Source organism: Miscanthus floridulus, chromosome 5 (assembly GCF_019320115.1).
Source record: "Miscanthus floridulus cultivar M001 chromosome 5, ASM1932011v1, whole genome shotgun sequence".
NCBI lineage: Eukaryota > Viridiplantae > Streptophyta > Magnoliopsida > Poales > Poaceae > Miscanthus > Miscanthus floridulus.
Window position 1 is genome coordinate 132006595 of NC_089584.1, and position 72089 is coordinate 132078683.

Below are 72089 nucleotides of genomic sequence, written 5' to 3' on the forward strand. Positions count from 1 at the left end.
GTCGATGACTTAGCCAGGAAGATTATAGATAATCTTAACATTGATGTTTCTTCTCCTGATGACCATGCCTGATGTAATTGACCTTTGTATTCTAGCTTCTGTAACAAAACACTATACTTGAAAACTAAATGGAGAATTTTTATTTTTTGTTGATGTCTTCTTTGTCTGTATTTCTTTGTCTCGTAAATAGCTCGGCTTTGGTAAATCATTATTTTGACAAACTTTCTTAATCTGTCGAGTGCTTTTATGGCTTTCGTTTGTGCCTTGTAAACAACTCGGTATATGTAGATTGATGTCTTGACAGACTTCCTTGATTTGTCAGGTGCTTGTCTGGCTTTCGTCTGTGACTTGTAAACAACTCGGTATAGACCGTTGTCTCGACAAACTTTGTGTTCTTGTTAGTACTGAAAAGACTTAGGGTATCTCTAGCTTCTTCTTCTTGGCTTAGCTCAGAGTGTGGTCAGCATCTGGTCCTATCTCTAGTTGCAAAAATATCCTAGGATTGGCAAGCCCCCAAGCACTTCATGGTAGAGCTCTAGAAGCCTCGTCTTGTTTTCTTCAAGTCTTGTCGAGCAGGAACAAGCATTGTCCGAGTGCTTTCTTGAGCGAAATCGTGTAGCGCTTCTTGGGATCTTCCGAGTGTAGCCCCCAAGCCTCTTGATATTTGGAACAAGGAGCTGGAGGGTCTTGTCTTGATATTGCTATGATTTATGTTTAGGCTTAGTTTTAGTCATTTTGCTTTTTGGTTCGGGTGTTAGCTTATTAGCTACCCTCATCGGCGATCTCAAGCATCTTTTTAGCTCTTTTGCTCTCGGCCGGTATGCTCAGGCGTCTTTTCAGCCATTTTGCTTTTTGGTTCGGGTGTTAGCTTATTAGCTACTCTCATCGGTGGGCTCAAGCATGTTTTTAGCTCTTTTGCTCTCGGCCGATATGCTCAGGCGTCTTTTCAGCCATTTTGCTTTTTGGTTCGGGTGTTAGCTTATTAGCTACCCTCATCGGTGGGCTCAAGCATGTTTTCAGCTCTTTTGCTCTCGGCCGATATGCTCAGGTGTCTTTTCAGCTATTTTGCTTTTTGGTTCGGGTGTTAGCTTATTAGCTACCCTCATCGGCGGGCTCAAGCATGTTTTCAACTCTTTTGCTCTCGGCCGGTATGCTCAGGCATCTTTTCAGCCATTTTGCTTTTTGTTTCGGGTGTTAGCTTGTTAGCTACCCTCATCGGCAGGCTCAAGCATGTTTTCAGCTCTTTTGCTCTCGGCCGGTATGCTCAGGCGTCTTTTCAGCCATTTTACTTTTTGATTCGGGTGTTAGCTTATTAGCTACCCTCATCGGCGGGCTCAAGCATGTTTTCAACTCTTGCTCTTGGCTGGTATGCTCAGGCATCTTTTCAGCCATTTTGCTTTTTGTTTCGGGTGTTAGCTTGTTAGCTACCCTCATCGGCGGGCTCAAGCATGTTTTCAGCTCTTTTGCTCTCGGCCGGTATGCTCAGACGTCTTTTCAGCCATTTTGCTTTTTGGTTCTCATTGGAAACAACTCGGGGAAAGCCATAATAAGACATATATTTGTCGAGAAAGAACCATCTTTATTGATCATGAATATTGATAGGTCACAATAGTACATATGTTGTTGATGAGCGCTATCTTTGTTGATCATGAACGTTGATCTCTTGTGGCTTTTATATATATTTTCCCTTGAGTTGTTTTCATGCGTAGAATCTTCGTAGTTGGCTGATGTGCCATGTATTGTTGACTTCTTTTCTATCTTCAGTTATCAACTTGTATGTGCCCGGTCCGGTGACTTTTGTGACGATAAAAGGACCTTCCCATGGACTGAGTAGTTTATGGTGTCTGTCGGTTTTTTGTATTCTTCTTAGTACTAGGTCTCCGACTTGTAATGATCGAGACTGGGTATTCTTGTTGTAGTGGTGTCTTAATCCTTGGAGGTATCTTGCTGATTGAAGGGTAGCGTTTACTCTGACTTCTTCTGTACTGTCGAGCTCTAATCTTCGGGTTTGTTCTACTTCTCCTTCATCATATTATTCTATCCTTGGTGACGTCCAGATCAAGTCGGCAGGTAGTACGGCTTTTGATCCGTAAACCAGGAAGAAAGGTGAGTATCCGGTGGCTCTGCTTATTTGAGTCCATAGCCCCCATACGACCTTGGGTAATTCTTTAATCCATTTTGATCCATAGTCTACTAGTTCTTCATACAATCTTGGTTTTAGTTCAGCTAGTATGAGTCCGTTAGCCCTTTTGACCTATCTGTTGGCCCCTGAATGTGCGATTGATGTGTAATCTATTCTAAAGCCGCAGTCCTATACCCAACTTTGGAATTCTATGGCTGTGAAGGGAGAACCCAAATCCGTGATGATTCGATTGGGCATGCCGAAGCGGTGTATAATGTCTTGGATGAACTCGACTGCTTTGGCTACATTGTATTTTGCGAGTGGTTTGAATTCAATCCACTTGGTGAACTTGTCAATTGCTACGAAGATGTACTCGAAGCCGTCTTTTGCTTTCTTGAGAGGTCCTACTTGATCTAGCCCCTAGCAGGAGAAAGGCCAAGTAGGTGGGATGCAGATGAGGTTGTGAGCTGGCACATGAGCTTGTCTTGTGAACATTTGATAACCTTTGCATCTTCTAACGAGTTCTTCTACGTCTTTTAAAGCGGTTGGCCAGTAGAAACCTATGCGGAATGCTTTGCCGACTAGTGTTCTTGAAGTGGCGTGATTTCCACAACAACCTGAGTGTATTTCGTCTAGGATCTCTTTGCCCTCTTCAAATGAGATGCATTTTAGGAGTACTTCTAATGATGCAGCTCATCTGTAGAGCTTGTCTCCTACTAGGACATAATTCTTGCTTCTGCGAACAACTCGGGTAGCTTCCTCTTTTTCTACTGGCAACTTATTCTCTTTGATGTAATCAATAAAAGCCTAGGTCCATGAAGTGGTGATTACCAAAATCTGGATGCCTTTAGCTGAGATTTTAGGGGTTATCTCACCGGGTTGTTTGATAGAGGAAGCTGATAATTGCTCTATGAATACACCGGGTGGGACCTTCGCCCTGTTAGATCTAAGCTTGGCGAGGACGTCTGCTGCAATATTAGAATCACGTAGGACGTGTAGAATTTCTAATCCTTGAAAATATTTTTTGAGCCTTCATATTTCTGCACAATAGGCACCCATGTTTTCTTTGGTGCAATCCCAATCTTTGTTGACTTGATTGATGACTACTGCTGAATCGCCGTATACGAGTAAACGCTTGATTCCGAGGGTAATTGCCACTCGTAGCCCATGGATGAGGGCTTCGTATTCTGCTTTATTGTTTGTAGCTTGCCATAGTATCTGAAGGACATACTTGAGTTGTTTTCCATCTAGAGAAATGAGTAGAACACCTACACTGGCTCCTCCTAGCTTGAGTGATCCATCAAAGTACATCTTCTAGTGATCAAGGATGGTATTTGACATAGGTTGTTAAATTTATGTCCACTCGGCAACAAAATCAGCCAGGGCTTGAGATTTAATTGCCTTCTGTGGGGTGAAATCGATATTGAGAGCACCAAGTTCAACTGCCCACTTAGATATGTGCCCTGTTGCGTCTCTGTTGTGTAGGATGTCTTCGAGTGGGAAATCTGTTACCATAGTAATCTTGTGGCTTTCAAAATAGTGGCGAAGCTTGCGTGAGTGATTAGGAGGGCATAGAGTAGTTTTTGCATATGCGGGTACCGGATTTTTGATTCTGATAGTACTTCGCTGATGTAGTATAAGGGGCATTGTACTTTATATACACACCCTTCTTCTTCTCTTTCTACGACAACCGCAGTGCTGATCATAGTAGAAGTTGCCGTAATGTACAGCATCATGTCTTCGTATTTCTTCGGAGGTGTGAGAACGAGTGATGATGTGAGATATGCCTTGAGCTTCTTGAAAGCTTTGTTGGCTTCTTTTGTCCACTCGAACTTGTCTGTCTTCTTTAGCAATTTAAAGAAAGGTAACCCTTTTTTGCCCAGTCTTGATATAAAATGATTGAGGGCCGCCATGCCGCTTGTTAGTTTCTGCACATCTTTGACACTTCGAGGAGGGCCCATCTTTGTTATGGCTTGAATCTACTTGGCGCTTGCTTTAATTCCACGATGACTGACCAAGAATCCGAGTAGTTGTCCTGAAGGAACTCTGAATACACACTTGTTTGGATTCAATTTCCACCTCCATCTTTTCAGGTTTTCGAAGGTTTGCTTTAGGTCTTGAATGAGTATATCCGAGTTCTTTGTTTTTACTACTACATCATCCACGTATGCTTCTACGTTTTCGCCGATCTGATCACCGAGGCACGTTTGGATAGCTCTTTGGTAAGTGGCACTAGTGTTCTTGAGTCCAAATGACATGGTTTTGTAGCAGTAGGCACCGAATTGAGTGATGAAAGATGTCTTGCTCTGGTCTTGTTCCTTTAATGCGATCTGGTGATATCCTGAATAGCAATCAAGGAAGGATAATAGGGCAGATCCTGCTGTTGAATCAACTATCTGATCAATGCATGGTAGCCCGAACGGATCTTTCAGGTAGTGTTTGTTGAGGTCTGTGTAGTCAACACACATGCGCCACTCGTTCGTATTCTTTTTCTATACCAGAACTAGTTTTGCTAGCCAATCTAGATGGAGGATTTCTCTGATGAATCCGGCTACCATTAGTTTTGTGATTTCTTTTTTAATTGCTGCCTTCTTGTCTGGTGAGAATCATCGTAGTCATTGCTTCACAGGCTTGGAGCCTTCATTGATATCAATTCTGTGCTCAGCCAACTCTCTTGGGACCCCTGGCATGTCGGCCGGCTTCCAAGCGAAGATATTTTTGTTGTCCCAAAGAAAGTTGGTGAGCGCGAGTTCCTATTTTGCCGATAGGTGGGCGCTGATGGTTGCCGTTTTTGAGGGATCACCGGTGCCCAGGTCAATTTGCTTGACGTCGGCTTCTTTTGGTGGTGCTAGGATGCTGGGTTTTTTAGCTGGTATCTCTAGCTCTTCTGGGCTCATTTCAGTTGCAACAGTGGCTATTTCTTTTCTTCCATCGTTGGTTTGTGCTTTTGCTGCAATTTGGATTGCCTGAACATCACAGTCAAAAGCGCGCTTCAAATCACTCCAAAGAGAGAGGACACCATTAGGCCCTGGCATCTTAAGCAACAAGTACGGATAATGCGGTATTGCCATGAATTTTGCTAGTACTGGGCGCCCGAGGATTGCGTGATATGATGAATCGAAGTCAACAACTTCAAACTTGATGAACTCTGTACGGTAGTTCGAGGAAGTCCCAAAAGTAACTGAAAGAGTGATTTGTCCAAGTGGCATTGCCACCTTGTCGGGTACTATGCCATAAAAAGGCGTGCTTGTTGGTGTAATCATCCCGGCGAGTTGTAGTCCCATCTTCCTTAGAGTTTCTAAAAAAATGATGTTGAGTCCGGCACCTCCATCGATTAGTACTTTCATAACAGTCATACCAGCAATAGTTGGGTCTAGAACCAGTGGGTAATAACCTGCATTTCCTACGCTGGTCCATTGGTCTTCTCTTGAAAATTGGATTGGATACTATGACCAATTGAGATATCTTGGGGTAGCAGGTTCTGCTGCCATGATGGTTCGTAACGCTAGCTTTTCTTGATGTTTGCTTCTAGAATCTAGAACCCCAGCAAAGATTACTGCTACTGTCCTCGTGGATTTTTGGAATCCCTTGTCTTCTTCTTTTTTCTGATTGCCTTCTTTGGTATTCTCCTTACTATATTTTCTTGTGTATCGATCTTTGAAGGTGTAGCAATCTTCGATGGTGTGATTTCCTTTGGGGTGCAAGGGGCAACGCATGTTTTTAATGTCGTCATACCTTCTTTGAAAACTTCCTTGATTTGTCAGTCACTGCTACGGTGTTGTTTGGACCACGTTTTCTTTCCTAATGTCTGTTGTTTCGAGGATTTTGCCTGTCCGAGTTGTCTCTGTTGTTTCTATTCGGGAATCTTTCTCGTGTCTTTTCCTCTGTGGTAATCATCTTTTCCATTGTTCGTCTTAATTCTTCATTGTTTCTTGGGTTTTCTTTACAGAAATCTTAAAATTGCCACCTAGCCATGATTCCGTGAGAGAAAGCCTCGATTACTTCTTGTTGGGTGATGTCATGTACTTGAGCTCGTAGTTTGCCAAATCATCGATAGTAATTTCTGAGGCTTTCACCTCCTTTCTGCTTGAGTCCTTTTAGCTCTATGTGGGTGATTGGGTGTGTAATGATACCCACAAAATTTTCACAGAAAGCTCTTTGCAAGTCCTCCCAATTTCTGATTGATCCTGGATTCAATTTGTCAAACCATTAAAGTGGCATGGTTTCTAGGGCCATGGGAAAGAACAAGGTCTTGATGTCATCGTCTCCTCCGACCAATTCAATCGATTGCGAGTAAATCCTGAGCCATTGCTTTGGTTTAGTCTTGCCATCATACTTGGAATGGTTGGACGGCTTGAACTTGTGAGGCAGTCGTATTGAAGCAAGTCTATTTGCAAAATAGGGGAATCTATCATGCGTTCTGGCTTCTGTGTATTCTGATTCAATGCCCCCTTCTTACCAATTGTTGTCTTGGTGAGAGTAGTTTTGCGTAGCTGTTCGTGTAGGTGCTTTGCTTCTGGCCTTTCTTGGTTGTTCGACTCGGTCGTTTTGACTATGGTTTCTTTTACTTTCTCTGTTGTGACTTCCACTTGGTCCAAGTCTCTCAAAGGTGGACTTCCTTTGATTTTGATCTTCCTGCTCATGAGATGTTGCCCTTCCATCGTGTGTCCTAAGGACTATTGATCGGAGGAAGTCCCAGAGCTGTTCTTATTTTTCATTGGGATATGAAGTCACCCTGAGTTCTTCTAGTGCTTCTCAGATCTTATCGTAGGGTGTATTCGCTGCTCGTCCTTCTTTGACCTCTCGCTCTGGTTTTCTTCTATTGTACTCAGCTAGATTTGACTTATATTTGATCCAAGCTTCCTTGCGCTGCTTAGCACGGCGTTGACGTCCTTGTTTCAATTTGTTCTTTCTTTCTCTAGCTTACCTCTAACTCTCGGTCTCACCATCATGCCCCTGGGTAAGTGGTGATAGATTGGACTCAGATTCATCTGAAGACCTGACGTTGGGTGCTTCTGGGGGAATGGTGATCGAGGACGGTGAATCATGAACACTTCTCGAGCGTGAGTTGTTCTGTCATTAGCATTGGTTTCCGTACTATCAGAGTTGTTGATAACTTCAGTAGAGGCTTCTAGGTCATAGATCGAGTCTCCTTGGTAGGGTAGAGTTGTTGTTGTCGTATCGTCAACTAGTTAGGTGCTGCCATCCTCAGGAACGGAACCTGGCCAGTGGACGATGTAGTCTTGAGATGTTATAGTTAAGACAAGACCTTCCTAGGCTCCTTTCAGTGGCATTCTAAGCATGGGATTGGTGGATCCTTCGGGCCATGTCTGATAAGATGTTGCCATATTGTGGAGTCTGAACGGAAGAGGACCCGACTTCTTTAAAGTGCTCTGAGTGTACTCCGAGTTGTATCCTTGATAGGTTGACATCGTGCCTCGGAGCCTTGTTGGAAAAGAACTCGGTTTTCCAAAAGAACTCGGATAAGACTCCATCTTGGAAGCAGAACTTGAGTTTGAATCGGATGAGTTTGAATCGGATGCATGAACCACCAAGAGTAACAAGCGAATCCCACAACAAAACACGAACACCGAATGCCTCTAGATGCAAACACTCAAGCAATGCACTTGGATTCACTCTCAATCTTACAAAGATGTTGAATCAATGACAGAGATGAGTGGGAGGGCTTTGGCTAAGCTCACAAGGTTGCTATGTCAATGCAAATGACCAAGAGAGTGAGCTAGAGCCGACCTTGGGGCTTAAATAGAAGCCCTCATGAAATAGAGTCGTTGTACCCCTTCACTGGCCACAACACGGGGTGACCGGACGCTCCAGTCAGATTGACTGGACGCTGGACCTCAGCGTTTGGTTGTGCGATGCACACCACATGTCCCCTCTCTTTAAATACTGAGCGCCCGATCCCAACAGTCAAGTGATGACCGGACGCGCTACTACGAAGTGACCGGACGCTAGACCTCAGCATCTGGTCGTTTCTAGTAAGCATCCAGAAACAATTTTTCACGACCGGACACACCCAGCGTTCGATCACATAGCGACTCCCCTGTGTGCTGCCACATCAGCGTCCGGTCAGAGACCGACACTACGTACCCTCTACTGCCACTGACCAGACGCGCTGGTCCAACCAAGACCAGCGTCTGGTCACTTACAGTGACCTCTATCTTTTCTATATAGGGCATCGGTGGCACCATCGGACTGTCCGCACTCTATGGGTAGACACTCCACCGGTGAAGTTCCTAACCCTTGCTCAAATGTGCCAACCACCAAGTGTATCACCATGTGCACATATGTTAGCATATTTTGCAAACATTTTCAAGGGTGTTAGCACTCCTCTAGATCCTAAATGCATATAAAATGAGTTAGAGCATCTAGTGGCACTTTGATAACCATATTTTGATACGAGTTTCACCCCTCTTAATAGTACGGCTATCAAACCTAAATATGATCACACTCTCTAAGTGTCTTGATCACCAAAACAAAATAGCTCCTACCATTTATACCTTTGCCTTGAGCCTTTTATTTTTCTCTTTCTTCTTTTCAAGTCCAAGCACTTGATCATCACCACGGCATCACCATCATCATGTCATGATCTTCATTTGCTTCGCCACTTGGAATGTGCTACCTATCTCATGATCACTTGATAAACTAGGTTAACACTTAGGGTTTCATCAATTCACCAAAACCAAACTAGAGCTTTCACCCATATAGTCAACACACATTCTCCATTTCCCATTCTTTTTTTATACAAGAATGAGATTGGCTAACCACTTGAGGTGGTATACTTCTTTGATGAACTCTGCCGCCAAAAGCTTCGTAATCTCCTCGCTGATGGCCCTATGTTTCTCCTCGTCGAAGCGACGTAGGCGCTGCTTCACTAGCTTGGAGCCTGGCCTAATCTTCAAGGCATGCTCGGTGACTTCTCTCAGAATGTTTGGCATGTCCAAGGGTCTCCATGCAAAGATGTCTCTATTGGCACAGAAGAAGTCGATGAGCGTGCTTTCCTATTCGGAGGAAAGCATGATGCCAATGCGCACCACTTTGCCCTTGGAGCCGCTGGGGTCTATAAGGACCTCCTTGGCGCCCTATATAGGCTCAACAGACCCGGCCGACCATTTGGGGTCAGGCGCTTCTTTGATGACCTCCTCCCTATTGGCTGCAAGCTCTTTGGAGGTGACAATTGTCGCGGCGTGTTCATAACACTCAGCCTCATACTCATAGGCGCGCTAGAAGGAGGTGCCGATGATGATGACCCCGCATGGACCAGACATCTTCAACTTTAGATAGGTGTAGTTGGGGATGGCCATGAACTTCGCATAGCATGGACATCCCAGGATGGCGTGGTAGGTCCCGTGGAACCTGACCCCCTCAAAGGTAAGGGTCTCCATCCTATAGTTGGTTAGATTCCTAAAGGTGACGGGCAGATCGATCTGCCCAAGTGGCTTGGCCTACTTTCTAGGTATGATGTCATAGAAAGGTGCCCTGATCGGTCGGATCCATAATCGGTCAATGCCTATGGTGTCGAGCATTTCAGCATACATGATGTTGAAGCCATTGCCTCCATCCATCAGCACCTTGGTGAGCCACTACATGTTGATAATTGGGTCAACCATGAGCGGGTATCTTCCTGGCTATGGGACGCTTTCCTGGTGGTCGGTCCGATCAAAAGTTATGGCGGACTCCGACCATTGGAGGAAGGAAGGTGCTACCAGCTGGCCGTATAGACCTCATGGCGTGCAAGCTTCTAGTGGTGCCTGGAGTTGTAGGTCGCCGAATCTATGAAGATCACGAGCTAGCCATCCAGCACCGAAAATCCACCATCCTTCCCCTTGGCATCATCTGTGGCCAGCTTGGTCTCCTTCCTATGCTCCCTCATGTTGGAGCCTCTGAACAAGAACCACTTCATGAGGACACAGTCCTTGTATAGGTGCTTGACGGGGAAAGCATGGTTCGGGCATGGCCCTTTAAGTAGCTTCTCAAAGTGATCTAGGGTACCCTCGGTGGGCTTCTAACCCCCCTTGCGGTCGGCAGTGGCCACGAGCGAGCTCTCATGCTGCTGCTTGTTCTTTTTTTGTTGAGGCGGTTGGAGGCGCCTTCACCGGTATCCTCGTCCCACTTTGCCTTGCCCTTGGGGCGGTCAAAAATCACTCCGACTACCACCTCACCTGAGGCATGGCTGGTGGTGATGTCGAGGAGCTCCTTGGTGGTTCATGAGCCCTTACATCCTAGCTTGTGAACCAGAGACTCGCAGGTGGTCTCGGATAGGAAAGCTCCTTTGATGTCGACGTCGGCAACATTAGGCAGCTCGTTGCACTATCGGGAGAAGCGCCATATTTACCCACGAAGAGTTTCCCTAGACTTCTATCGGTAGTTTTTGAGATCCCATGGGTTCCTAGGACGTGCGTATGTGCCCTAGAAGTTTTCTACAAAGATCTCTTTTAGGTCCACCCAACTTTGGATTTGGTTGGGTGGAAGGTGTTCTAACCACGTTCACGCCGAATCGGTCAGGAACAATGAAAGGTTGTGGATAATAAAATCATCACTATCCGCTCCACCGGCTTGGCAAGTAAGCCAATAATCCTCGAGCCACAATTCAGGGTTCGTTTCCCCAGAGTATTTTGGGATGTTGGTCGGCGATCGGTACCGCGGTGGGAAGACGACATTGAGGATGTGTCGGCCAAAGGCCAGAGGTCCTGGCAAGTCAAGACTCGGGCTTCGGTCCTCGCCGCTATCGTAGCGTCCTCCATAATGAGGGTGGTAGCCGCGGCCAACCTCCTCCCTCTCATTGCCATGGGCATGCCTATGGGCATCCAGGGTGTCACACGCGTCATGGTAGAGGCCGAGACGCTCATGCACTAAGGCCATGGCATGTGGCCTACCACCTTGCTACGCCTAGTGGACTAACACATCCTTGTCGGGTTGCTCTGAGGGCATACATTGGCTGGCATTGAGCTCGCGTTGTCGGGAGAGTGAACTCTCAGCCTGCTGCGCCACCGTACGCTTGAGTAGGTGTGAGTCTTGCGATGGGCTCGACGATCCTTAGGCGTCGCGGGCTCCTGAAGCCCCCAAAGCAAGGCCGCTACGGCAGCGATGTTTTGGCTTGCTCGGGTGAAGTGTGGGGGGCTTCGTCGTCCTTGATGATCCTCTGGTTCACGTCATAGGCCATGGCACACGCACGCTCACCGTCTCCGTGGCGCTCGAGCTTCACACGTTCTTGCTCGAGCTAGAGTCGTGCTTCCTCAAGCTCTTGGTGCCGTGCCCTTAGCTACTCTACCCATAGGCGAGGTGGGGCCCCTGTGTCCCCCTCGACCTTGTCATCAAGGTCATCTTTTGGGGTAGCCCTCCCTCGTGGATGCTTTCGACGTATCTCTGGGGGTACCTGCCATAAAACATTCTCGCAAGGGGTGATGGCTCCCTATGCTTGTGTCAGAGTCAAAGGATGACTCTGATTCTCCTGCCAGAAGGTCATGGAAAGATTCAATGACGTATTCGGTCATTCCCACGAACTCATCATCCATAGGGGATGGGGGCGTGCACTGTGCCATAAGGTGGCCAACGGTTTTTGTGGCGTTGCGTAGACCGAACAGGAGCGTTGTTGGGGCACTTCGGATGAGGCATTATGAGGAGAGCAGCTCTCCTCCGACAAGCTACGTCATGACGTTAGTGAACAAGAAGGTGAGGCGGTGTAGGTCATCCTAGGACGGTCGGGGTACCAGGAAGGCACCGAGCTAGCGCTCTAGCCTCTCGTAATCGAAGCCGAGGAGCTGGTCACTCCCGGGGGCGTGGGCCTCTGGTACGTGCAGCTATAGCTCCTTAAGTGCCTCGGCGATCGCGCCAAGGTCGATGGAGTGGAGAGGTTGGACGGCGATGGGAGACCGCACCAACTCTTCCTCCGTCATGACGATAAAGTCTAGGTTCTCGAAGCGCATGTGCGCGCTCAGGACCCAGCTGACGCCGTGACTAGCCATCTGAGGCCTGGTATGGACGTCGAGATGCGCAAAAAGCCCCTACCTGGAGCGCCAACTCTCGGTGTTTTTGGACAACCGACGAGTAAATTTATATTTACGCATCTGGCTCGGATGGTGTGCTCGGAGGATACAAGGGTTTATACTGGTTCGGGCGGAACGTCCCTACGTCCAGTTCACTGTTACTCATGTTACCGGCACTTGGTTTGTAGTAGGGGTTACAAACAAGCGAGAGAGGGAGAGGATCCTAGGTCTCTGGTGGAAGGAGTGAATGGGTGCTGAGAGCTCGCTTGCTGCTCAGCCGTGTACTCGTGTCGTGCTCTTGTGTTCTGATTTCGTCTGGATCTTCCTCCCCCCTCCATTCATGGGACGCCCTGCTTCCTCTTTTATAGGCGAAGGGAAAGCGCGGGTTACAATGGAGGAAGAGGAGAGGAACGAGAGAGAGAGAGAGAGAGAGAGAGAGAGAGAGAGAGAGAGAGAGAGAGAGAAAAGGCTTCTAGGGTCGCCGGGTCCTCCTTCTCCTTCATGCGGGTCCTGCCGATCCTGTAGATGTCAACAGGGACAGCTCCACGTCGTGGCCCTGTTCATCACTGGTGCCATGCGTAGGCATCATCTATCGGTCATGGCATTCTACTCCGTCTCAACGGACGTCGTGGTGAACTAACGCGCCTGTCAGCGTCCATACGAGGGTTAGGCAGAACAGCACCGGCACGTCTGACATTGTTCTTGATATGAATACCCAGGTATGGTCCGCCATGGCCACGGGTTACGTCGAGGCGTGCCAGTCTCTTTTCTAATGTCAGAGTTTTGAGCCAGGCCCATATGCTTGGACCTGGAGTGGTTGGCGACGGTATGGGTTCCCGTCGGACAAGATGAAAACCGCGTCCTTAGGGTCGGGCGAGACGGAGCCTACGACCTTGAGCGAGACAAAAACCACGACCTTGGGGTCAGGTGAGACGGAGCCCGCACCCAAGGGGTCGGACGAGACGGAGCCCGTGGCCTCGAGGTCGGGCGAGACGGAGCCCGCGGCCTTGGAGTCGGGCGAGAAGGAGCCCGTAACCAAGGGGTCCGGCGAGACGGAGCCCGCGGTCTTGTGGTCGAGCGAGACCTTTTAATACGTCTTGATCCATCCGAAGAAATCAGCGTGGGCGCTGACTTTCTTGTTTTTGGTATCCCTACTATTATACCCGACACCATAAATGATCAATAGCACTATGCTAACTCTGCTTGACAAAGCACTAATTAAGTGCAATAGGTGGTCACTGAATCAACTCTGCTCGTTCTGTCATATTCTCTCCGTCCTGTAACATAGTGTATTTTAGCATTCAAAATTTATTCTCAAATATAATGCATTGTAGAGGATAAAAATCAGTTTATATTAAATATTTTTCATTTCTCAACCAATTATCACTAATCACGTTGATGGTAACGTCGGATTCGAAAATAAAATAAAGATATATACGTCTTTTATGTTCTTTTTTATTTTATCTTAAAGTTACTAGAATGCACTGTAATACACGACAAATGAGTATGCCACACCCGTATAGCTAACGTCAGATCGAGTAGGACCATTCCGAATTCCTCATCAGGAAGCGGCAAATTCGTGAGATTCAGTAGGATATATATACGTAATTAATTAATGTGTTGTTTCACGTGGAATTCCCCTGTCCTGGTAGTTCCCAGGCTCTGACAAGTGTCATGAACGCTTGCCATGCATGGCATGCACTCATGCTCCACAAGAGATAAGAATGAACTTTTCCCGGAGCTGGAGCTGAAACCTAAGCCCTTGTTTTGTTTTAGGAATTTGGATTTTGGGTTAATGTAACACGTTCATTTTTATTTGGCAAATAGTGTTTAAATATGGACTAATTAGGCTCAAAATGTTCGTCTCGCAATTTTCCACCAAACTGTGCAATTAGTTTTTCTTTTCGTCTACATTTAATGCTCTATGTATAAGCCGCAAACATTCGATGTGACAGATACTATAACAACTTTTTAGAAGTTGGGATGGAACTAAACAAGGGCTACGGCTGCGAAAGCAACGGGTGCAGATCACGCTGCCCAATCCCCACGACGGCACAGCGTGCACCACAACGGCCACGGCCCTAGAAGAACCGCACCAAGCCGCAACCATTTGACATCACCAGTGAGGTCACACAGAGGGACAAAACAAAACAGATCCACAGAAAGAATACCGGGCTCTGCTCCTCCAGCAGTCCAAATCAGTACCGGGTGGCCAGGGGCCCCACCCCATTACCCCTTCTCTCACTTCAAGATTGCAAAACGCAACGTGTGATCTTGCACGTTTACACTTGACAATTCGAGCTATGGTGTCAGCATCGTGGGCCTTTTTTTATTATTATCCAGAGCAGGACAATTGCCATCATGGATTATGGTTGACCACAGAATTTGACAATATTTTGAAAAGTAGCGCAAATTGCAAGGGTGAAATAATATCCAGAGGAAGACAGCGAATCAGTAGGTGAGCAACGGTCTAGAGAAAGTCCAACTGACTTGCGTAACCCACAAATAAATATGAAAGACTTATCCTGCAAAGACTGATCAAGCTGATCTCTCAAACGTATTCAAAATTAAAGGTTGGCCATCACAGGGGAAGAATTAACTTCTTAACAGGAATCCAAGGCACATATGCGTGCAAGACACAGCACCATAGTGACATAGGGAAAAGGCGAGAGAGATTCCAGTGGCACAGAAACGTGCACGTACCAAGCAGCAAACATTTACAAGAAAATCATTGTAGATTTGAAAGGGTTGCTGTTACCACATCAAAAGATACTTCTGGCACCTTTCCTGCTGCACCACACACTAGCATGCCCATGCCCCCCCCCCCCCCCCCCCCCCCCCCCCCAAAAAAAAAAAAATTCCCGCCTCAGCTATCTGACAGTTTTTTACCGCCTACTATCCACCACAAGTCTCACATCCTTTTGATTAAAAAAAAGGTTACGCTCGACACAATCCAAACAGCAAATCAAGGCAGATTTTACTTATTAGTAACGATGGCATAGATGCTTCTCATAATCTCATGCATGGTTGTAAATATATTACAAAGTACTGTATCAGTTTATCCAGGCGTCCCATTGTTCGCTGGTGATGATACTGTATACAGGAGCTGTGACGACCCGGAAATAAATGGCCTTCGTACTTCAAGGGTATTGCATTGTATAATGATATAAATACAAGTAGGGTTCATTTAGCTCGCAACGGATTCCTGAACTTTTTCCGAAAGGTGATGAAAGCTAGGGAGCCAAGGAACGGCCATGATGTCACAAAAGCAATGTAGGCAAGCAACCACACTGACCTCCCTTGGTATCGAGTCAGTTGGTTTATAGATCTCTTGACAGGAGCAATGATCTCATGAAGCTTATTGCCGTAGATGTCATCACCTTGCTGTTTTGTTGGCCCTGCAGGGCTTTCGTTCCCCACTCCACTGGCCTTTTCATTGTGGTTCAACGCAGATACCACATTCTGTCGTCTACCGCCCACCTCGTTACTTAATTGTTCTTCATCAACTGCATGGTTCGAAGGTGAGCCATCACTGCCGGGGCCATCTTTTGTTACTGCAGCTACCATTCCATCTTCCATGAGATTAACATACGGACTCTTATCAATGGAGGATTCCAAAGAAGAGTGCAAAACATGATCATTTGCCTGTATTTAATCATGAAACGAAATATTTTAGTCAACATACAGAAAAGCTGAGCATTTAAGATGGCAAATTTCATTGATGAGTTAGTGCCCTGCACACCTTCTGCCTATGCATGTAGGAGCTGTTGTGAAGAGCAGAAAGGAACTCAGAAGTAGCTCCAACCCACCTACAAAATATATCAGATGACATCAAATTCAGATTATCCATTAACAGAAGATATATATTTTCCGTTAGTAATAATGGAAATGGGGTTTACCTCCGATTCAAAAAAAAAAAAAACAGATATATATGCTGTAATGCCCAATGTTGACATCACATAACTTTCAGATTTATAGAAGACATACCATAGTCTTCGAGCAGTTAGTCCTTGAAAGAATGCAAGATGACCACCATTCGGAGTAGTTGCTAAAACAATGTTCTTATTGGCCCTAAATCAAATCAAGACGCTTCTGATTAATATATTCTTATGGACCATAAATCAAATAAAGATCCTAGTGGTTAAAGATTAATTCTTAAACAGAACTGTTCAGAATGAGGAGCATGATTTGACAAGAAAAATTCACCTGCATTCATCCCAAGGAATAGCCTCCCTTGTGCAAAGGGGATCATCCAAAGCATTGATACAAAGCAAGGGAACTGAGACATTTCCAACGTAACTAGCACTGCTGCACCGGCGATAGTAGGTATCCACTGTCTGTAAGGGGGAAAAAAAGATCACTGCACACGATCAGACATATTCAGATTTTTCAACATTATCAGCTGTTACAGCAGTACTTGAAATATTATCTGTTTATAATAGAGAAGTGAATGCCATATAGAAACCATATGATTGAGGGTACCTCATATCTTGCGATAACACAAGTAGCATGGTGGTCAAACTCCCGGATAGACCGTGACTACCAAATTAGAGAGAAAAGAAAAATAAACAGTGGGATATCATATGAACTCATGAAGAGCCCATCAATAGAAACATCAAATTTCTCTAATCTAGGAATTCAAAAGGCTACATAATTAGTCAAACAATTGGCAGCTTGAAGATTATCCTTTTCATAACACAAACTAGCAAACCACAAAAACTAATTACGAGGGCATGGAACTGGTCTACCTTTTCTTTTTCTAAAAAAAAGATAAAGAGGTTGGGATTTATTAAAAAAAAACTGTAAATACTATATAAACATACACAGTTTGGTACCAACAAAGATTGCAGGAGAGAGAGTCAAACCTTTTTAATACCTTCCCAGTTTGCAAGTCGGGCCAAGATAGGTTGATGTCTGCAAAAGGCAAAGGTTAATGCTTCCTCAAGAGTGAATAGTGATCATGCTCTTATTATTGTGACAGTGCTAGGTGGGTGGATTGCATCCACCAAAGATTTTGTGCATTTAAGTGGAATCTCCATTCCTAGAAGGCAGAATGCAGTTATATTGTCATAATGCCTCCGATTGCTGTGCAAGAAATTTTACCATAGTGAAAGCAGCAGCAAGCAAAGGATAGAAAACAGTTAACACAAGTAATTCATGCAGCCAGGAATGGAGGACACACATATCTAGCGCCTCTCAGTTTCAGGAGAATACTCAGCTAAGTTGTGGTTTATGAGGGCCTATTCAGGGTGCTGTCCTGTTTAGGCAATGGGATCCAATAGGGAAATCACGGGCAACACACAAATGCCATTTCTTCATGTGGCTGGTTGCACATAACATGTGCTGGACTGCTGATCGACTTGCACGATGGGGTCTAATACACCATCCTCGATGCCCACACTGTGATCAGGCTGAAGAGTTTATCCATCATCTGCTCGTCACCAGTGTTTTTGCATGACAGTTCTGATTCAGCCTGCAGGCCCTTCCACCGCAGCCTGGGGAGACGCCCTTTGGTGACTGGTGTGTCTAGAGCTAATGATATGGTCGACGTCCAGGCATGGCAAGGCCTTAATTTCCTCGTTGTCTTAGGGGCATGGTCACTTTGGAATCATCGCAACTGATGTGTCTTTGATGGAGCTCCACCAAATGTAGCTGGAGCTTTTTTGCTCACCAGCAAGGAGATGTAGTTTTTGTATGGCTGGGACTCGTTGTATTTCCTACCTGGATGCTCTAGTGCCAGGAGGCGGTTAGGTGCTTAGGTCGAGCTCTCTTTTTTTTATAGTCAAGCGTGCCCATGTAACCTAAGAAACTTCGGGCGTGGGTGTCTGTGTGTCTGTAAGAGCTCCTACCATTTTATTCTTCTTTAGTTAATATAATGATACACAGCTCGCATGCAGGTTAGTCTGTTTGAGGAAAAATTAAACTAAACAAGCAGAAAGCATTTAAGACCACTCTTAGATATGTTCAATTTCAAGCTCCAGACAGATATTAGAATCACTACATTTGAGTAGTCCAAGCATCCACAAATACTTTGATCATGGAAATATTATCGCATTCACTTGTACATCGCTCTATAAAACTACGGTCCAGTCACTTTTACATTGTTAACAACTAAAGTTTCCAGATTCCAGTGTACCTTTTAAGATGTGGTGATTCTGTAGAATAAAAGTAAAGAGTCTCGTATAAATGTGTAGAGTATACTCAGTTTAGTGAGGAAAGCTTACAATTTTGCATAGCCCTTCAGACCAATTGCAAGTCCTTTGTCGTAAATACGCTGCACAAGCTTGCGGGAAATAAATCTGTCACCTATCTACAAAATTGAAGTGAAATGAGAAAACATAGTGAGGATAAGGGCCAGTTTGGTGTTATGGCACTCTGCTGTTCAGACAACTGCATAAGCTTTGTTACAGAGAATTGTTGCCAGTAATAAGGACAAGGATACAATTGGTTAATATATCAAGAAACATTTTTATAGAACATGTATTAAGAACTACTAGAGCCAAAATACCTTTTCAAGTGTGACAACCTAAATTTCCAGTGAATCGAAACTTGGATGAACACTCAAGATGAATCCATGGGTAAGTACCACAATGAGTTGTAATACATTGACAAAAAAAGCATGCTTGGTTCCTTTGTCTAGCTTTCTTGAGCACGGCAACAAGAATTTCCTTGCTTTTTGAGGGAGAGCCAAATGGACCATTATTCTCTAGCAAGCAGACATGGACCACCAGCAAGGCTAGGAACAGTTGGAAAAAGAAACTGAACAAGATCTAAGCCATTTAAGCATTTCCACATTTGGAGCAGTGCAAAAGTGAACTGAAGTTCTTAAGACACAACTTAATAAAAGATTCTACATTATAAGCATTCAAGTTTTCCGAGTGAATAACGATCGAGCAACTAACCAACAGATCCCATGGAGAACAAATAGATACTGCACCAGCTACAGGAGTATTCTCTCCTTCTCCAAGATACTTGACCTGTACAAAGATGTGGAATAAATATGTATTGTTTGTATCATGTTCTGAAATCAACTTATGCACTGTCAAAATTCTTATTGGTTGGGGGAGGAATTGGAATAATGATCAAGTCTGACCATGACTATCAGATGACTGACCACCAATAGTGAATGCGAATGGAGTACCAGGTACAGATCAAAACCCAGCCAAAATTACTCAACGACAAGGCTAAAACAGTGGAGTGAGCTCAAAGAAAGTAAAGAGGAAGACTAAGCAGGTTGATGAATAGGGCTGGGCTTGGTTTCATGAACCTTCACCTAATTTCAGTAAAACCCACTGCTTTACTAAAGTGTGGTTGAATTGCAGAAACAGTGGATAAGTCCAGAACAATTCTAACTGATTTGGTACTTCTTAAAAAATCTTCACATAATTTAATATATGCAAAGGAAGACTTTGAAGAATGGACTGTGTCACCTAGTTTCTTGTAAAAATAATTAAGTTCATTCTGACCTTGGCCTAGTTAGAAAACAAATCACAATTGAAAACCCGAGTCGAACTTAAACTTAAGCTTGTACATGCATGACTCTTTTTATACTACCATCCATAAAAAAAAGTAACCTTGTGCAAATTTTAGCTAACAGTACAAATAACCTGCAACTAACACTTTTCCACATTAGGTAGCAGGAAATGGCAGCCGTCAGAATATGAAATAATGAAACATGCACATTGGAAAAAAAATTAAGATTATGCCAAGGAGAAACATGCATACCACAATATTGGCACCTATGCTTGTACCAATGCAAAACAGTGGGGTTTTCGGATATCTGTCATGCAGGTATTTAATGACCTCTCGGACATCTTCTGTCCAACCACCATTATAGAAGCAATCTGACTGCCAAAGGAAATAAAAATTACAAACTCAGTGGCGATGGATACTGAAAAAATCGTTTGGTGTCTCAGAAACATGATGCAGTGTAAACAGACAACTTATAACTTGACGTGGATTTTATCATTTTGCACCATCATTGATGGCAATCAGATATATGGCTAACAAGAGCCACAGATCTTGGGCAAAAACATTGAGCATTACAATCTGAACCCAAACAGAGATCATGAGTGTTCAAGAAAGTTTAAATGGTATAGTAACTGAATTTTAAGTACTTGCTGTTTCAGTTAGATAACTTACAGTAATGGACACACCACCAAGACCCCTGTGGTTGCATACAACAACATTCCATCCTTTGCTTGCCATGGAATAAACCAAGTGTTTTGCATACTGCAGCAAGTGATTACATCTTTAGAATGACTAGCAAATTTAGAAATAAGTTATACAACAGAAATACAAAGAGCTCTTCAAATATGCAAATACAATACAGAAATAAGTCAACATCAGAAAATAAGATAGAAACTAACAGCAGCAGCAGAATCACTAGTTAATCCAGGAACCACAACTACAAGGGGTGTTGAAGCATCTTTAGAAATGAATCCGTCCGCAACTGCAAAATAACTGAAGAGGTCAGACAATACCATCATGCCATATAGATATTACACAAAATATGGGTCTCTCTACCTTCCAAATCAGATGCGAGCAGCCAATCCAAAGCAATGGTTCCACCATCACGAACTGTGTACAACTGTCTGCAGTGCAGAGATTTTAATCAGTGCACTGCCAACTAAGAAAGCAAGAAAAGAATTTTTGTTCACTCCACTAAAAAATAAGCATAGATCCTGAAGAATTTAGTTAAGGGGGCTTAAACTACAGAAAATCAGTTCTATTGTGCTCCTTGTCAGGAAGCACACAATTAGTTTCAATAAGAAATGGTGAAATGCAAACTATTGCTATTCAGCTTTCTTTCTTTCTTTTTCTTTCCTTTCATGCAAGGTCCATATTGAATTATGAAACTCTAAATTTCCCTGAACACCAATGGAGTGACCAAAATGATCTTGACATGTCGAGGAATTCATCCATGGAATTGAAAAGAGGCTGGCAAGAATGCCCAGAAATTCTTGCAGCGCTCAAGCCGCTCATGAAAGCTTATTGAGACATGCATATACCACTCCACAGAAAAATAGAAGCATCATGGACTTATTGACATTAGATCTTACTCCGATTTCAAATATGTACCTTTTATGATTCTTGTTTTGTCAAACTTTTTAGCTTTCACCATGACAGCGCATGGTCGATGTTACTAGATTCATGGTAAAAGATACTTTCATACTATATAATCCTTTATTTGTAGGATTCATATATTTTTTTAAAAAAAATGCTGGGCAAAGTGTCATACTGAAGATCGTGTCAATTTCGTAAACAAATATAATTATATTGCAATATATGGTCATGCGATGCTAACCATACTTGAAAGAACAAACTATTGATAGTGTCCACTGTACATCTAAATGGCTAGGGTGAATAAGGGAAGATTGCAGAATGTAACTCTCTCCTGGGTAACGAATATAACCTTTTGTACGTGAATGAAGGTGGCATTCCGTAGATGCCCAGGAACAATGTCTGCAAATGCGGGCTCGCCAGCCATGGCGTCGCCAGATACCTGCATAATTACACCACAAATCCATCATCACTCCCAACTTTTAAACTGATCATCACACAATGGAAACAATACGTCGCATGATTCAGAACGCCACATTGCAAATTCCATCACAGTTGACAAACACGCCCAATGCTGGTAATACCGCTACACTACGATGATCAGGCCTAGAGAGCCCCATAGCCATACCTGCCGTGGAGCGAGCGGCACTTGGACGCGACGCAGTGGTAGATCTCCGAGGTGGGGTGGAAGGTGAGCTCGACGCGGCCGCCCCGGAAGCCGCGGAGGATGTCGCCGATGACGTGGAGCTCGAGGAAGCAGTACAGAAAGACGGACACGACGATGATGGCGGCCAGCGCGTAGCGCTCCGCGGGCACCATCGCCGCCGCGCGGAGCAGCAGCTCGACGGCCGACTCGCCCCCGGCGACGGCCTCCGACATCCTTCGCTAATCGCTACGCCCGCCTTGAGGCCTTCGGGTTCTGCGATTTGGGAGCGGCGCTCCGCTCCGTGAGGAAGGAGGACAAGATGCGGCCGGACGCACGCCCTGGTCAACGTCGCGAGCTCCTCGAGGCCACCTCGCCGGCGCGGAGAGACGACCGGTGTGGTGGGAGTTATCAAGCAGTTCGGGCGGCTATTCCGAGGTTCGGCGGAGCACGCGATTCACACCGTGGACGGACCGAGGGAGATGCAAAGAGCGCTTTCCTGGTTCCCTCGACGATTACGTTCTTGTAGTTGAAGTGACCTTCGCGTAAGTGGCGCGCGGGTGGGGCATGGATGTCGGGGCCACGTTGACGTCGTCGGGCTCGGGCTTACAGCAAGCGACTCGCGAAGCGGGACCGGGACCAGGAGATCCGATGTTTGGGCCCACTTTACAGAGGCCAGCGTTCACGTTTGTTGGTGCGTGCGGCAAGACGAGCGGTTGAGCAACGGTCCACGTGAACTTCCAGATGTGATGGAAGAACTACACACAAAAAAAGTCGTAAAAAACAATTACAATTCTATTTTATATAAGTATTCTACAAAGATAAGATGCGCGGATACTTCAGAAGGGTAGGGTATCGCGTATCACATACGTCCTGGATACGTATTCCAAGTGTATCTGAGAAATCAGACACGTATCGGCTCTGATACGCGTATCGGACGCGGCTGCAGTACGGGCTGCGGCCAGGCGTTCCCAGCCCAGGCCCACTCCTCCCACGTACGGAGTAGGTCGCATCACTGGCCGACCCCTTCGATTCCCTCCCCGACGCACAGCTTCGAACGCGCCGCCACCAGTTGTCTCGCGCACATCCAAGCGACCGATGGACGATGGCCTGATGAGCTCCATCTTCTGCTCGCGAGTCTGATCTGGGCATTTGGCATCTTTTATTCTTCGATCATGTCATGGCATCGCTGCTACAGAATGCCGCCCACCTGGTGCCCATGGCCGGACGTCGTTGTCTCGTTGGATGGTCTAGCATGTTTTTGTTAAATCATTCATACGAACTAGCATGTTTGTTGTTTATTAATGTACATGATGCGCATCTCTTGATCTTCTTATTCTTTGTGTATATCTTTTGCATGTATATACGAGTTCTCTCACTTAGGCCGGTCTTAATGAGAGATTTCATCCCACTGTTTTCAACACGTAATAACTGGGAATAAAATACTCTCTCGGTGCACGTTTATATTTTACTATTTTATAGACTAGTTACAACATTTAATTCTTATAATGCGCTGTGATCGATCGTATCTTGTTAACTATGTACTGCACCGCTCGCTTCAGCAACGCCAACAAGTGGCTGCAGGCCTACAGCAAAACAGCAGAGTGCCAGTGTCACTGTAGCTATGCAGCTGTATCTACAGACTAGTACGACCAGAGGTGCAGCTAATCTGATCAGATTTGTAGCCATCTCGACTCCAATTTCATCGCTATCTCCTTCCTCTGCCAACGCAGCAACCAATGCGCCGGCCAAATTCTCTAAACCTGCTCTACCTGTCTTCAATTCCTTAAATCCACAAACGCGCCTTGAGCTTCTCATCCTTTTCCCTAAGATTGGATTGAGCAATTTCAACAGGAAGCCATCTTCCCCAGCGAGCAGACCGTGCAGTGGAGGAGCTAGCAGCCATGGCCCCAAGCTGCGGGTGGCCGCGGCGCCCGGCCCTGGCTTCCCCGACGAAGCGGAGGCATCGGCGGCTCTGGCCCCAAGCCGCGGCGGCCCCTGCTTCCACGGTCTCATCACGGACCCGCTCCACAGCCGCAGCGCCCGGCCCCTGCTTCCACGGCCTCGTCACGGCGCCCGGCCCCTCTTCCCCGGCCTCGTCACGGACCCGCTCCACCGCCGCGGGTCCGAGAGCTCACTGTGCAAAGGCCACGGTCTTTATGCACACGCCGACACGCGGTTTCCTAGTCGTGGGAAACAGCGCCGATTCGTTTTTTTTTTTTACCACGAAACTCCAATATTCTCTCTTCTCTGATAGATGCAAAACAGTGATTTTTGTCGTATCTCATAAAACCCGTGTCGTATCCCATAAAACTCCCGAGACACTCTAGTGAGACTGGCCTTAAATAGACCTCCCTATAAATAAACATATATTCAACTCACTAAACTTGCTATTGGTTTATTTTTTATTTACTAAATACATTATTAAAATATATTAGCGGTATCTCCGTGTCATTAATTTTTTAACAATGGCGTATCCACGATATCCGGTACTTGTATCTGTATCTAGGCAATTTACTATTATGCAATAAAATGGCAGGATGTCAGAATGTATAGGTACAAATTATTTGTTTTTTTGTCTAACTAACACATATATAGAAAATAAAAAGAGTAAGGATGTACGCGTCTTTTTATTGTATATGCTAACTTTTCTCGATATATGTGAACGGAGGAAGTACTTAGGTAGAAAAAAAATAGTATCAATATTTATTACAGTACATCAAATTAATATATGCTATCGGAATATATTACGTGGCATACTATAAATACTAATAATCTTCACATTCTTTCTAGCAGCTAGTATATGGTGCCGCCGTACTTAGGCTCCCTATCCGCCTTGCCACAGCACTACGACATCCTATCACCCATCTTATGTCCAATTTGGTGGTCCTCTTGAAGTTTGCCTACCTAAGTTGGTATTGGGGCTTGTCACAAGCTGTTTCACTACTACTACGCCTATCATATGTGCCCGACATTGAACGCGACCAACAATTGCTACCTGTGGCTCTACACCGCCGCCGCCCATGAGTTTCTTTCCCTCTAGCTCGACACTTCATGGAAGGACTGGGCCTACGTCGAGGACCATAGTGGCCTCAATGAAACATGCATACCAACATCACCCACCTTGCCCTGGGACACCCGGAGTGTGACGGTGTGACCCCTCTAGGCACATGTGTGGTGAATGCCCTTCAAGAAAGTGTGATAGCCCTCCGGGGATTCGAGCTCACTGGGGCCATGGTACTAGCCTACACCATCACGCGCTAGCTGTCACAACTCTACCAATGGGTGTGTTTGGTGTACTCTTACTATGGAGATAACAACATTGTCGGATTATTTTGCTCTAGCAATATCCAGGAACGTGATCACGTAGACGGAATCAGATGGTGACACACGAGACACAAGGATTTATACTGGTTCGGGGCGTGGTACACTCTAATCCCTACTCTAGTGGTGTTGCTGCTCTTGTATTCGTATGCTCAATTACAGGGTCCGCTGCTCCTAGCTACGAGGTAGATGGAATAGGTGGAAGATTAGATCCCGAGTCTAAGGTCCCTACCCTCCTTTATATAGGCAAGAGAGATAGGGTCACAGAGAGGGCGATCGGGCTAACCGATTGTTTCCTAGTTTGTTACAACAGATTGATCCTTGCTATTGTCTAAATACGCCCGTCTCGGTTTGCCTTGATCACTACGTTGGTCGACCGTGTTAGCCCTTGCGGGCCTCTCCTTGACGGCTGGTGGGCAGATAGGTCAGTGATGGTCATATATATGGACGGTGCAGGTACCCCTGGCCCAAATCTCTAACAGTAGCCCCCGTAGGACTTAATGATAAGGTAGCACGTAATTTCAAGCCCGCAGGACATCGCTGTCTCTCCTATAAGTTCTGCGTACTATGAGTACACAGTGAGCATCTTCGGGTGCCCAAGTCTCGAGAGTGCAAGTAGATAATTCCAAGTATTGGAGAGCAAGTATATTGACGTTTGAGTACCAAGAGTATTTCTCAGGTATCAAGAATCTTCTTCAAGCATCGAGTGCGGTGGTGGTACACCGTACATCAAGGGACGTTGCCCCCTGGCAGCTATAAGTGCCTGGCTCAGGTGGTTCACCCCATATCAGGAAACGTAGTTTCCTAGGCATAGCCCTCGGGACGTTGTCAACGCCGCATTCGGGTGGTGTACCCGATAACCGGAAGCGTAGTTTCCCGGACATCGTGGATGCTAGGTTAGGGTAGAAATACCATTGTACTCGAGAAGTTGGTTCCCGACGTATTTTGGTGTGTAAATAGTGGTTGCACATCATTAAGTCCTAGTTGTAAAACAATAATGAGGATGGGGTAGGTGCACCTCCATCGCCCGCACGTCACTAAGTCAGTTGATTTTTAGGGTGACCTATTGAAGGTTGTTTTGTTATCAATCACTAAGGATGTCACATTTTTCTTTGAGACCCGTTAAGCAACGTGGTATGAATTGTCGTAAGCCTCTCTTAGTGGAAGAACAAGGACGTTGTCCCAGAGCCCTAAGGCCAATATAACAGTATCCCAATGCGGGCAATACTATGGGTGAGTAACGAACGCATAAGCAGCTGTCGGTAGTTGCGTGTATTACTCTTTGAGCTGATAATGGGTAGAACAAGTGAACGTCCACTTCACTAAAAGAAAGTGGTAAGACAAAGCCAGACTAGTGGGGGCACGTCATAAAACTCTTTTTTCTAGATTTCAGGAGCTCGTACTTTGGTTATAGTCATGGGCCAACCAGTTTTCTAGTTTCCCCCAAAGGGGCATACATCCGCTGAAATAAGGTACTTCGAGCTCATCTGGGTATTGGGAGATTTACGTGACACCGAGTGCTAGAGGTTTTAGAGCTAGACTAGTGGCCCTCCCGAATACCCCCTGACTTTAGAGGGGTAGGGTTGATAGCGAATGAATTGCTACCGTTTACACCTACTAAGAGGGTGAGCTAGGCCAAGTACCCGATCTGAGTGTCAGATCACTCACCTGCACCGGTTCGGGTGACGATGCATCAGATTTTTAACCATTTGGTCCCATGGCCTCCACGATTACGTGGATGGGTTCCTTCGCATCAGTTTCGGTGGCTCGTCTCCCCACACTGTGCCTCTCAGAGATCGTGGAGGCATAGCCGGGCCTTAACTCTCGCTTTTCACTCATGGAGACTGCTAGAATTCCATCGATCGTGCGTGTCCCTGCCTATAAAATAGAGGAATTGGGAAAGAGAGTTAGTACACTTGCATAGTAGCCTTTGCACGCTCACCTTCCCTAGCTTGTCGCATCTTCTATAGTTGCCAAATCTTGCCTTCTATCCATGGCCGAAGAGAAGCGCCGACGGAAGGAGTCCGAGGAGGGACCCACTGAGAGAGGTGTGCCTCCCTCTGCCTGGGCCTTCTGTCTAGGCTTGATGGGGTTTGAGTAAGGATGGATCTGCTATCGACTTCGTTGAAGATGAATCTAACACATTTCTTGATGCAGTGGTTTCTTGTCGACGCGCTTAATGCTGTGGCCCACCACCATCTGAGAGGCCTTGGCATCGTCACGTCCCTTGGCAACATAGGCCATGCTGCCATCAGCCTCACCTTCCTCCGATGAGGAGGAGGTCGAAGGAGACGAGCACGACATCCACACCATGCGAGGCAGCTGGTCGTGGACGGGCAATCCCTCCGGGATGGGTGATGGGAGATGCAATAGCTGAAGGGGTGCCTTATGGTAGCCAAAACCATGCTCGGCACCATGGATAGGGAGGCGGCTGATGCCAGGGCCACCGTTAAGGCGACCCACACCGAGCTCGTCAGTGAGTTGAACTTCTTTGCTTCCTTTGTAGAATTGCTTATCGTCTTGATCTTGACCCTCCGTGTTTCCCAGCGACACAGGAGCAGCTAGGTACTATCTTGGCTGAGGCGGTGGATCTTTGCCAAGCCAACAAGGAGTTAGCCAGCAAGCTGGTGGAGGTGACTCATCTGCGTGATGAGTTGGCAAACTGGGTGTGTGGCGGTGCTACCATTGTGCGAATCAATAGTAACCACTACGTGGCATTGGGGAAGGCGATGGAGGCCACCGTCAAGCTAGTGCGGCCAGCAGGGTCAGGTCTTTGCGAGTAGGCCCTCAGCCTCCTTGCATGGATTGGGGATGTAACGGCACACGACGTTCACCATGGGACCATGGTGGCCCTTGCTACTGCTCACCTTCGTGTTTAGCCAGAGGTGGACCTACATGCGATAGAACCTAGGTTCCCACTACGGGCGAAAGTGCCCGAGGACATTGACGTTAAGCAGCTGATAGCTGAGTTTTGTGTCACTGCCAATGCCATTGTGATGGTTGTAAATGTAGAGCAAGTCATCAAGGGCACTCCTTGTTGAGGTGGGGTCCTGTTGGTTTGCTATTGTGTAAAATATTATCTTGAAAAAAATTTCACTTTGCAGACTAGTAGTTGTGTGATATTATAGTAGTAGCCCCCGAGCACTTAGGTAGAATAGCCAAGTTTGGTGTCACCACCAATGCCATTGCGGTGGTTGTAAATATAGAGCAAGTCATCAAGGACACTCCTCGTTGAGGTCGGGTCCTGTTGGTTTGCTATTGTGTAAAATATTATCTTGAAAAAAAATTCACTTTGCAGACTAGTAGTTGTGTGATATTGTAGTAGTAGCCCTTGAGCACTTGGGTAGGTTAGTATAACATGCCTAAGTGTTGTGCCCACTTATATCACTGTGACTACTTTGGCATTGCCATGCCGGTGTAATGCTCCCGAGTGTATTGGGTCGAGTGTCGTCTAGACAGTATGGCTTTATTCGGGAGGTGACATTGCGTAACACGCAGGATGTAGCCCCCAAGCCATTCTTTAGGAAAGTGTTTCCTTGCCTGTTTAAGGCATAAAATCCTTCTGTGCATAGCAACCATGTTTTTTGTTGTTAAAAAAGAAAGAAGGGGGGACAACGGCTGGTGCGTATTAATAGCACTAGCAGTTTTGCCCTGTTGTCTTCTTCCCTCCCCTACTCAGAGTTGACCCGAGGTTTAGTGCACCATTGGTGCTCTAGACCCTGGTTGTGGGGTCCTTCCTATCGCTGGCTCATTTGTCTCCTCTTCTAGCTTTGCTTCCTTGGGCAAACTAGGTGCCTCTAGAGGCATCGGTGTAGCCGACGAAGCGAAAAACCATAGAATTATGAGGCAAGATGCTGGTTGGGGTTTTTGGCGTGAGCCAATGCTCCAGGGAGTGAGGCGACTGTCGAGGCATTCCTGAGTGAGCCTCCTATTTGTCCTTGTCAGCATGTTTTGGCTCATCCAGAATCAGATCCCGTTGGGTCTGTTGGCTAGTCTCGTAAGGTGCCGCATAATTAAACTCGAAATAATCATGAGGGAAATGCTCAGGGGTAATGTACTTGTTCCCCTTGTGACCATTTGTGCTGAGGTAGCAATTACGTGTATGTGAGATGATATCATCATCATCAACATCCGTATGGTTAACCCCACATGGCCGGTAGCGGTCATAGAGAGAGAGGCATGAAACCATCATGTTAATGAGTTCGGCGGTTCCCATATCATAGGGCTGATTGTTCTCATCGGAGTGGTCCGATTGTTCTAGGACAGTGCCGCCCTGGCCGAGATTGTGGATGGTGACTCCGACTAGGTTCGAGTCGAAGTCATCATTATTGTGCTCCTGTTCAATGTGGCATGGGTTTTTGGGTCCTCCATAGGAGATCCCAGAGGCGGTGCGATAGCCTAAAGAAATTGGGACAGGTGAGTCACCGCCACATGTGTTGGTGCTCTGGAGTGTCGAGAATGAACTAGATCGGGTGCCGTATCCGTTGTTAGGACTAGATCCCTGATCTTGTGAAGGAAGAGAGTGGCGTTGAGCCTGGGCTCTTGGCCGGTGTCGAGTTCGTAAACCCGGGGTCCCTCATGGACCGGCTTCCCAACAAAGGCTCGGCCTAGTAGACAATGTTATGAATGATGCACAACTCATGGGCTAGCCCAAATACCTAAACGATAGGACAGAGGGGTGATCCAATCTCTGACCAGAAGGCCTAACCGAGGACACCCGCTTCCGACTCCAGCCCACCTCTCCGACCAGAAGGCCTCGCTAAGGAGGAACAACACTCGCTTCTGACTCCGGCACGCCTCTAGATGGCCTCTCTGACCTAAAGGCCTAGCCAAACACCACTTTTGACTCCAACCCATGTCTCTGACCGGGGATGCACCGAACCACTGCTTATAGCTCCTCTCTAACTGGCGCAATTAGAGTTGACTGGGACCAACCGACCTAGGACACCCGCTTGGTGGGGACCAGGAAACGAACGAAGAAAGTAAGGTAGGGCACTCAAGTCAACCGTAATACTAAGGACTATACCCTATACACTATAGGACAATACCAATAGGGCTTGTCAGAAGGGTACCCTGCAAACTTTCTGGCATGTTAGAACCTAAGCAGTGTTGTGGGCACCAATATTTGCCCTACAGTGTTGTGGGCACCATCAACTCCTATACCAGACAAACACAGTAAGTCTCCCCCACATGCCTCTGGACATCAATAGTGTTGTGGGCATCATCATCTACCATATATGGTGAATACGGTAAAACCTCCCACATGCGTCTGACAATAACAGTGTTATGGGCGCGTACCATCATCTTGTACCCAACAGTGTGGGCAACAAGACTTAGTAGCATGTGTACTCTCTCTCTCTCTCTCTCTCGCTTGTAAGGCCATCCCCTTCATCTATAAAAGGAGATGCGCTCTCTCCCAACAAATAGATCCCTCAGTTCACTTACATTAAATCAATCCACAACAACTAAAACAACACACATGATCCAAACAATCAAGGATCCCAACAAACAACAAATGTTTGAACACTTAGCACATAACGGAGCTCCCGTCACTCTCGGCCCTTTAGACCAGAGTCTGACCAAACCTCTTGTACCCCCCATCTTTCTCCATTCTGTTTGTAACCCCACAACAAACTTTGAGCACCTGGGCTCAAGAATAAAGTCACCAACTGTTAGTGTTTTGGACCAGCGGTTCCTCGACTAACTAGTAAAAATGTACTGCATGCCCCTAATCCCAGATGGTGATGCAAAGAGACACAAGGTTTATACTAGTTCAGGCAATGGCTACCCTACGTCCAGTCTAAGAGATCGATCTTGTATTCCTTACACCAAAATGCTCGTAGTAGGGGGTTACAAGCAGGGTGAGAGAAGGAGCTAGTCCCAAGTCTCTGCGTGGAGCGACGTGGATTGCTTGAGATGTTGATCTCAGACAGTGGGGAAGCGTGCGTGTTATAGAGTGTCGAGCGTGTGTTCGTCTACCTCATGAACCCATCTATGCCTAGGTGTGTGCGAGCATGAGAGTGAGTCTGTCCTCCTATATGTGTTCATCTATCTCGTGCGCTCAGGTCTCTCTCTTAGAAATGGCCTCGATCCCTCCCTTTCATAGTTGAAGGGGGGACAGGGGTGACACATGTGTTAGCTACGTGGCGTCGTGCAAACAGAGGCAGCATGTCCGAGCCCTATAGCCTATTACTATGGCGGCATGGTTGATGGAGTGGTCCTGCCTTTGAAGTACTGGAGCAACGCGCCGGTCACATCTGATCCTGTGCGATGTGCTGGTCGCTGTGTGTTGACCACGTGAAGAGCCAAGGCTCAGTTGGTGCCGAGGCCAAGCCATCGTGGGGGGGCTCGATGGGCGCAAATCCTGAGGTTACCGAGACCCTAAAGTAGACTGCCGAGGCATGGAGGGAGCAGTTGGTCCTGTACACTGATTCCAAGGCTATAGTAACCTAGACTTGACTCCGCACTCCGCGTTGTTCCTAGAGCAGGGGCTAGGTAGCACAATGTAGTACGGGCACTGGTCATGGGCATAGTACCGAGCATAGTAGCCGGTAACCCTTGCCCTATCATGTCCTAGACGGTATGGTGCTGATGTGACTTCCCATCTCATCGGCTACTCTGCTGTGTCGAGCCATCGTCCATCTGACGTCGCGAGAGTGGTTGGTCGCATTAATTGGACGTGACGCTCTGTTGGGGAGATCGGCCAAAGCAGAGGCGATGGGGCTATTGCCAAGCCAGCCTCGAGCAAGATGGAGAATCAACATCTCATCTGAGGCTTTACACGCGGGGCCTTAGGCGAGACAGAGAATTAGTTCCCCGTCCGAGGCCTTGCGTGCGAGACCTTGGTCTGAGGCCTCTCGTGCGAGGCCTCGAGCGATGCGGAGATTCGGTAGGCCGTCCGAGGCTAGGGGTTAGCCAATAGTTTGTCTCTTGGCCTTGGTTTTGACGGGGTCTAAGTGATTTTTTGGTTGTTGCTTAGGGGACCCCTTCTTATGGTACCCGACAGTAGCCCCCGAGCCTTAGGGAGAGTGTGAGCGCTCTCCTTGAGGTTTTAATGAGACTCGGCTCGTAACAGCTCCTGGCGGGATGGTATTTCATACTCGTGGCCTTGGTGGGTGCGCGCGAGCGCACCCGCCGGGTGTAGCCCCCGAGGCCCTAAAGGAGTGGATTTATTCCTCTAGGGGCTTTTCTTATGTTGTGCGAGAGGTTTATTGCGTTTGCCGAGCCCATGAGTGCGAGTTTGGGTCGCTGGGCCTCGGTTTGATTGTAGGAAGAGTCCCTGAGCCTTTGCGTGGAGCAAGAGGTTGATCAGGAGTTTCCCTATCTTTTTTGTGTGGCCCTCATGCAACCTTTTCGTTCAGAAGGAGGGGTGGAGGGCGCCATGCTACCCTCGGTGGGCGCGAGCAGTGACCCCTCCGGTGAGCTATTATCGGGTAAGTCCGAGTGCAGGCCCATGCCCCATTCGATAGGGGTCAGCTAGCGGTCTAGAGACGCACTCCAAGAGTACTAGGGGGCTTCTCTAGTGGGTGCCGGGGCCGTTCAATGGGCCCTAGTGGCTCGATGCCTCCCAACGGTGGGATCCCATTCGGAGACCTCTCTATCGGTCTCGGACATGACTTAGGGCATCCTGAGCGATCGTTTGCTCAGGCCTTGGCTCCGTATGGGCTCTCCCATAGTCGTCCCTAACTCTGTTGCACTAGGGGCAGCTGTCAAAACCCTCGGGGGCCTAGCCTTCGAACCCCTGGACCATAATGGGCTCGGTGCCCTTTATTGCATTTTTCCCTATGAGTTCAGGTTGCTCGTCTTCGACCTAGTTGCAGGAAGAGCCCCCGAGCCTCTGCACAGAGCGAGAAGGCGATTAGGGATTCCCTTGGCTTTTTGTGCGACCCTCACGTGTCCTTTTCGTTTGGACGGAGGGGTTGTTTGCCGAGCCCTCGCGTGCGAGCCTGAGTCGCTGAGTCTTGGCAAGTTTGTAGGAAGAGCCCCCTAGCCTCCATACGGAGCGAGAGGGCCGTCAGGGGTTCCCCTAGCTTTTTGTGCGACCCTCATGCATCCTTTTTGTTTGGAAGGAGGGGTTGTTTGCCGAGCCCTCACGTACGAGCCTAGGTCGCTGGGTCTCGGCAAGTTTGCAGGAAGAGCCCCCTAGCCTCCGCACGGAGCGAGAGGGCCGTCAGGGGTTCCCCTGGCTTTTTGTGCGACCCTCGCGCATCCTTTTTGTTCAGAAGGAGGGGTTGTTTGCTGAGCCCTCGCGTGCGAGCCTAGGTCGCTGGGTATCGACAAGTTTGTAGGAAGAGCCCCCTAGCCTCTGCACAGAGCGAGAGTGCCGTCAGGGGTTCCCCTAGCTTTTTGTGCGACCCTCGCACATCCTTTTTGTTCGGAAGGAGGGGTGGTTTGCCAAGCCCTCACGTGCGAGCCTAGGTCGCTGGGTCTCAGCAAGTTTGCAGGAAGAGGCCCCTAGCCTCTGCATGGAATGAGAGTGCCATCAGGGGTTCCTCTGGCTTTTTGTGCGACCCTCGCACATCCTTTTCACTCGGAAGGAGGGGTGGAATATGCCAGGCTACCCTCAGTGGGTGCGAGCGGCGACACTTCCGATGAGCTGTTATCGGGTAAGTCTAAGTGGAGGCCCATGCTCCATTTGATAGGGGTCAGCTAGCGGTCCAGAGACACACCCTAAGAGTACCAGAGGGCTTCTCTTATGGGTGTCAGGGCCGTTCGATGGGCCCCGGTGGCTCGGTGCCTGCCTATAGTGGGATCCCATTTGGAGACCTCCCTGCCAGTCTCGGACACGACTTAGGGCATCCCAAGCGTTTTGCTTGCTTGGGCCTCAGCCCCGTATGGGCTCGCCCATAGCCGTCCCTGAATCTGTTGCCCTGGGGTGGCTGTTAAAACCCTCGGGGGCCCAGCCTTCGAACCCCTAGACCGTAATAGACTCGGTGCCCAGTTCCTTCGTCTGAAAGGAATTAGGTGGGGGATATTCCCCCCCCATTGGCTTGACAATAGCAGGCGTGCCTTTTGAGGCGATTTTCTCAAGGAGGCGGAACGGCACCTACCGCTGCAGCGGTCAGACGTGACGCTGTGTCAGCGGATGGGACATAACTATTTACGTGATTAATAAGGAGAAGGTAGGTACGTGGGTGGTAAAATCGGATCTAGATTAACTGTGCCGGATCTGAGGGAAACTTTTCCGATTTTGTCGCCCGCCCGTTTTGCCGCCTTCCTACATAAATACGCAACAAGCCTCGCCCCTCCTCTCCTTACCTTGCCTGCATTCGCCTTTGCCGCCCTTGAGCCGTTGCTAGAACAGAGAGCACCGGGGAGAAGTGGGGAGATGGGCGAGGCAAAGAGAGAGACTTACCGCCATAGCTGCATTCTCCACCGCACTCATGGCCGGCACTATTATCATCGAGGTGGATGCTTGGGGTTGGTCCGACGTATCTATGGACATGCTCCAGTCGCTTGTCAATGATGGCCTTCTCCATTCGGTTACCGACCCCAATAGGCCGGAGTGGATTGCTCCATCAGGCGAGCCAGAGCCGAGGCCGCACGATAGCTACATTGTGAGCTTCGTGTCCTACCACAAGCGTGGTATCGGCCTGCCGGTGGACTGGTTCATGCAGGCGCTCCCTCACTACTATGGCATGGAGCTCCACAACTTCAACCCTAACTCCATCGCGTAGGTGGCCATCTTCGTTGTCATCTACGAGGGGTATCTGGGGATTGCCCCCCATTGGGAGCTGTGGCTCCACCTCTTTCAGGTGGGGCATACCACCAAGCCGACGAGCATGACGAGCACGAGGAAGGTGGTAAGGGCCGGTGGCTACACTCTCCAAGTGCACTAGGACCGTCAGCACCTTTACATCCTGGCCCAGCTCACGTCAACCAATCGCCGCTGATACACCAGCTGGTTCTACCTCTATAATGACGACGGCGGACTTCCCCCCTACACCGGGCAGATCATGGAGAGCTGTCTGGAGAAGTGGAGGTATGGCGTCTTGAAGGAGGATCAGCCCAAGCTATAGCCGCTCCTGGAGGGACTAGAGAGACTGCGCGGCCGTGGCCACACGGTGGCTGTGGTCATGGTGGCCTTCTACCGCTAGAGGGTGCTACCGCTGATGGCTCGGCGACAGCACCTATTCGAGATGAGACCGGACGAGCCGATCGAGGGCATCTGGATGTCTGCCTTCGCCCTCTTCGACGAGTAGATTCTTTGTCGGGTGAGAGAGACGGTGGAGGGGTGGCTGAAGATCGGTGGTCTAACCCCGTTCACGATGCGCCCATCATAGGGGTACCTTTCTTTGGTAAGTCACACGCTACTGTGGCCCCCGAGGCCTCCTCGTTCCTTACTATTTTCTAGTCCTTTATTTGCGTTCGCTGTTCCTATAGGGGATGAGACACGTGCGAGCCTCCCCGCCGCCCATTCCCGAGGACGCAGCATGGCGAGCGGTGAACCAGGTGCATGCCGAGGCACAAAAGAGGCGGAAGGATGCCAAGGAGGCAAAGCGCATGAGGAAGATCCTTGCATGCGAGGGACTGGAGAAGAGCCACCAGCAGCAGAGGTAAGATGGTCTCCTGGTGGAGTTGTCTCCATCGCCGTCACTGTCGACGGATGCTTCGGATGGAGATGATGAGAGCGAGATGGGGAGGGGTCCCCTAGACCATCTCCCTAATGTTGGGGAGACAGCGCCCAGAGCATTGGCGAGCAGCCCGGCACTTCCAGGAGGAGGAGCTGAGGACGCCTTAAGGCCGGTGATCGCCCACCCTGAGGCCGAGGCTGACACGCCTGAGGCACGGGCGTTAGGAAAACACATCGTCAGCCCAATGGGCTCGACGGTAGAGGTGGAGCAGGTGGCAGCGGGGGCGATGCAACTGCCCCCGTAGAGGACCGAGGGTGTGCTGGAGTCCGGTGAGGGCCGGCCGGCACCAGCGGATACAAAGGCCGTGCCGCCGCCACCACCGTTGCAGAGGCAGGTCGCAGTGCCGAAGCGATTGCACCCCCGCTCGAGATGAGTGTTTTCTCAGCAGGGTTCATATCGTTTCTCGCTCGCTTTATGGTCATATGCTAACCAAGTGGGTGTTTTGCCTTTAGCCGGAAGCGTAAGGTGGAGGTGCCTGCCCTGGCACCGCATAAGTCACTCAAGGTGAGCATGGGCTCCACCGCTCAATGGGTGGTGGAGGCATAGGCCGCCGTACAGCATGGTGGGGCGTCGACGAGGGCCGACCCAAAGGAGCTGGTCACCTAGGGGGAGGTTACTGGGGCAGCCATAGAGCGAGCGGGGGAGGAAATGCCTACACCCCATGAGGCCGAGGCCCATGAGTCAGATGAGGTCGAGGCGCCCTTAGTTGCCGAGGCCACCGAGGGTGAGACAGAGGCCCCCCGGACTTCTAAGGCCGAGGCGATAAAGGCCGGGCGCCTAGGACCGCCGAGGCCGAAGTGGCGGGGACCGGAGCCCCCGGGACCATCGAGGCCGTGGTGGCGGGGACCGGAGCCCTCGAGACCACCGAGGCCGGGGTGGCAGGAGCCGGTGTGAGCGCGGCGAAGCCGGCGGCCCAGGAAGTGGAGGTAGAGGTGGGGCAAGCCTCAATACCGCCACCGGTCCAAGGCCTGCCACCATTGTAGGAGAGCGCCTGGGAAGTGGAGGTCCATTCGATCTCCTCCAACGATACTTCCCGGGCAAAGGAGGTGGTCGATGCCGAGGAGGCCAGCACTATGGAGCAGCCGGCTCCAACCTCGGGCAAGGGAAGCTTGGCCCTCGTGCGGGTACGACCCAAGCCCCACGGGTGGGATCACCTATGTGTCCTGTGGCAGAGCCAGGATGACCCTGAGGGGGAGCCTCTGTTCGCCCTCAAGGACACGGCTGAGGGGGGGGGGCACTGGGACACCTTCGAGCAATACCGCCAGCTAGCAGAGCGGTCACTACGAACAGCGCTGTCTGTCGTGGTCGACAATCTGCCTAGGGTCGCCCAGGTTCGTGCCTTCTTTTCTCATGTGGTGTCGTCTTTTTACGAGTTTTCTCATAGTGAATGACCCTGGTTTTGCCTATCTAGGAGCTCGAGACCCGATCCCTCATGAAGTCATTGTTCCTCCGACGGGAGAGGGACATCTAGGACTAGCTCCAGCGGCAGAAGGGCTTGCTCGCTGACGCCAACGAGCTTCTATAGGTGTGGTGCGCGGAGGTGGAGGACCTCTGCCTCCGCTGTGCTGATATGAAGGCTGAGGCAGCCATGGCTTAGGAGTAGGTCGCCCCTTTGGTGGCGTGGGTCAAGGAGCTGGAGGAGGAGCTGACCCGGGTGGCCGGCGATCAGGACACCTTTTGGTCTCGGGCTGAAGAAGCGATAGCCTCTGCCAAGGCCCTTGCTAGGCAGCTAGGGGCAGAGCAGGGTGCGCTCCTACTGGCGAAAGGCACCCTGGCAGAGGCCCTCAAGGTAGCCAAGGCCTCCTAGACCAAGGCTATGGTCTAGAAGGGAAAGGTTGAGGGTGAGTCATGTTCCCCTTGTTTTATTTGTTTCTCTTGTGTTCGACTCCTAACTCCCTGGTGTGATGCAGAGCTAGAGAAAGAGGCTTCCAGGGTGGCCGAGGCTTCTCGGGTCAAGGTCTAGGGCTAGAAGGAGAAAGCCAAGGCCTCTCTAGTCAAGGCCTAGCGTTGGAAGGAGAAAGCCGAGGCCTCTTGGGTCGAGGCCCAGCGTTGGGAGGAGAAAGCCGAGGGTGAGTCCCATAGGCCTCCACCCCTATTTGGCTCATTTTCCTTTGCGCTTAACCCCATTCTGTTTCTTTTGGCACAGAGTTGGAGAAGGAGGTCACCCAGGCAGCCGAGGCCTCTATCGCAGTGCAGGCGGTGCTCGGGGCTGAGACCGGGGAGCACAACGTGTTGTAGAGTGCTGCCCATACTATGTGTGAGGCCCTAGAGGTTGAGGGGGCCAAGTTGGGTAGCTCCCTTAGGAGCCACTTGGTCACATTGAGCGGCCAAGTGCACAAGCGACTTTGGGGGGCGCTGCACTCGGGCGTCAAGTGTGCCTTGGCCGTCATCTCCTCGCACTACATCAGTGTCGACCTTGAGGCCATCAGTGATGGCTACATCTTGCCAGAGGACGATGAGGAGGCCAACGAGGAGGTCGCGAAGCTGATGGAGGCAGCTGAGGGCCCCGACAAGACGCTGGCCAAGCTATTTGAAGAGGAGGTGGTCCCTCCCATGTTGTCCGTCGATGCTGGAGTCCCTGAGCCTTAACCTAGGCCCAAGAGGCCATGTAAATAAATTAGGGATTATGTTATCGTATCAAAATGCTGGTGGCCTATCGAGGCCTTTTTGAAATACTTATGCGTCTATGCTTCTTAATCATTTTTCTTTATTATATTTTCGAGCATCTGCCCTCTGTCTTGTTTCTGAACATATTATTTGCAAAAAACTTCCTCGGAGCCTAAGTTGTCCCTCGGGCAAAAGGTGGTGAGGGAGTGCCGTAGCCCGAAGGCGTAGGCTGTCTTGTGACTCAGCCGGTCTTTTGGCCTTGAGACAGTCTTTCAGTCCTTAGGTTTTTTACAATTGATTTGTCAGAGCACGCTAGAGAGTTTGGCGTAGAATTTTTTTTTTCAAAAAACGACTAAAAATAGTGTGTGGGACTTAGGGGGGGTCCCCCCTACTAGCCCCCGAGGGAGGCTCGGTTCTACAGAGGCAGAGTCATGTCTTGTTCGAGCCCTGCAGTGGGCACCTCTATAGAGGCGGAGTCGAGTCTCCCTAATGAAGTTATCATATCGTTGAGGCCCTTGATGGGCCCGAGGGGTTTCTCAAAAAATTAGGACAACTAAAAAACGCTTCTTAATTGTATTTCGAGAAACAATGTATACAATGCTTGGAAATTTAAGGGTAAAAGCGACATAGTTGTTCTATGTTCCAAGCGTTGGTGAGGATTTCGCCCTTCTCGTTGGCTAGCTTGTAGGTCCCGGGCTTTAGCATTTGGGCGACGATGTATGATCCTCCCCACAACGGGGTCAGCTTGTGGCGGCCCTTATTGCTCTGCCTCAGCCTTAGCACCAGGTTGCCCACCTTCAGGTCTCAGCTTCGAATGCGCCGAGCTTGATAGCGTCGTAGGGCTTGCTGGTACTTGGCCGAATGTAGAAGCGCAATGTAGCCCATGGCTTGATAGCGTCGTAGGGCTTGATAGCTTCCTCCAGTTGGTCTAGGGTGTCTTCGTGGGTGGTGCGGTTGCTTTGCTCGTTGTAGGCCTGTAGCCTCGGGGAACCGTATTCCAAGTCAGTGGGGAGGACAGCCTCGGCTCCATAGACCAGGAAGAACGATGTGAACCCCGTGGCTTAGCTTGGAGTGTTCCTCAGGCTCCAGATGACCGATGGGAGTTCAGCAAGCCATTTCTTGCCAAACTTCTTCAACCGGTTGTATATTCTTGGCTTGAGGCCTTGTAGGATCATACCGTTGGCATGTTCTACTTGGCCGTTTGTCCTAGGGTGTCCTATGGCCAACCAGGCCACACGGATGTGGTGGTCATCATAGAACATCAGGAATTTTTGGCTGGTGAATTATGTCCCATTGTCGGTGATGATGGTGTTCGGAACCCCGAACCTGTGGATGATATCGGTGAAGAACAGCACCGCTTGCTCGGACTTGATTCGATTGATTGGACGAGCCTCGATCCACTTGGAGAACTTATCGATTGCTACCAGTAGATGGGTGTAGCCCCCGGGGGCCTTCTATAGAGGCCCAACCATGTTGAGCCCCCACACGGTGAACGGCCATGTGATAGGGATGGTTTGGAGGGCTTGAACCGGGAGATGCGTCTGTCGAGCGTAGTACTAGCATCCCTCGCTAGAGCGTACGAGCTTGGTGGCGTCAGCGACCGCTATTGGCCAGTAGAACCCTTGGCGAAAGGCATTTCCGATGAGCGTCCGAGGTGCCACATGGTGCCCATAGGCTCCCACGTGCAAGTCCCAAAGTAGGGCTCGACCTGCCTTGGTAGTGATGCATCGTTGAAGGACGCCAGATGGGCTTCACCTATAAAATTCGCCGTCGCTGAGAACGTAAGTCTTGGCTCGCCGAGCAAGCCATTGGGCTTTGGTCCTATCTGCGAGAAGCTCTCCTCGGATGAGGCAATCAAGGAACGAGACTCGCCAGTCCATGCCCTGGTTGGCCTCAGGAGGCTCCATGTTGACTTCCATGACCTCGGGCTCAGCCGAAGGAGTCTCAGCGATAGAGGGGGCCTCGAGCCCTGCGGGGGGCTCGACCGCTGGGCCCTCTTCTACCACCGAGATGCAGTCAATGGAAGGTTTGTGGAGGTCTTTGGCGAAGACGTTCGGGGGGACTAGGGCCCACACCGACGCAATCTTTGCTAGTTTGTCCGCGGCCTCATTGAATTTGCGCGCGATGTGGTTGAGTTCGAGACCGTCAAACTTGTCTTCAAGGCGACGTACTAGCTTGCAGTACGCCTCCATTTTGGGGTCACGACAGTTTGACTCCTTCATCACTTGATCGACAATGAGCTATGAATCGCCCCGTATGTTGAGACACCGTATTCCAAGTTCGATGGTGATCTGCAAGCCATTGATGAGGGCTTCGTACTCAGCTACGTTGTTAGAGGTGGCAAAGTGGAGCCGAATCATGTAGCGCATGTGTACTCCAAGGGGTGAGATGAAGAGCAGACCCGCGCCCGCCCCGGTCTTCATCAGGGACCCGTTGAAGTACATGGTCCAGCATTCCGCCTAGACTTGGGCAGGTGGCAGTTGGGTGTCGGTCCACTCTGCCATGAAATCAGCCAAGACCTGAGATTTAATTGCTTTCCAAGGCACAAAGGATAGAGCCTCCCTAATGAGCTGCGAATCGCCCTGTACATCGAGACGCCGTACATCCTAGAGACATGAACTCTAGGCTCCCGAACCAAATCACCATGCCGAGACGCAGTGGTCGTACAGGGTCTGCCATCCAAAACTCATTAGGATGATGAAGCTGACACACAGAGCCCCCTACCTGGCGCACCAACTATCGATGTTTCGGACTGGTGGTTCCTCAACCAACTAGTAAAAATATACTGCATGCCCCTAATCCCAGATGGTGATGCAAAGCGACACAAGGTTTATACTGGTTTGGGCAATGGGTGCCCTACGTCCAGTCTAAGAGATCGATCTTGTATTCCTTGCACTGAAATGCTCATAGTAAGAGGTTACAAGTAGGGCGAGAGAGAGAGCTAGTCCTAGGTCTCTGCGTGGAGCGGTGTGGATTGCTTGAGATGTTGATCTCAGGCAGTGGGGAAGCGTGCGCATTACAGAGTGTCGAGCATGTGTTTGTCTACCTCAAGAACCCATCTATGCTTGGGTGTGTGCAAGCGTGAGAGTGAGTCTATCCTTCTGTACGTGTTCGTCTATCTCATGTGCTCAGGTCTCTCTCTTAGAAATGGCCCCGATCCTTCTCTTTTATAGTTGAAGGGGGGATAGGGGTGACACATGTGTTAGCTATGTGGCATCGTGCGAATAGAGGCAGCATGTCCGAGCCCTGTAGCTTATTACTATGGTGGCATGGTTGATGGAGTGGTCTACCTTTGAAGTGCTGGAGCAATGCATTGGTCACATCTGATCCTATGCGACGTGGGAGCTCCAGTGATAGCTTGATGCAGAGCCTGGCGAGTGACGTGCTGGTCACTGTGTGTTGACCGCGTGAAGAGCTGAGGCTCAGTTGGTGCTGAGGCCAAGCCATCATGGGGGGGCTCGGCGGGCGTGAATCTCGAGGTTACCGAGACCCTGAAGTAGACTACCGAGGCGTGGAGGGAGCAGTTGGTCCTGTACACTGATTCCAAGGCTATAGTAACCTGGACTTGACTCCACATGCCGCGTTGTTCCTGGAGCAGGGGTTAGGTAGCACAGTGTAGTACGGGCGCTGGTCATGGGCACAGTACTGAGCATAGTGGCCGGTAACCCCTGCCCTATCCTATCCTAGACGGTATGGTGCTGATGCAACTTCCCGTCTCGTTGGCTGCTCTGTTGTGTCAAGCAGTCGTCCGTCTGATGTCGCGGGAGTGGTTGGTCGCATTAATTGGATGTGACACTCTGTTGGGGAGATCGGTCGGGGCAGAGGCGATGGGGTTATTGCCGAGCCAGCCTCGAGCGAGATGGAGAATCGACATCTCATCCAAGGCTTTACACGCGGGGCCTCGGGCGAGACGGAGAATTGGTTCCCCATTCAAGGCCTTGTGTGCGAGGCCTTGAGCAAGGTGGAAAATCAGTAGACCATCCGAGGCCTCTCGTGGGAGGCCTCGAGCGATGCGGAGATTTGGTAGGCCATCCGAGGCCGTGGGTTAGCCAATAGTTTGTCTCTTGGCCTTGGTTTTGATGGGGCCTAAGCGATTTTTTCGGTTGTTGCTTTGGGGACCCCTTCTTATGGTACCCAACACGGACCGACTCAAACTAGATGTAGGGCATGTTGCCTGAACTAGTATAAACCCTATGTCATTAAGTGCTAGGCCACATCCGATCACAACATATAGCAAAACTACAAGTATTTACGTGTTGGTCACTTTCTGCACTGACAGTTGGTGCCGTCCATGGGGAAGATGATGTACGTTCACACTTTTGGTCATCGGATGGCCCACTTTTCTGCCACCTTCACCATGGCGGGCTCGAGCGATATGACTCGCTTTGGCTCGCTAGATTTCCCCGCACTCCCACCTATTGGGATGTGGGTTCCACTCGTCTTAGAGTCGTCCCAGGCCTTCCTCTTCGGAAGCCTAGACTTCATCACTGACCGACTCGGCGTACTACACCTCCACGAGGAGGCACTTGTTTCGGCGCCATCGGAGGGACGCCATCCATCAGCTCTGGGACACACGACGACTCCAACAACAAGGCACCTGCGCATCATACCGAGCAAACGCTCTGCTCAAACCTCACTATAAGTAATATACATGCTGTTATTTACTCACTATTTACTATTTGTCACCGATTCTCTAGAGGGACCCCATTGTCCCTACCGCGATCGCCATGTGACTGGTTCCCCTACGGCCTCACGTCCCCCGCGGATGCGTTCGCTTGGGGGCTCCAAAGGATGCTGGCACCATCCCCTCTCGTATCTAAATTCGTGGGGATGGCGAGCCACACTCCCACTTTTTTTCCACGACCTCATGGATGACGTTGTTGAGAGCGACGGCTCCAGCATCGATGATGTGGCACCTAGCCACCATCTGTCCTGAGAGTGTCCTATGGCAGATGCTCCAGGATAGCCACCGGTGCTAGCGGAGTCCCTATAAACTCACACCCCTTCGGACCCTCCTATGGATGCCCTCGCATGTGCCCAGGCGCATGGCGAGGAGCTACGACAAAGGTGGTAGAACCACCCACCACCTGCGCCCGCACACTTGGCGCATCACGATGTGTCCCATGTGCGTAACCCAGTGAGCGGCGCCTGGGGTCATGCCCGCTAGGTCTAGCGCGACATCATGGATGAGGGGAACAACCCCCCACAGTTTGCTCAGGCTAGCCAGAGCATCGTCGTCGTGGCAATGCTTCTATGCGGCGTTCCTGAGCCCGTGGACCCCTAGGAGCGGGCGGTCCACCAAAACCTCCAAGCACTGGTGGAAGCCACCGTTGTTCAATAGGCGGAAAGCTCTGCATCGTGACTCTAACTTGCGGCCTCTCTCCCCACTAGGTGAGTGGGGGTGCACCAGACTAATCGCTCCATCCGCTCACCGCTACAGCTGTCAAGCGTGGCACGGGAGGCCATAGCTATGCCATGGTCCGACCTGGTGCCTACTCCATACCGACCGTCGATACAAGAATGGCTCGGTCCACACCAAGATGCTCGTAGCATCATCAACATCTAGAATCAGGCCTGGCATGATGATGATGTCCATCAGGCAGTGGTGAGGACAGGCGACATGGGCCCCGGCCGGACCATCGAGGGGAGCGATGAAACGCGCCCAGGCATGGTTGCTAGCTAGACAACCAGAGTCCTAGCCCAGATGGCCTAGGACCATGGGCCTTTGGCCAGCATATCCAGAGAGCGTCGTTCCCACAGCGCTTTTGACTACCCATCAATATTGTCAAGTACACTAGGGAGACGAACCCCAGTATTTGGCTCAAAGATTTTCGGCTCGCCTGCCGAGCCGGAGGGGTGGATGATGACCATTTCATCATTCAATATCTCCCCATCTGCGTGGAGGAATATGTTCAGGCATGGCTTGAATTCCTCTTGCACGACAGCATACACGGCTGGGCAGACCTCAAGGGGATCTTTGTCAGAAATTTCTAAGGGATGTATGTCCGCCCTGGTAACTCCTAGGACCTCAAGAGCTGCCAAAAGAAGCCCAGCGAGTCCCTACAGGATTACATCCATAGGTTCTCCCAATGATGCAACTCCCTCTCTGATGTCATCGATGCAGACGTCATCAGCGCATTCCTCTCCAGAACAACCTCGAGTCCCTGATCCATAAGCTTGGCTGTCTGAAGCCCCGTACCACCCATGACCTGCTCGACGTTGCCACAAACCATGCCTCTGGTGAGGAGGCGGTCAGAGCGGTCTTCAACGGAGGCCGAGATAAAGGCAAGGCCAAGTGTGAGGGCCAAGACAAGGGCCCCTCCACGTAGAGGGTCAAGAAAAACAAAAAGGATCGGCACCGACCAGCCAACACCGCGTTGGTCGCCGTAGCTGATCGCGTGGGCAAGCAGCCATAGCAGGGCCTGCCTGACCACTTCAACAAGCTCATGGATAGCCCATGCACCAACCACGCCTACCCCATTAAACACCTCTACAAGGACTGCGAGCTCCTCACACGTTTTCTGCGATAGGCCGGCGGGCCAAAAGAAGGAGACGATAAGAAAGGAGGCGCGGTGGGCAAAGACGGGGATAGCTTCCCTGACCCCAATGAATGGATCATGATCTTCGGGGGATCCGATACCATCTGCTCCAAGTGCCAACACAAGGTACGCAACAGAGAGGCATGCGCCGCCGAGATGGACGTCCCCTCCTTCCTTAGCTGGTCGGAATATCTGATCACCTTCGATTAGAGGGACCATCCCTCCCACGTCGCCAGACTAGGACGCTACCCGCTCATCATTGACCCCATCGTCCATAAGAAGCGCCTCACTAAGGTGCTGATGGACAGAGGTAGAAGCCTTAACATCCTCTACGTTGACACCCTCAATGCCATGCGCATCCCTCGATCGGAACTCTACCCAACGGGCTCTCCCTTCCACGGTGTGATCCCGAGAGCGCAGGTGTACCTGCTCGGGCAGATCGACCTGCCCGTCACATTTGGCAACCGAGCCAACTTCCGCTTTGAGGTCCTTACCTTCGAAGTGGTGGACTTCCTAGGGTCTTACCATGCCATCTTGGGGCAGCCATGCTATGCCAAATTCATGGTGATCCCTAACTACACCTACCTCAAGTTAAAGATGCCGGGACCGAACAACATCATCACCATGGGCAGCACCTTCTCGCACACCTTCACGTGCGACTGCGAGCATTTCGAGCTCACCACCACGGTCATCAACTCGTCCGAGCTCCCGCAGCTCGGGGAGTCATCGACCCCAGTAGTCCTAGACTGCAACAAACCAACCTCCTCGATGGCCTTCCGCCCACTCGAGGAAACCAAGGCGGTGGGGATCGACCCCACTGACCCAACCAAGACGGTGCGGATTGGGACCCAGCTCCCGACCACTTAGGAATGCAAGCTCGTTGACTTCCTATGCGCCAATCATGATGTCTTCACATGGAAGCCATTTGACATTGAAAAGTCCTAATGGCTAGAGGGGGGTGAATAGCCTATTAAAAATTCTACAACAACATTTAACAAACCGATTAGAGAATTATAAGACGAAGCAAGTGTTGCGCTAGCCTACTAAAAATGCAAGCCACCTACCACAATTCTAGTTTTTATAGTCTCTATCCACACAAGGGCTATGTCACTACACTAGGTTAGTGTGCTCTCAAAGACTAACTAAAAAGCCACACTAACCAAACTAACAAGCTCTCACAACTAGCTACACTAAAGAGCTTGACAACTAGTTTGTGGTAATGTAAAGAGAGTGAGCAAGATGGTTATACCACCATGTCGAGGAAGGAGCCAATCAATCATAAGAATAAATACCAATGAAGACCAATCATCTCGGAATCAAATGATGACACAATGATTTTCTATTGAGGTTCACTTGCTTGCTGGCAAGCTAGTCCTCATTGTGGTGATTCACTCACTTGGAGGTTCACGCGCTAATTGGCATCACACGCCAAACCCTCAATAGGGTGCCACACAACCAACACAAGAAGAGGATCATACAAGCCACGAGCAATTTACTAGAGTACCTTTTGTCTCTCCGCTAGGAAAAGGTCAAGAACCCCTCACAATCACCACGATCGGAGCCAGAGACAATCACCACCCTCTGCTCGATGATCCTCACTGCTCCAAGCCATCTAGGTGACGGCAACCACCAAGAGTAACAAGCAAATCCCACAGCGAAACACAAACACCAAGTGCCTCTAGATGCAAACACTCAAGCAATGCACTTAGATTCACTCCCAATCTCACACAGATGATGAATCAATGATAGAGATGAGTGGGAGGGCTTTGGCTAAGCTCACAAGGTTGCTGTGTCAATGCAAATGGCCAAGAGAGTGAGCTTAAGCTAGCCAAGGGGCTTAAATAGAGAGCCCCCATGAATAGAGCCGTTGGGATCCTCATTGCACTGAACACGGGGCAATTGGACGCTCCGGTCAGATTGATTGGACACTGGACCCCAGCATCCGATCATGCGATGCACGCCATGTGTCCCCTCCAAATACTAAGCGCTCAATCCCAATGGTCAAGTGATGACTGGACGCACTATTGTGAAGTGACCAGACACTGGACCTCAGCGTCCGGTCATTTCCAGTAAGCATCTAGAAGCGAGAAATCATGATCGGACACATCCGGTCATGCTCGACCGGACTCACCCAGCATCCGGTCACTTGACGTCTCCTATATGCGCTGCCACATCAGTAGGACTGGACACACCCCTTCAGCGTTCGGTCACCAAGTGACCCAGTGTCCGGTCGTGGACCGACACCAGTGTCTTCAAGCATCCACTGACCGAATGCGCTAGTCCTACTGAGACTAGCGTCCGATCACTTACAGTGACCTCCATCTTTTCTGTATAGAGCGCCAGTGGCACCATTAGACTGTTCACACTCTACGGGCGGACACTACGCCGATGAAGTTCCTAACCCGTGCTCAAATGTGCCAATCACCAAGTGTATCACCTTGTGCATATGTGTTAGCATATTTTCACAAACATTTTCAAGGGTGTTAGCACTCCACTATATCCTACATGCATATGCAATGAGTTAGAGCATCTAGTGGCACTTTGATAACTGCATTTCGATATGAGTTTCCACCCTCTTAATAGTAAGGCTATCAAACCTAAATGTGATCACACTCTCTAAGTGTCTTGATCACCAAAACAAAATAGCTCCTATCATTTATACCTTTGCCTTGAGCCTTTTGTTTTTCTCTTTCTTCTTTTCAAGTCCAAGCGCTTGATCATCACCATCATCATGATCTTCACAATTTCTTCATCACTTGGAGTAGTGCCACCTATCTCATAATCACTTTGATAAACTATGTTAGCACTTAGGGTTTCATCAATTCACCAAAATCAAACTAGAGCTTTCAGACATGCTGGGCATACCGCGAGACATCACTGAGCACGCACTATGCCTCATCCTAGGCTCAAAGCCCGCTAAGCAATGCCTATATCGCTTCAACAACGAGAGGCATAGGGCCATAGGCGAAGAGATCGCCAAACTCCTGGCAGCCGGATTCATCAGAGAGGTATTCCACTCCGACTGACTTACCAATCCTATTCTTGTTAAAAAGAAGACCGGGAAATGGAGAATGTGTATTGATTATATAGGCCTCAACAAAGCATGTCGAAAGGATCAATTTCCTTTTCCACGCATAGACCAGATAGTCGACTCCACCTCGGGATGCGAGATCGTCTCTTTTCTAGATGCCTACTCAGGCTATCACCAGATTATGATGAAAGAGTCTGATCAACTCACAACCTCATTCATCACCCCATATGGTTTGTACTATTATGTAACCATGCCTTTTAGTCTGAAGAACGCTAGCACCACCTACCAAAGGTGCATGCAACAATGCTTCACCAACCAAATTGACCCGCTCGATCAGCCTGATCAAACCGAGCGGCCAAAACCCTTGCTCAAATGTGCCAACCACCAAGTGTATCACCTTATGCACATGTGTTAGCATATTTTCACAAATACTTTCAAGGGTGTTAGCACTCCACTAGATCCTACATGCATATGCAATGAGTTAGATCATCTAGTGGCACTTTGATAACCGTATTTCGGTATGAGTTTCACCCCTCTTAATAGTACGGCTATCGAAACTAAATGTGATCACACTCTCTATGTGTCTTGATCACCAAAACAAAATAGCTCCTATCATTTATATCTTTGCCTTGAGCCTTTTGTTTTTCTTTTTCTTCTTTTCAAGTCCAAGCGCTTGATCATCACCATCATCATGATCTTCATAATTTCTTCATCACTTGGAGTAGTGCCACCAATCTCATAATCACTTTGATAAACTAGGTTAGTACTTAGGGTTTCATCAATTCACCAAAACCAATCTAGACCTTTTAGACATGCTAGGCATACCATGGGACGTCGCCGAGCATGCACTATGCCTCATCCTGGGCTCAAAGCCCACTAAGCAACGCCTACGTCGCTTCGACAATGAGAGGCATAGGGCCATAGGAGAAGAGATCGCCAAACTCTTGGTAGCCAAATTCAACAGAGAGGTATTCCACTCTGACTGACTTGCTAATCCTGTTCTTGTTATAAAGAAGACCGGGAAATGGAGAATGTGTGTTGATTATACTAGCCTCAACAAAGCTTGTCGAAAGGATCACTTTCCTTTGCCACGTATAGACCAGATAGTCGACTCCACATCTTGATGCGAGATCTTCTCCTTTCTGGATGTCTACTCAGGTTATCACCAGATTGCGATGAAAGAGTCTGATCAACTCGCAATGTCGTTCATCACCCCGTATGGTTCGTACTATTACATAACCATGCCTTTTGGTCTGAAGAACGTTGGCACCACCTACTAAAGGTGCATGCAGCAATGCTTCACCGACCAAATTGACCTACTCGATCAGCCTGATCAAACCGAGCGGCCAAAACCAACGATCGTCATCTATGTTGATGACATAGTGGTCAAAATGGCTCAAGCTTACGACCTAATTGCAAACTTGGCCGCAACGTTCACGAACCTCCGAAGGTTCAACATCAGCTTGATTCCTGAGAAATGTGTTTTTAGGGTTCCAAATGAGAAGCTGGTTGGATACATTGTGTCCGAGCACGGTATCGAGGCCAACCCCAAAAAGATCACAACCATCACCAACATGGCCCCTATACGCAATGTCAAGGGCGTACAAAGGCTCACTAGCTATCTAGCTACCCTAAGCCGATTCATCTCCTAGCTTAGTGAACGGTGGATGCCACTCTACAAGCTCCTCAAAAAGACAGATGCCTTTGTCTAGACTAAGGAAGCTCAGTAGGCTCTAGAGAGCCTCAAAGCGTCACTAACAATGGCCCCAATCCTCGTCGCTCCCAAACAAGGAGAACCCCTCCTTCTCTACGTTGCAGCAAGCAACCATGTGGTGAGCATCGCCCTGGTCATCGAAAGGGAGGAGCCGAGACACCACCTTAAGGTCCAGCGACCTGCATACTTCATCGGGGAGGTACTCACCGACCCTAAGGTCCAGTACCCCCAGGTGTAGAAACTCTTATACGTCGTGCTAATGGCAACCCAAAAGCTCCTGCACTACTTCACCGAACACGAAGTTGCAGTCGTCACTTCGTACCCGCTTGGGGACATCGTCCGCAACCGCGATGCCACGAGATGAATTTCCAAGTGGGCACTTGAACTCATAGGCCATGATATCAGGTATATCCCCTACAGCGCTATTAAATCTTAGGCTCTCACAGATTTTGTCGTCGAATGGACGGAGGTCCAGCTACCGATCCCGGACATCACCCACGAGTACTGGACAATGTACTTCGATGGGCCCATAATGGCGCCCGACTCAAGGGCTGGAGAGGTCCTCATCTCCTCAGACGGGAGCAGGCTCTGCTATGCCATCCGCCTCCATTTCTTAGCCTCAAACAACACCACAGAATATGAGGCCCTCATCAATGGGCTATGCATTGCCATCGAGCTCGGCGCTACATGACTCTACGTCCATGGCAACTCAGAGTTAGTCGTTGACCAAGTCATGAAGGAGTCCTCCTACAAAACCCCCCTCATGGCAGCATACTGCCAAGAGGTACGCAAGCTTGAGGACAAATTCTAGGGGATCGAGCTACATCACGTCCCCCGAAAGGACAATGATGCTGCCGATTTTCTCACAAAATTGGCCACCAGGCGAGATCCGTCTCCAAGCGGGATCTTCATCAACGATCTCCACGAGCTATCCACCCATGTCCTGGAAGGTCTGATCTAGACACACCTCGATGCTAAGCCAGCGCCTAGGGGCTTCGACCCTGACACCAAGCCGGCGCTCAGGGGCTCTGACCCCAATGCCTCCATGACAACGTCACCCCCGACGTTGCCGTGTTGGCACTCGATCAAACCGACTGGCGAGCGCCGCTACTCGCCTACCTCCTTGAGGAGGTTCTCCCACCTGAAAGGACTAAAGCCTGATGGATTGGTCAATGCGCCAAGACCTTCATCGTGCTCGATGACGAACTCTACAAACGGAGTCCATCAGGGGTGCTCATGAAGTGCATCCCTACCAACCAGGGGAAGCAGCTCCTCCTCGAGGTCTATGCTGGGATCTACGAACATCTCGTGGCCCTCAGGTTACTGGTTAGAAAAGTCTTTCGCCAAAGTTTTTACTAGCCCACCGCACTACAAGATGCAAAGGAGGTCGTCCACAGGTGTGAGGGATGCTAATTCTACGCTTGGCAAACTCATTTGTCGGTATAGGAGCTTCAAACCATCCCCATCACCTAGCCATTCGTGGTCTAGGGCCTCAACATGGTAGGACCCCTCAAAAAGGGCCCAGATAGCTTCACTCACCTGCTTGTAGCAGTCGATAAGTTCACCAAGTGGATAGAGGCCAAGCCCATCACCAACATCTACTCAGAAGAGGCGGTCAAATTCTTCCTCGACATCATCTACCGGTTCAGCGTTCCTAATTGTATCATCACTGACCATGGGACTAACTTCATTAGGAAGAAGTTCCTAGACTTCAGTGATGGATATGGCATTAGGATCAGCTAGGCCTAGGTCAGACATCCACGTACTAACAATCAGGTCAAGCATGCCAATGGCATGGTCCTCCAAGGACTTAAGCCACGCATCTTCGACCTACTCAACAAGTACACCGCGCGATGGGTTGTAGAGGTCCCAGCGATCCTCTAGAGCCTGAGAACAACCCTGAACCGATCCATAGGGTTCACACCCTTCTTCTAGGCCTATGAAGCTAAAGCAGTGCTACCCTCCAACCATGACCATGGTGCCCTAAGAGTGAAGGTTTTCGACCACGACCGAGCCGTAGAGGCTCATCAAGACACAGTCGACCTACTCGAGGAGGCCTGCAAAATGACCATCATCCGCTTCGCTTGCTACCAGCAAACTCTCTATAGGTAGGGCCTATCTATAGGTACCACGAAAGGAAGATTAGGGGGAGGATCCTCAAAGTTGGTGATCTCATACTCCGAAGGACCCAATCAATGAAGGAGAAACACAAACTCTCTCCACCATGGGAAGGTCCCTATACGGTGACCGATGTGATCCGACCGAGCACCTATCGACTGAAGGATAACAATGGCAATGTTCTCACCAACACTTGGAACATTGAACAGCTACGTCGTTTTTTCTCCTAAATTCGGTCTTACCGCTTTTTATCAACACTTGCTCCTATAAAGCACCCTAGCCTAAACACTTTCAGCCTGGGTGGCTCGGAGGCTCCATGAGGGTACAATACTAAATGCTACCTCTGTTTTTACTATCACATGGTAAAAACTTTTTGCCCAAACAAAACGACATTCCATTCCTTTGATTATCCTATGTAACTTTGTTTTTACTCCTGACCGAGTGCACCCCGCCATGACCTACGATTATGAGCAGCCAAGCCTCATGGGCCATGCCTAGGTTCTTAAAGGTTGCAAGCCTATGGAATGAAGGGTAGGTGCAAAAAAGAAAGGATAAAAACAAAGCTATGCTAGGATAAAAAACAAGAAACGGATCGAGATTCTATCACAAAAGCAGAACTGATGTATTCATTGATACAAAAACTATTCACACAGGGGCTTCCTCACGAACTTAACAATTACATTTCCTGACTACTTCTACTCCAAATGCTTCTATGGCCGCTCAGCAGCATCGACTGATGCCAAATGTGAGGCCACAGCACATGCTGCCGGACATAACCACCACCACAAGGGACCTGCCGGTTCTGCTCCCTCGACTTCGGTGAGCACAATGGGTACCTCAAGGGCATCATACCCTTAGATGCTCAGTAGAAGAGCATGGAGCTCCTGACCTTCTCATGCAATCAAGGCAGCTCCTAGATAGGGACGCTGCCCACCGAAGTATGTCCACCATGGCTGGAGGATGTCTCATCAAACTTTATGAACTAGCCAACCTGAGCAGCTGCAAGGGCGAAACCTCCCACTGGCATAGTCTTGAGCGTCTTCCTCTCCGACAAGGCTCGCCTAGAGAAGATTCACCGGAAGGAGCCCACATTTAGCTCCATCCTGACAAAAGCCTCGCAGACGGTGACGAAGCCAACGATGTGCAGTACCCTCTAGTGCGCCACCTCCTTTAGCGAAAACAGCCCCTTCTCGGCGAAGGCAGCCAGCACCACCTCATCTATGCTAGATGACCTCAAGCTCGACATTATGCTCCAAAATCACGAATGGGTCTGTGAGTTCTCCTTTCCCTATCCCTTCCCCTATTTAAAGAAGAAGCAGAGCAGTTGAGGAAAGGCGAAAGGATTGGGGCAAGAAACCCTCTCTCTTCCCCCATTCAATGCAGATGGGAAACGATGGGACATGCCCTGACTGATGGGATGCACCCTGCTTGGTTAGATGAGACGTGGCCTAGGTATGGCCCATCACTACTACACGCCGGGCGCAAGAAACAAAGCGCCACCATGCGCAGGCGGCCCTCCGCCTTCCTAGGCGAGACTTGGAAAGGCCAACTATGGGATCTCCACCCAGGAGAGACAATTGGGCTTCTTGAGTCAATCGGACGGCTTAGGCAAACACTGAGAGATAGGTAAGGAGCAGAGGGATGCCCCATGTGGGCCATGCTGACTCCGTCACAAACGATGAGCGTGGATCTCGGTCGAACATTTCCAAATGGAGCTCCTCAAACCCCATCACTCGAGTCATCAAGGTAATATTACCAACCCCCACTATTTCTTTATATGAACATTCATTCATCTGTGCATGCATTTATTCATTCCATACATCCAAAAGCATCGCATATGTAGTTAAATGCATCACAACGCTCCATGTTGCGTCACGAAGCGGCAGTTGTCTCATTCAACATGAGCAATGATCGATTGGGGTTCGAAGGCCAGCCCATGAAGGGCTTGAGGCCACCTCATGTCAAATAGAGCCAGGGCAAAAAACATAGATGAGCCTTGAGTGGCCCTCGCCCAGTCTGTCCTAAAGCAAACAGGGTTATCTCAACCTTTTTGTTTGATCCTAACCTCCTGCCAAACCCATAGAATCTCCATCGAGGGGAGGCAAGTGGGCCACCTGGGTCGGTCTCTGGAATGACCCAAGCATCTACCGAGTTGCAGGTGTAGCATTACGAGGTAGGCTACGCTAGCACAAAAAAATTCTACCACGTAAAACAGGAACACTGCTGTTATAGATCATGGGATTACCACAAGACGTGCAGATGCGGAAGTTGACGAAGCGCATCGGGGCAGTGTAGTCGATCACCTCCACATCAAACATTCAGTGGTGTCCTCCTCGTGCAGTGGCTCATCCAAGTGTTGCAGATGCAACACCTCCAAGGTATCCACATGTGCGGGGAGGAAGCGTCGCAAACCGGACTGCTAGATCTACGAGTGCAATTCGATGAGGGCATGGGAGATGGACAGCTGCTAGGCGTGGGAGATGGAGCAGCAGCTGCACCAAAAAGGTCCAAACCCTAAGCTGCTCCTACCCCTTAATATATATAGGTCCCTGACAAGCCTCTTGGTCCGAGGCCCATTAGTACTCCTAAATCTGGTCCAATTCGGATTAGATCCTCATTGGGCTTCCAGTCCCTTAAGTGTGCGACCCTATAGGTTCACATACATATAGACATGACATGAGTACTTCTACTCGGCCAATAGTTGGTAGCGGCCTATAGCAAGACATGCCAACTCCTATACACACACGAAGATCATATCAGACAAACCATCACAACATCATGTACATGTTATTCCCTTTGCCTCACGATATTTGGTCTAGCTCCAAGCCAACCTCTCTTTCTCGATCCTGTGATTCAAAATCCCTTTCTAGGTTAACTCTTAACCTCACGTAGCATGTCCATGCATTTCTGGATTTGATCACTCGAGGGGCCTAGAGATATCTCTCTCAAGTAGAGAGGGGCAAATTCCATCTTGACTGATCATACCTCACAACATGCTTCCTGACAAACCCAAAAGCTACCTTTATAACTACCTAGTTATGGAGTAGCGTTTGACAGCCCCTAAGTAAGTCGATTCACATATTGAGTGCATGCAACAATCTCAGGTCTAAGGACAAAGCGTACACATTGTGTAAAGAGAACTATGTAACTATATCTCGTGTTGGGTCAGTCCTGGCACATGTCTCTACATGTGCCCACATTATTAGTTTGACATCTACATGTCCATGACTTATGAAACATAGTCATCAGCTAATACATGTACTAGTCTAATATTCATGTGTGTCCTCACATGAACTCTGACTAGGGACTACTTTAGAATAACCATACAAGTAAAGAGTTTCACATACAATTCACATAATTGCAAATCAATTCGAGTAGCCTTTAATGGATATTCAAGGAACAAAATATGAAACATGGATACAATGGAATATCATCATCTCTATGATTGTCTCTAGAGCATTATCTCTATGATTGCCTCTAGGGCATATCTCCAACAGTCTCCCTCTTGCACTAGAGTCAATCTAGAAGATACCAAATACCCATAGCTCTTACATGCGCATCATGCTTAGACTGCGGAAGAGGCTTTGTCAAAGGATCAGAAATATTCAATTCTGTATGTATTTTGCATATCTTGATCTCACCCCGGTTAACAAAGTCTCGAATGAGATGAAATCGCCACATTACATGTTTGTTCTTCTGGTGATTCCTTGGCTCCTTTGCTTGCGCAATAGCTCCATTGTTATCACAGTAGAGATTCAATGGGCTGGACACATTCAGGAACACACCAAGCTCAATAAGGAAATTCCTTATCCAAACACCCTCCTTCATGGCTTCTAAAGCCATGATGTACTCGGCTTCTATCGTAGAATCAGCCATCGTATCCTGCTTGGAACTCTTCCAGCTAACAACACCACCATTTATCATAAACACAAATCCTGATTGTGACTTTGAATTGTCTTTGTCTGATTGGAAACTAGCATCGGTGTAACCTGTTACAATGAGCTCCTCATTACCTCCATATACGAGGAACATTTCTTTAGTCCTTCTGAAGTACTTAAGAATGTTTTTCACCGATGTCCTGTGACTCTCACCCGGATCAGACTAGTGTCTGCTTGTCATACTTAGCGCATATGAAACATTTGGGCGAGTACTTATCATTGTATACATGATAGATCCAATAGCCAAAGCATATGGCACTCTACTCATGTGATCCCGCTCATCAGTTGTCAAAGGACACTGAGTCTTGCTAAGGTGTATGCCATGTGACATAGGCAAGAATCCTTTCTTTGCATGTTCCATGCTGAACCATTTCAACACTTTGTCAATGTAAGTATCTTGGCTTAATCATATAAGCCTTATGGATCTATCTCTATAGATTTTGATGCCCAGAATATATGCTGCTTCCCCTAAGTCCTTCATCAAAAAACTATTTTTCAGTGAGGTCTTGACGGTTTCAAGCATAGGAATGTTGTTTCCAATCAGTAATATGTCATCCACATATAAGATTAGAAATACTACAGAGCTCCCACTAACCTTCTTGTAAACACAAGCCTCTTCTTCATTCTTAATGAAGCCAAACCCTTTGACCACTTCATCAAAACGAATGTTCCAACTCCTAGATGCTTGCTTCAACCCATAAATGGATTTCGGAAGTTTGCATACCTTTCCAACATTTTTCGGATCGACAAAACCCTCAGGCTACATCATATACACGTCCTTAGTTAAATTTCCATTTAGGAAAGCTGTCTTGACATCCATCTGCCATATCTCATAATCGAAATATGCAGCTATAGCTAGAATAATCCGAATAGATTTAAGCATCACTATGGGCGAGAAGGTCTCGTCGTAGTCAACTCCTTGAACTTGTTGAAAACCTTTTGCGACAAGTCGAGCTTTATTGATGTGAACATTTCCATCCATATCTTTCTTCTTCTTATAGATCCATTTGCACTCTATGGTTTTAACACCATTAGGTGGGTCAACCAAGTTCCAAACTTGATTGTCTCCCATGGACTCTATTTTGGATTGCATGGCACTCTGCCATTTTTTGGAGTCTAGGTCCATCATTGCTTCTGCATATGTCGTAGGCTCATCATTGTCCAACAATAATATTTCCCACAATTCGTGGAGCCTCGCTGACCTTCGTGGTTGTGGTGGTGCTTCTCTTGCCATGGATATCTCAACTTGTTCTACTATGCTAGAATCACTCGTTGATTCTTGACCAACTGGCTCATCCCGAACTTCTTCAAGATGCATTGTCTTTCCATTCTTCTCCCCTTTGAGAAACTCTTTCTCTAGGAAAACATCGTTCCGAGTGACAAACACTTTGCCCTCCAATCGGTTATAGAAATAATATCCTAAAGTTTCCTTTGGATATCCCACGAAAATGCATTTATCCGACTTGGGTGTTATCTTGTCCGACTGAAGTCGTTTGACAAATACTTCACATCCCCAAATCTTTAGAAAAGACAAACTAGGAGTCTTTCCAGTCCACATCTCATATGGTGTCTTAACAACAGATTTAAACGGTACCCTATTAAGTGTGAAAGTTGTTGTTTCTAGAGCGTATCCCTAGAATGATAACAGTAGGTTTGACTGGCTCATCATTGATCAAACCATGTCCAACAAGGTTCGATTATGTCGCTCGGATACATCGTTTCTCTGAGGTGTTCTAGGCAGTGTAAGCTATGGAACAATTCCATAGCTCTTCAGATGATTGCTAAACTCATGACTTAAATACTCACCTCCACGATCAGATCGTAAGGCCTTAATTTTCTTGCCACATTGATTTTCAACTTCATTTTGAAATTCCTTGAACTTTTCAAATGTTTCAAACTTGTGCCTCATCAAGTAGGCATAGCCATATCTACAAAAATCATCAGTAAAAGTTATGAAGTATTGGAACCCTCCTCTAGCTGTCGTGCTCATTGGTCATGAGTTCCAACAAGTCTAATGCTCTCTCAGGAAACCAATGAAAGGCGCCTTGGTCATCTTGCCTAGCAAGCAAGCCTCACATGTCTCGTATGATTCAAAATCAAATGAAGTTAAAAGTCCATCAGAATGGAGCTTCTTCATGCGCTTTTCACTTATATGACCCAAACGACAATGCCACATGTAGGTAGGACTCAAATCATTAGGTCAAGGCCTTTTAGAACTTATATTATAGACAGGTGAATCATCAAGACTTAAAACAAACAACCCATTCACAATGGGTGCAAAAGCCATAAACATATTATTCTTAGAGATCACACAACCATTGTTTTCACTCGCAAATGAATAACCATCCTTCATCAAGCATGAAGGAGACATAATGTTTTGACTTAAACTGGGAACGAAATAACAATTATTCAACTCCATGATAAATCCTGACGGGAGGTGGAGTTGCATCGTCCCGACAGTCAACGCAGCAACCCTTACATTATTGCCCACACGGAAATCAACTTCTCCTCTTTCAACGCTTCTACTTTTTATCAGTCCCTGCATCGAATTGCAAATATGAGCAACCGATCCGATATCAAATACCCAAGAATTAATAATTGTATCAGCGAGAAATATGTTGTCTATAACATTAATAACAAGCATACCTGAGGTGGAAGTACTCTTACTTCCGCCATTCTTCAACGAAGCCAGATACTGCTTGCAATTTCTCTTCCAGTGACCAAGTTTGTGACAATAAAAACACTCTTTGTTTGGAGCAGGTCTAGCTTTCACCTTGGGCGCTGGGTTTGGCTTAGAGTTCATAGCCTTGCCCTTCTTCTTCCAAGAATTGCCCTTCTTTTTAAAGCTAGGCTTGTTCTGTATTGCCATCACATGGCTACTGCCAACGCTTTTCTTAATGTCACCCTCTACTGTTTTAAGCATGCCACATAGTTTATTCAGACCCTTCTCCACCCCATGCATATGGTAGTTCGAGATGAAGTTCCCATAGCTAGGCGGAAGAGATGAAAGAATGAAATCAGTGGCCAACTCTTGGCCTAGTGGGAAGCCCAACTTCTCTAACTGTTGAACATAACCAACCATCTTGATTACGTGTGGCGCTACTGTTGCGCCTTCTGCTAGCTTGCTTTCCACAAAAGCCTTAGACACATTGAACCTTTCAGTCCTAGCCTATGTTTGGAACATGTCTCTAAGCACCATGATCATATTGTATGCCTCATGATTTGTTTCAAACTGCATCTGCAGTTAGGTTCCATGCAAGCAAGCATAAGGCAGTTTACTTCAAGATTAGCATCACATGCTTTCTTGTAAGCATTCTTAACGGCAGCAGGTGCATCATCAGCAGGTTTTTCTGGTAATGGGGTGTCTAGAACATCTTCCTTTTTATCAGCCCTGAGAATAATTCTCAGGTTATGGATCCAATCCGTGTAGTTTGTTCCATTTAGCTTGTCCTTCTCAAGGACTGAACGCAAAGCAAACGGTGTGGTGTTGCTAGGTGCCATTTATCTACAACAAATAATAATGCAAAATACTAAGACAAAAGTATCCATGATAGAGTAAATCACATTAAACTTTTAACAGACTCTACTCCCACTAAAATCAATATCCCTCTATTGATACTTAGTGATTCAGGATCCACAACTAACAAATCTACTAGTGAGCTTTAGCATCACCGCTAGCAGTCAAGGTAGATAGGTAAGCAACTCTTTGCTAATCATATCACATATGACTCCTGTTGTTGGGTGACATCTCCATGTCTCGGCGCCCAACCTTCATGCCCCAAAGTCCTTAACCGTTAAGATGACCTTATGAAGCAAACCAACCCTTATGCGTGTAAGTATCCGATACAAACCCGTCTAGTCAAGGAAAACTAGTGATACTCTAATTTCATAGACCCACCACCAATTGTACAAGACATGGGACGGTGCAAGTTTTAGTTGGGAGGGCATACATAACTTAAATTTTACGAGGGATCGTTCTACTTCTAACATCACATCATGTAGAGTAAAACAAAAGAGTAGCATTCACATAGTTGTGACACAGTATGGCCCAATTTCTAGTGGTGATCTCCATCTCCATAGAACCTATTCACCATGATGATCTCCATCTCCATGATCTATGTGCGCCATCCTCCTAGTGATGAGTCCTCCAAGAACTAATACAAGCTATTACATCTAATCAGCTAGTAAAGAAGGTTACACAGTTGCTTGGATCATCACAGATTGACACGCAGGTCATCAATTACATTAATTTGACAATACATATGCAGGGGCCATACTGATCACAAAATCCTGTAAAACAGAGTTAGGCGTTCTAACGTCCAAACTTAAAAGGCCTGAAACTCCATCTTCCAAGCCAATTTTGGGAAATCTAATTTCGCCAAAACACTAAAGGGGTTGAAATTCATGTGTAATTTTTTTTTTCTGTAGATCAATTTTCATATAAAATTTGCCTCGATCCGAGATCATACTGAAAAGTTACGGTCGTTTTACCGAAACACATGACCATGGTAAATTATCCAATCCAGTAGTAGATCCAATCGACTACTGCGCATCATATGTGTCTGGCGTATGAATCTAGGTTTCGATTTGACCAATCACATTGATCTTCACTCGCTGAAACTGGCATTACGTGTATCACTTTAACTCTGATGGCAGAATTCCTACCGGTAGGAGTACGTCATTACACGACCATTGCAGCAAGATCATGAAACCAGATCATAGATCAATCTAAAAACATGCATATCTCCATATGCACACATCCCGAATCCATAACTAAACAGTATCGGCTCTGATACCACTATAGCATTACGAGGTAGGCTATGCTAGCAAAAAAAAATTCTACCGCGTAAAATAGGAACACTGCTGTTATAGATCACGGGATTACCACTAGACACGCAGATGCGGAAGTTGATGAAGCACATCGGGGCAGTGTAGTCAATCACCTCCATGTCAAACATTCAGCGGCGTCCTCCTCATGCAGCGGCTCGTCCAAGTGTTGCAGATGCAACACCTCCAAGGTATCCACACGTGCGGGGAGGAAGCGTCGCAAACCGGACTGCTAGATCCACGAGTGCAACTCGATGAGGGCGTGGGAGATGGACAGCTGCTGGGCGTGGGAGATGGAGCTGTAGCTATGCCAAAAAGGTCCAAACCCTAAGTCACCCCTACCCCTCAATACATAGAGGTCCCTAACATGCCTCTAGGTCTGAGGCCCATTAGTACTCCAAAATCTAGTCCAATTCGAATCAGATCCTCATTGGGCTTCTAGCCCCTTAAGTGTGCGACCCTATAGGTTCACATACGTATAGACATGACATGAGTACTTCTACTCGGCCAATAGTTGGTAGCAGCCTCTAGCAAGACATGCCAACTCCTATACACACACGGAGATCATATCAGACGAACCATCACAACATCATGTACAAGTTATTCCCTTTGACTCACGATATTTGGTCTACCTCCAAGCCGACCTCTCTTTCTTGATCCTATGATTCAAAATCCATTTCTAGGTTAACTCTTAACCTCACGTAGCATGTCCATGCATTTCTGGATTCGATCACTCGAGGGGCCCAGAGATATCTCTCTCAAGTAGAGAGGGGCAAATTCCATCTTGACTGATCATACCTCACAACATGCTTCCTGACAAACCCAAAAGCTACCTTTATAACTACCTAGTTATGGAGTAGTGTTTGACAGCTCCTAAGTAAGTCAATTCACATATTGAGTGCATGCAACAATCTCAAGTCTAAGGACAAAGTGTACATGTTGTGTAAAAGAGAACTATGTAACTATATCTCGTGTTGGGTTGGTCCTGGCACATGTCTCTACACATGCCCACATTATTAGTTTGACATCTGCATGTCCATGACTTGTGAAACATAGTCATCAGCTAATACATGTACTAGTCTAATATTCATGTGTGTCCTCACATGAACTCCGACTAGGGACAACTTTAGAATAACCATACAAGTAAAGAGTTTCACATACAATTCACATAATTGCAAATTAATTCAAGTAGCCTTTAATGGATATTCAAGGAACACAATATGAAACATGGATACAATGGAATATCATCATCTCTATGATTGCCACTAGTGCATCATCTCTATGATTGCCTCTAGGGCATATCTCCAACAGCAGGTTAAGGAGCAGTGGAGTGCCATATGAGGGCTATGCCGACCCCATCATGAATGGTGAACCCAGACTTCACTCGAACATACCCGTTAGCGAGCTCACCAAGTGCGTCACTCGAGCCATCGAGGCAAGCAATATTAGCTCAGCCTCTCCAGTTGCAAGAAACCATGGACAGGGTAACGCACAAAACTCAACCGACCCCTACCAAAGCCCAATAAGGCTGAGGGGCTCAAGACACCCTAAACTGCCTTGGCACGTCTGATGCCAGGATCCACGACTCTGTCTCGTCCGATCACAAAACTGCCTCGGCTGTGCCCGACGCTAGGGTCCGTGACTCTGTCTCGCCCGATCCCTAAACAGCCTCGGCTGTGCCCGACACTAGGATCCACGAGCTCCATCATGCCCCATCCCTAAAAACTACCAGCCCTGGCTGCGCCCGATGCTAGGATCTATGACTCCGTCTCGCCCAATCCCTAAACTGCCTTGGCTAGGCCCAACGCTAGGATCCACAAACTCCATCTCGCCCGATCCCTAAACTGCCTCGACACATTCGACGCCAGGATCCACGACTCTGTCTCACCCGGTCCCTAAACTGCCTCGACACGCCCGACGCCAAGATCCGCGAACTCCACCTCGCCCGATCCCTAAACTACCTCGGTTGCGCCCGACGCCAGGATCCACGACTCAGTCTCGCCCGATCCCTAAAACTGCCCAATGACAAAACCCCCTAGGCGATTCTGCCCAAATCGCCCGGGGGCTCGGGGGCTACACCCGCGGGCGCGCTCATGCGCACCCGTTGATGAAACAAAACTCCCCCCACTAGCAACACGAAAAAAACCCCCAAACGATTCTACCTGAATCACCTAGGGGCTCAGGGGCTATACCCACGGGTGCGCTCGTGCGCACCCACCGTCAAGACAAAAATCCCCCAAACGATTCTACCTAAATCGCCCGAGGGCTCGAGGGCTCCTGTTGGATTCATAAACCCAGGGTCCCTCATGGACTGGCTTCCCAACAAAAGCTCGACCTAGCAGACAACATTATGAACGACACGCAACTCATGGGCGGCCCAAATACCTAAACGACAGTCCAGAGGGGCGATCCAATCTCTGACCGGAAGGCCTAGCCGAGGAGGAACGGTGCCCACTTCCGACTCTGACCCGCCTCTCCGACTGGAAGGCCTCGCTAAGGAGGAACATCGCTCGCTTTTGACTCTGGCCCGCCTCTGGATGGCCTCTCCAACTAGAAGGCCTGGCCAAACACCACTTCTGACTGCGACCCGTGTCTTTGACCAGGGATACACCGAACCCCTGCTTATAGCTCCTCTCCAACTAGCGCAATTAGAGCCGACTGGGACCAATCAATCAGGGACGCCCGCTTAGTGGGGACCATGAAACGGACGGAGAAAGTAATGCAGGGCACTCAAGTTAACCACAATACCAAGGACCGTACACTGTACACTGCAGGACAGTACCAACAGGGCATGTTAGAAGGGTACCCTACAAACTTCCTGGCATGTCAAAACCTAAGCAGTGTTGTGGGCGCCGACATTTACCCTATAGTGTTGTGGGCGCCATCAACTCCTATACCAGACAAACACGATAAGGCTCCCCCACATGCCTCTGGACATCAACAGTGTTGTGGGCATCGTCATCTACCATACATGGTGAATACGGTAAAACCTCCCACATGCGTTTGACAACAACAGTGTTATGGGCGCCTACCATCATCTTGTACCCGACAACGTGGGCAACAAGACTTAGTAGCATGCGTACTCTCTCTGTCGCTTGTAAGGCCATCCCCTTCATCTATAAAAGGAGATGCGCGCTCTCCCAATAGATAGATCCCTCAGTTCACATACATTGAATCAGTCCATAACAACTAAAACAACACACATGATCCGAATGATCAAGGATCCCAACGAACAACAAACGTTCGAACACTTAGCACATAGCGGAGCTCCTATCACTCTCGACCCTTCAGACCAGAGTTCGACTCTTTCTCCCTTCCGTTTATAACCCCACAGCAAACTCCGAGTACCTAGGCTCAGGAATAAAGTCACCACCGACTCAAACTAGATGTAGGGCACATTGCCTGAATCAGTATAAACCCTATGTCATTGAGTGCTAGGCCACATCCAATCACAACGTACGACAAAACTACAAGTATTTACGTGTTGGTCACTTTTTGCATCGATAGCCGGGTTCAGCGAGAAGCTGACCGTGGCAGGTTAGATGATGGGCAATGGTGAGCGGTCCTCCGTCGATAGCCTCCTCTAGTTCAGTGGTGAAAGCTTAGATCTAGAGCGACTCCTCGTCCTGTTCGATTAGCTCAGGCTCCCATAGGCGTAGGTCCCCAAACCACTTGGTGATGAAGTCAAGCTTGCCAAAGACGATCCTCATGCTCGGCCGCATCCTCTTTGGTTTGTCACCAAAGTCGAAGATAATTCCCATCTGAAACACAAAAATAAATCTGAATGCGAAAGACCCCTACCTAGCACGCCAACTATCGGATTGTTTTACTTCGGCAATATCCAGCAACATGATCGCGTAGATGGTTCGGGGCGTGATACATGCTAATCCCTACTCCAGTGGTGCTGCTGCTCTTTGTATTCTATGCTCAATTATAGGGCCACTGCTCCTAGCTATGAGGTAGATGGAATTGGTGGAAGATTAGATCCCGAGCCCAAGGTCCCTACCCTCCTTTATATAGGCATAAGAGGTAGGGTTACAGAAAGGGCGATCGGGCTAACAAATTTTTTCCTAGTTTGTTACAATAGATTGATTCTTGCTATTGTCCAGAATCACCCGCCTCGGTTTGCCTTGATCTCCACGTTGGTCGACCGCGTTAGCCCTTGCAGGCCTCCCCTTGATGGCTACTGGGCCGATAGCTCGATGATGGTCATATATACGGGTGGTGCAGGTACCCCTAGCCCATATCTCTGACAAACACCTTGTGGACAATCCCTAGAGGTAAGCGGTCTAATTTACCATTTTAGGCCTTCTTTATATGGGGTACATCATAAGCCATACCCACTAATGTAGACTAGGTTTGGTTCGGCCCATTACTAATAAACATGACTACAGATTTACATCTTATTACAGGTGATCCACCTCTACCAATCATAGCTCAAATTATAATATCTAATATGCACGTGAATATGTAAGTGTAGTGTTGGTTCATATATTGCCCTTGTAAGGAAAAGATATAAAGTTGTATATGAACTAACACCTAAAAATATCAAGAAAGGGACACACATTCCACGCGTACCATAGTTTCGGATTTAGTACCATATCAGAAAGCTAGCCTCGTTAAAACCAGCTTAAATAGGAAGATTTCTGCTACCTAAATCAGCCAGGCTTGGTGGTGCGAGCCTATTACTCCAACTTTGGAGGGCTAAAGAGTGGGTCCGTTTGGGGTTTTGTGCTTGAGCCCATGTAAAGACAGCATGCACGCAGAGGCTTGACATTCTTCTTGTGTGTCAGGCTTATGTATCAACTTGTCTTTGCGCTCTCATTTGGCTGGCCTTTGGTTACCTTTGCCCCCAAAGGCCCATTGGCTGGCGGGTTTAGTTCAGTTTGGGTCTTAGCAGGCCCAGCTAAAGCCCAACACGTATTTACACGCTTTGTAGGGTTTCCACGAATGCGATACCTAATGTGAAAAATCATAAATGGTTGCATTGAATGTGCAACCCATTGTGAAAATCATGGGTGACAGCATGGGCTTGGATGGCGGCGTAGCCTACTTCGTGGAGCTTGGGTTCGCATAATTATCCCTCGTACTAACTCTTTTTATTTACCGGGAAACCAAATGTACACAATATGTTGTAATCCTTGTACACGACCATTTTGTTCTTGGTCAACCTCACTAACCTGAGACACAACATGGTCCATTGTACCAAATCAAGCTTATAATATATAAATACTCCATATGGACAACTATTTTATCTATATCTCTTATAAAGTTAATTCTCACTATAAGTCTATCTCAACATGCAAGTCATCCACATCACCCTCACTAGATATCCACATCATCACCCACTAATCTTATCTCTTATAAAGTTAATCCCCACTATAAGTCTATCTCAACATGCAAGTTATCCACATCACCCCTCGCTAGATATCCACATCATCCCCTACTAATAGACATGTTATCCTAGTGACTTTCAACCTCTTAATGTAAGCTATCCGCATCATCAATGTCATCTTCTACATCAGAAGTGCCGCTTATGCTGAAATTTGGCTTATGCTGATGCTTATGCTAAAATGTTGTGAGAGGAAAATATTGTTCCATGGCTGAAAAGTAGCTCAAGCGAACAGGGTATACAGCCTCTATCTTCTGTAGCAATGTTTGCACGTTTGCTAGAGCAATTCTTCTGCACATGACAAAGTCCATGGCAGCGATGTCACTGAATTGATGAAGAACATCCTCTGGAAGCCACAGATGATGCACTTGGATAGTCGAACGGTTCCTGCACACGAGTCTTACTAGATTTCATGGTACACACGACTGAAGGTGTAGGAGCTGAAGAATGTGTGTGCGCTAGTGGCGGTGGAGGATGAGCACTTGAAGAAGGGGATGGCTTCCTTAGTGCCATCGTTGTCGTCATGGGCGAAGGAGCTGGTAAAGCTGCTCCTGCTCCATTGTCGTTGTCCCTGCAATTTTTTTAGTAAGTATAGCATCACGTCTTCTTTTGTTATCATGTCACAATCCGGTTGATCTCGTCGTGAAGGCTAATCTCTATCTGCGAATGAAACAACACAAGTAGGAATAAGATGGATGCAATCCGAATAAGACCCTGTTTAGTTGGTTTTTTGGCTATGTTTTTTTTTCTTTAAAAGCCAAAAACACAATCAAAAGACCCAAAAATAGCTTTTATTATAATATAAAATTAAAAGCACCTCCCTCCCTGCTCTCAGCTACGGTAAAATATTACCCACCTGTCGCGAAGATACCGGTTCGTTTATTCTTTACTTCTTTCCCGTTCGTAGACTCGCGAGACACGCTGCATGGCAGAGCGCTCCCGGCGGCGGCGTGGGCCTCTGCCCTTCCCTGCGGCGGCGCAGAACCTGCCCGGCGACGGCGTGGTCCCTGCCCGGCGGTGCGCCGTAGCGGCCTCCTCGCCGGAGTGGCCTCCGACTCTAGTCGCTCCTCTGACTCGCTCCTCCAGTCGCGACGCGGCCCCATGACGAGCTCCTCCGGTCGCGCCGACGAACACCCTCCAATCGCGAGGACGCGGCTCCGATGGCGTGGCCCCGACGTGCTCCTCCGCGGCGGTGGGCGCACCAATAGCGCCAGTACCCCCAGGCTCCAGGCCGCGACGGCGCATCTCCAGGCGTCCGGGCAAGCGCCCTCCCCTGCGGTCGCGGCAACGGCGAGCCCCTCACTGCTGCGGCGCATGCGCATCTCCAGGCGAGCCCCTTCTGTACGGCGGCGCATCTCCGTGGCTTGCTCTGTTTCCATGGAGAACAGGGATGTGTTTCTAGCCGTTTTCCTGTAGAAAATAAAACATGGAATACAATAGAAATACGAAAACGATGGACCAAAAATTTAGAAAACACTCTGAATTTTTTTTCTTTCCCAAAATAGTTCTTTACCTACAAATAAAACATATAATATAATATATTTAGTAGAAAAGTTTTGCTGCAGATGTTTGCCTATGTCTTTTAGAGTTTTAGTAGATTTTTTTCTTTCTAGAATAATCATTTACATGCGAATTAGTAAACATATTATTTTGTTACAAGCAATTTGCATATAAACAACCCTCACAACCTACAGTTTCATAGCTGCTCTGACCATACGGACTTCTGCTTTTCCCACGGCTGTTTTTACAGAACTATTTTTCTACAACCCACAGCTCATAATAGCTTTTTCAAAAGTCACAGCTCAACCAACACAGGGCCTAAAAGTGGCAATTATAGATGTATGATTAAGCTCACAAAAGTGATTGAGGTAAAGCAAAATTCAAACCCTAACATGAGCGGTGGCTACTAATATAAGGTCTTAGGGGCGTGCATAACCCCTGGACAGGCTTCATAGTGGACTCAAAGACGATACACGGCCCAACGAACCAAACTACATTGTCATAGCACCCTGACATATACGTGTTTTAACGATTCCCGTTGACTCCAATGGAATTTTGATGTTAAACTAACATCATTAGTTAGCTTATGAAATTATATGTCTATGCATAGGTGGATTATCGAAAACGGAGTCCGTATGCGTTCCGGGCGTCTGTTTTACGCCATGCTGGTCTTGGAGGCCGAGACGGACTCAAACTCGAGTTGAATTGGACGTCCCTATTGACTTGGACGTCCTTGCTGGTCTCCTCCTCCTCCACATCTCTCTCTAAGTACTTCATGATCCTCTTCAATGTTTCTAATCATGATAACAGCAATATATTCTCAAAACCATGAAAAAGATCGCTTAAAAACGAGGTCACCTCTAGTTTTAAGATCTTGGATAGCGATTAGTCTCATCGGGTGCAATCGAATGAGTGATGTCCTTATCAGGCCCTGCCCTGCCTCGCTCGCGCAGGCCGCGACAAAGTCGTGCCCACTCGCCATGGCTCACCCAAGTCGTGACGCCACTGTTACTTGCCGAGGCGCGTCTCATGGCCCCACCTCGCCTTGCTCACCAAGTTCCGCTCTGCTCGCCCAGGTTGCGCCTCCACGGCTGCTCGCCCAGGTGCCCTATCTCGCTCACCTGGCCCCACCTCGCTCTCCTAGGTTGAGCCTCCACCGCTGCTTGGCCAGGTGCGCCACCTCCACTCGCCCGGTCATGCCTTGCCTGCCCAAGACGCACCACAAGGTACTAAGAAGTGGGTCGAGTTGGTTCCTTTGTTTTGAGAAGATTGAGAGATGTTGTGTTTGGTTAAACTTATGGAAAGCGCCATAAAAAAGCAGAACATCAACGAGACAGGTGGATTTCAAAAGTGTTTTTTTCTCTTCAGAAGGCACTTCTTTTGTGTTGTACAATTTTATGCTTTGTGTTTTTTCCAAATATGTGGAAATAGAGATATGTTTCACAGTTGTTTGAAGAGGATATAAAGGGGGATATATTTCATAATTGTTTCAACCTAAAAGCTCACAATAGTTTTTTTACTGCTCACGGCGGAACCTAACACATGTAAAAATGGATCCGACCAAATAACCCAACCAGGCTTCCGGCAACCAAACACACTATAAGCTTGTTTTTCTTGTGTCTCTGTTCTGTATGCTCTGGATCTTTTACCCAGGTGGCGTTTCAGCAGTGCAGTATGATCAGTTTGCCCGGCTTGTTGAACTTCATGTTCTGTCGAACAACGATAGGTACTATCGCAACTCAACAAAGGAATGCCAAAGCAACCGAATGTATTCTTTTCGAACGAAGATAAAGTATCACAAAAACCTCTTGCTCATCACGGCACCACACATAATTATTACTGTTCCACAGCGCATGCAGTAGCAGAGGCACGCGGGTGGCTACGACAACCAAACTGCAACAAACAGAACAAAAAACGAGCGACTCTACCCACACACGCGCCAGCGCCATCACCGTAAAAACTGCATCCCAGCCCGTAGCATCTATCACGCAGACCGGCGAATCAACCAATTGTTCAGTCGAACCCCCAGCAGTCTAACATGACCAAGCATTTTTAAACCAAGCCCCTGATCGCTTATTTAAAATTCATAAATAATCTCCTTCCAGTCCAGATATCGCAATAATCCCGTCAGACGTTCTGCGTGACGCCGCTGGGCGCCTTGTTGTGCTGCGTGTCGATGTCCGAGTACCAGCCGTGCTTGGTGGAGTCGTACTTCTCGCCGTCGCCCCAGAGCGCGTAGGCCTCCTCGCCGTGCACGGCGTCGTCGCCGATGGCCAGCTCGTCGTCGGGCATGCGCAGCGGCACCACCAGCCGCACCACCAGGCACACCAGGCTGGTCACCACCACGTTCCAGGAGATGATGAAGAGCGCGCCCACCACCTGCTTGACGAGCTGCATGCCGTTGCCGTAGAAGGCGCCGCGGGAGTTGGTGACCGGCAAGAACATGGGGCACAGGTCCGGGTGCGCGAACAGCCCCGTGGTGGCGCCGCCGAGGAATCCGGCCACGGCGTGGGTGTGGAACACGGCAAGGGTGTCGTCCACTTGCTGGAGCAGGCGAGAGCGCTTGTGCACCACCATCATCGTGAACCACGGAATGCTGCCGGAAATCATGCCCATCAGGATCGCCGCCCAGCCCTGGACCAGACCTGCAGCAGACATACGTCGACGATTTGGCATGAGACGGCATATTAGTTACTACATACAGTATATACCAAGAAAGTTGTGCTAATTTTTCTTCTTCTGGATTCCAGATTTTAGTGCTGGGCGTGGCTGAATATCGAAAGTCCATGGGATCGTCATGTGAGTCTTAAACTCTTAATTCGATGCCTGCATCAAAAATACTACTAGGTTCTTAGCTCGTCAGACTGTCAAAGAACCAATGGAAGCACGCATACATGCAATCCACTGTGACAAGATAATGATCCTCCAAGATAATTGGTATGGTGGTAACAGGTAGTGATCGGTCCAGTCTGGGTACAAGGAAGTCCTCGTACCTTTGGAAAGAAGGAAACTGCTTTGCTGCTTTAGTTTCCTTCTAGATTCCTAGTAGAAACATTCAGGCTTTTAAAGGCGGCATGGTACTATACAAACACTGACGTACGGTAGCATCTACTGAGAAAATCTTTGGAAAAAATGATGTTCTTTCTTGCTAACTTTGGCTCAGACCTCAACTCAGTTTTATCCAAGCTGCTTTTTTAGCACACCTTTTTTTTCAAACTTCCTCAGTTGAGGGAAACACTACAGAGCACTCGTGCCAAAGTAGCCTTCTAGATAAACTACAGCACTACTAAAGTGAATAAACTCGTGACGCCGAATCCTGGATTCATTGGTTCGTTTACAGATGGGTCAAAAGAGTGTAGATTTAGCTGTGCAGTCGTGCAGATTCACAAGATAGAAAATGATCGGTGCCAGTGTTTTCAGGCAGGCAAACGTACGTCAGCCAGTCTATATATCTCGGCGACTATAAGTCACATAACATTTTAACCAGCTAGTAGTGGACCAGTATTAATTCTGTATGTGTGAGAAATAGATGTCGTCGTGCCATATATGCCCGTTGTAAACTTGTAATTAACGTATCTGCCGTGTAATAATAACATATTATATACTACAACTATATGAACCACAGCTAATGACAAATGTTTGGGTAGGAGTATTCAATAATCATCATCAGGCAGTAGTAGAGTAGTGATTGTGGACAGAGTCGTGTATATACCTGCGCCGGGAGTGATGCAGACGAGGCCGGTGATCATGCCCTGGACGGCGCCGATGACGGAGGGCTTCTTGAAGAAGATGACGTCGAGGCAGGTCCAGACGAGGAGGCTGGTGGCGGCGCAGATGTTGGTGTTGAGCACGGCGATGGAGGAGTCGACGTTGGCGGAGTAGGGGTCACCGCCGTTGAAGCCGGCCCATCCCATCCACAGGATGCCGGCACCGGTGAGCATGAGCAGGACGTTGTTTGGCGGGAACCTCTCCCTGTCCTTGGTGAGCCTGGGCCCGACCCAGTAGGCGGCGGTGAAGCCCGCGACGCCCGAGGAGAGGTGGATGACGTAGCCGCCGGAGTAGTCGATGACGCCCCAGTGGAAGAGGAAGCCTCCGCCCCAGATGGAGAAGGCGCCGATGGTGTAGGAGAAGGTGAGCCAGAGCGGGACGAAGAGCATCCACGCCTTGAAGTTCATGCGGCCGAGCAGGGAGCCCGCGAGGAGGATGAGTGTGATGGCGGCGAAGACGCACTGGAAGTAGACCATGGACGCCATGGGGTAGGAGGGCGTGATCTCGACTGACTCGACGACGTCGCTGTTGTGGAAGTAGTGCGTGGTCGCCGGGAGGCCGGCCTGGCTGAGGAGTAAGCCCTGGTTGAGTGAGTGGCCGGCCTTGCCCCAGAACGGGACCAGCTTCTGGCCGAAGGACATCTGGTAGCCCCAGATGACCCAGCACAGCCAGACGGCGGCGAACGCGTAGAGCGCCATGAACGCCGAGTTGACGGCCCACTTCTTCTTGACGATGCTGCCGTAGAGGATGACCAGCCCCGGCACGCTCTGCAGGCCCACCAGCGTGGCCGACACCATCTGCCACGCGTTGTCGCCCTTGTTGAGCCACTCCGGTATGCCGGTGCCCGGCTGGTACCCCAGCGTCA

General features: G+C 48.5%; 2 protein-coding genes and 1 pseudogene across 3 annotated transcripts in view; all 3 read right to left on the minus strand.

Moving 5' to 3' along the window:
* Positions 1–15101: 15101 nt before the first annotated feature.
* Positions 15102–22340, minus strand: LOC136453646 (embryogenesis-associated protein EMB8-like). Of its 2 annotated transcripts, XM_066454204.1 has the most exons (14): positions 21818–22339; positions 21542–21631; positions 20653–20720; positions 20496–20578; positions 20269–20358; positions 19852–19974; positions 19029–19103; positions 18351–18436; positions 16992–17040; positions 16609–16665; positions 16333–16463; positions 16114–16197; positions 15869–15935; positions 15104–15771 (listed from the first exon to the last, which is right to left on the minus strand). In XM_066454204.1, the coding sequence occupies exons 1-14, from the start codon at positions 22066–22068 to the stop codon at positions 15310–15312; spliced, it is 1716 nt and encodes a 571-aa protein (XP_066310301.1). In that variant the 5' UTR covers positions 22069–22339; the 3' UTR covers positions 15104–15309. The 2 variants fall into 2 exon arrangements, with proteins under 2 accessions (XP_066310302.1, XP_066310301.1); XM_066454205.1 differs by lacking the exon at positions 16609–16665 and having other exon boundaries at positions 15102–15771; positions 21818–22340.
* Positions 22341–56497: 34157 nt separating this feature from the next.
* On the minus strand, positions 56498–59238 carry LOC136455369 (uncharacterized; annotated as a pseudogene).
* A 10106-nt stretch (positions 59239–69344) lies between these two features.
* The window catches only part of LOC136453647 (ammonium transporter 3 member 1-like), a 2793-nt gene continuing 48 nt past the window's right edge, over positions 69345–72089 (minus strand). The window contains exons 1-2 of the mRNA XM_066454206.1: positions 71169–72089; positions 69345–70101 (exon numbers count right to left, since the gene is read on the minus strand). The exon at positions 71169–72089 is cut by the window's right edge and continues 48 nt beyond it. Coding sequence (XP_066310303.1) covers positions 69584–70101; positions 71169–72089 — 1439 coding nt within the window. The 3' untranslated portion in view covers positions 69345–69583. The remainder of the gene's footprint in view (positions 70102–71168) is intronic.

Excerpts from the sequence above, each read along its gene's own strand:
- LOC136453646 (XM_066454204.1), bottom strand. The coding sequence starts at position 22,068 with ATGTCGGAGGCCGTCGCCGGGGGCGAGTCGGCCGTCGAGCTGCTGCTC. Across the intron at positions 21,632-21,817 it reads TGCCGCTCGCTCCACGGCAG|GTATCTGGCGACGCCATGGC; the intron begins GTATGGCTATGG and ends GTAATTATGCAG. Across the intron at positions 15,936-16,113 it reads CTAACTGCTCGAAGACTATG|GTGGGTTGGAGCTACTTCTG; the intron begins GTATGTCTTCTA and ends TATATTTTGTAG.